Raw genomic sequence first — 72089 nt, 5'->3', positions numbered from 1 at the left:
GATGGGTGGCAAACTGATTAATAGATTCCCTCTCAGCTTCAGCCATCTGGGAGAACTGGTGCCGGAAGACCCTGGCCAGCTTGGTCGGCTTAAAATGAGCTGGGAGCTTTGAAGTTAGGGGTGCCCAGGACATGGAGTTTGTGGGTTCTGGGTCAGTGAGGGTCTGAGCCAGATCATAGATATGAGAGGCTGGGCGATTTAATGCCCAGCTGACAGTTGCCGATGGTGGGAACCAACTCGGTACCGCCTATCAGCTGGGGGCGTTCCCCCACGGTAGTGTGGGAATGCCCCTGATGACCCAGTGGCCGTTCGGGCATTCTGGGAGGCCAGGGGCGGGAAATGCACCCTTTATCAGGGCTGGCTCTCACCCCCCCCCGGCTTCCCTTGCCCCCCGAGCTTGCCACAGAGCGGACAGAGAGGACCTAGCAGACTCCGGTTGAAAGATGGCGATCCTGGGAGCTTTCAGGGCCTGGGGGTAGCTGGTTTGCGTGCAAGGTTTTTCCAGTGGGCAGCCGCCGTTTCAGAGCCCCTGGGATCAACAACGATCGCCAGGGGTAGCTCAGGTTTGCAGTAGGGTGATGGGGGGAGCATCGGCAATGGCACCCAGCGCCCGGGAACATAATGTGTACCGGGTGCTCACATCAAATCAGATCATAGATTTGAGAGCCACAATAATTCAGAAAGATAGCTCTCTTCCTTCCGCTATCAGCGTCTTTCATACCAGCAGCTTCCAAAAACACATCAAATTTGCTCATGTAAGACGGCCAGGTGTTTTTTTTCAGGATCAAAAAAATCAGGAGGTCTGGCTACTGACGAGGCATCCATGGCTGTAAGCCGGTATAGGTTCGACCTCCTTGTCGCCAGTGAAATGAATGCACCGGAGGCGATCTGTAGAACAAGCAGTTTATTCTGTTCAATATCGACAAGACTATTCAGGAGTATTGTAAGTAAACAGGTGCGAAAGGTCTGAGGAGAAAGTACAGGCTTCCTTGACTATTTATACTATTTTCCCCAGCAACAGCCACGGTTGACAGTTGTTACTTTTTCCCGCTTCAAATTAAATAGCCAATCAATGTTTAGCATGCAAATGTGAACTCTTGGTAACCTTTGCACATTTAAATATTTACATATTCAACAGAATCTTTTCACGGAACAATCAAACTGAAGATACAAGCAACTTCTTGGTAGCAATAAAATAAACAAATACTTCCTATGGCTACTGAGCTGTTGGCAAACAAATGTTATGCATGTAGGTCTTATTACTTATTGCTGAGCACCAACCAAGAATCTTTCCCAGGTGCGGGGAAGTTGAAAGGATTGACACCCATCTGGGTCAATAGAAAAACAGGTGATTTGCCAGCCCACCGCCAGTCCTATGCATAATCCATTGAATCTCTTCTGGGTCACAGCTAGATAACTATGTTTCCAGTATCTGCGCCATGTGGAAAAACATCTACCAATCTCTGAAGTAAAAATGGATGAGATCTGGTTGCAGGCATCTATCCATTTTCTCTAGGCATTTTCCCGAGCCTCTCACACATGTTATTTCAGCCTTTCGTGATATTTCACTCTCATACATTCTCATGGTGGTACCATTGTTTTGTATCGTTTGCTTTGCCATGTATCTAAAGTGTGCAATAGGGTTGATATTCCTGGAGGGGTCTGTAATATGGTAAATGATTTAGCTTTACTAGATAAATGGTCAAAGCAATGGAAACTGCAGTTTAATGTTTCCAAATGTAAAATAATGCACTTGGGGAAAAGGAATCCTCAATCTGAGTATTGCATTGGCAGTTCTGTGTTAGCAAAAACTTCAGAAGAGAAGGATTTAGGGGTAGTGATTTCTGACAGTCTCAAAATGGGTGAGCAGTGTGGTTGGCCAGTAGGAAAAGCAAGTAGGATGCTTGGCTGCATAGCTAGAGGTATAACAAGCAGGAAGAGGGAGATTGTGATCCCCTTATATAGAGCGCTGGTGAGACCACATTTGGAATACTGTGTTCAGTTCTGGAGACCTCACCTACAAAAAGATATTGACAAAATTGAACGGGTTCAAAGACGGGCTACAAGAATGGTGGAAGGTCTTAAGCATAAAACGTATCAGGAAAGACTTAATGAACTCAATCTGTATAGTCTGGAGGACAGAAGGAAAAGGGGGGACATGATCGAAACATTTAAATATGTTAAAGGGTTAAATAAGGTCCAGGAGGGAAGTGTTTTTAATAGGAAAGTGAACACAAAAACAAGGGGACACAATCTGAAGTTAGTTGGGGGAAAGATCAAAAGCAACGTGAGAAAATATTATTTCACTGAAAGAGTAGTAGATCCTTGGAACAAACTTCCAGCAGACGTGGTTGGCAAATCCACAGTAACTGAATTTAAACATGCCTGGGATAAACATATATCCATCGTAAGATAAAATACAGGAAATAGTATAAGGGCAGACTAGATGGACCATGAGGTCTTTTTCTGCAGTCAGTCTTCTATGTTTCAATGTATCGGGTTACAAGATTTTTATGACCCTGCAGTTGTGGCTAAGTCCAAGTGATGTACATATAGTATCTTCATCAGTAGAATTAAAACAATTTTTTGCCAAGATCAATAAGTATAGCCACCAACCATGCCATGCCAAGATATAATAATAAATGCCAAGATATAATATAATAGATATAGCACCACTGCAAGAAGGAACAACATCTGAACCTGACCATCAACAAGGTCTGTTGCAACAGCCAGGTTTTAACCACCACAAGAACCAGTGCCTTACAAATCTTGTGGTAAGTGCTGATCTGAGCAGGGTGACTCTGTATTTCATATTTATTTATTTATTTATTAGATTTGTATGCCGCCCCTCTCCATAGACCCAGACCCAGGGCGGCTAACAACAATAGTAAACAGCATATAACAAATCTAATGTTTAAAATAATTAAAAACTCTTATTTAAAACCAAACATACACACAAACATACCATGCATAAATTGTATAGGCTTAGGGGAAAAGGGTAGTTCAGTTCCCCCAAGCCTGACGACAGAGGTGGGTTTTAAGGAGCTTACAAAAGGCAAGGAAGGTGGGGGCAATTCTGATCTCCGGGGGGAGCTGGTTCCAGAGGGTCGGGGCCGTCACAGAGAAGGCTCTTCCCCTGGGTCCCGCCAGATGACATTGTTTAGTTGACGGGACCCAGAGAAGACTGACTCTGTGGGATCTAACCGATCTCTGGGATTAGTGTGGCAGAAGGCGGACCCGGAGAAAAGTAAGGTTTTACACTTAGGCAGGAAAAAAAATCATATGTATAGGTCAAGGGTGAGTTCTAACTTACCATGTTGCTGGTTTGCTTCCTTCTGCGCCACACAGCTGCTTTGGGCATGTGTCCATTCGCAGTGCCAAAAATTCCCCCCCCCCTAAAAGCGAAAAACAAGATTGGGATGCACACACGGTGCCAGAAACCTGGCCTCTGCACATGTGCAGAAGGGGGGGGGGGATTTTTTTTAAAAATCCCCTCCAAAAATCCAAAAAAAGAGATGAAGGCATCTGTGGACTGGCACCGACAGAACAGGTTCCATGTCATCATAATCAGAGGTGGATTCCTCTTATCTTTCCTACCAGTGCACATCGTGACATTTTATCTTAGTTTAATAGCAACTTTTCTCCCCGTGATGTATCAATCTCAGTCATCTTTGCATCTTATCTTGCCATCCTCTTGCAAGTTTTGAGGACGAAGTCTGTAGAAAGAAGCCACAAAGCCTTGGGCACCTGCTTGTCCAACTTGTGGTAGGGTTCTTCTATGGAGCAGCTATTTTGACCTACATGACACCCGTATCCTCCTATTCAGCAGAAAAAGCTTTTATTAACTCAGTGTTTACAACTATTTTCCCTCCCATGATTAACCCTTTCATATACAGCCTGGGGAACCAGGATGTCTTAGCTGCAATCAGAAAAGGTCATTGCAAAATGAATCCTGTGTAAACCATGCTTTATTTATCCATTGGCGTTATATCCCACTGTGATCTTGTATTCTTATGCGTATAAGATGCGAGAGGAAAAACCAAATATCCACTTTATGATTAAATCATTAACAAGATTAAGAAAAAATGAATATGATCGTTGTGGTGTCTGTGGTTATTAATTTATTTTTAACAATATTACCATATTTTATTTATTTTATTTATTTTATTTATTTTATTTATTTTATTTATTTTATTTATTTTATTTATTTTATTTATTTTATTTATTTATTTATTTATTTATTTATATTTATTTATTCATTTGTCCAATACACAAATACATAGGAAGAAAAATAGACATGTAGTAATATATATAAGGGTAAAGTGAACTTAGAGGAGAGGATATATGAAAGAAAGAAAATATATATGATAAGTAAGAGAAAGGAAAGACAATTGGACAGGGGACGGAAGGCACACCAGTGCACTTATGTACGCCCCTTACTGGCCTCTTAGGAACCTGGAGAGGTCAATCGTGGAGAGTCTAAGGGAGAAATGTTGGGGGTTAGGGATTGACACAATTGAGTCCGGCAATGAGTTCCACGCTCCGATAATTCGATTGTTGAAATCATATTTTTTACAGTCAAGTTTGGAGTGGTTCGTATTAAGTTTGAATCTGTTGCGTGCTCTTGTGTTGTTGCGGTTGAAGCTGAAGTAGTCATTGACCGGTAGGACCTTGCAGCATATGATCTTGTGGGCAATACTCAAATCTATACCACCCAACTCCCTAAGGACTTTGTGCAGGTAAAACCGTAATGTTTTACATGCAAGTTGCTTATGGAAAATAGAACAACTGTCGTAATTCCTGCATAGCTACTTCCTTAATAATGCTGACTAATCAATATCTTGATAAATGATTCTTGCAATTAACTGTTCCATTCTAGGTACTTGCCTAAGAAGCTTAATATGACTCTACTTCAATGTCTGCAGTATCAAAGGCCCAATGTTTAATTGTTTAGGAATGGAAAAATCTTGTCTTATCTGATGACGTCCTTGGGTAAAGAATTTTTTAAACTTTTATTATGTATGTGCATTTACGCATAGCAGAACTCTAAACTGAATTCCAGTGACTCATTTTTTTCAGTTGTAATTGTCCACCCCCTACTCCCAAAATATATGCAAGGAGGTAGATTGTACTAAGAGATAATGAGTCAAATTGACATTTAAAAAAAAATGTGAATTACAAAGATAATGCTTAAGCATTTGGCTTATTTATCCAACTGCATGCACAGTGTGGGTACAAAATTTGAAAGTCCAAATGATTAATAACTTCTCCATCCAGAGTGATCTTGTAGCAGATGTGTATGGCATAAAATTATAATAAATAAAAATAAATAACTGATTTTTCCCCCAGAATTACCTTTGTACCATTGCATATTTAACGAAGAGTAGCTCATAATTCCTTCATCTTACACCACTAGAAGAAAATTTATTTATTTATTATTATTTATTAGTTGGACTTGTATGCCGCCCCTCTCCGAAGACTTGTTTGAGGAAACAAAAAGTTCAACATATATTTTTCAGAGATAAGATTAATAAGATTCAATTTTGTCACAGTACTAAGATTTACAGAACATTTCCATTACATTCTACGGAAGCTCTTAGACACAATCCAGTCAAATAAAGAATGGGTGAGCAGAGATTGTTTTTTGACTTTTTGCATCAAAAACTGGTCACTGCTTTTTATTAGTGTGATTATCTTCATGTTTTCATCACTCTGTTTGGAAACAGCCTTTTCTTCTTTTTCCATCAAAATAATTCTTTGCATGTTAAATGTACTTTTTTTCTTCCATCAATTGTACATCATGGACTTCAGTCAGAACCTTGAAATTGTTCCTAAGATTTTTTTTTCCATGTGTTTGTGAGGATTAGGTCTGTAGGCTTTTTGGTAAGATGAGACTAACACCAGACAACAAGAGATCATCACAACATGTGACGGCTGTAGAGAATACGAGTCTTTTTCAGTCTTTGTGAGTCCGAAGCCAGATTTGCTTGGATATTTTTGGCTTGCCACATTATGCTATATTCTTTTATTTATTTATCTATCTGTCTGTCTGTCTGTCTGTCTGTCTGTCTGTCTACTTACTTACTTACTTACTTACTTACTTACTTACTTACTTACTTACTTACTTACTTACTTACTTACTTATTTATTTGATTTGTATGCCGCCCCTCTCCGTAGACTCGGGGTGGCTCACAACACAATAAAACAGTTCATAACAAATCTAATAATTTACAATTTAAAATATTTTAAAAAACCCATTATTAAGCAGACATACATACAAACATACCATAAATAAATTGTATAGGCCCGGGGGAGATATCTCAATTCCCCCATGCCTGATGACAAAGGTGGGTTTTGAGGAGTTTACGAAAGGCAAGGAGGGTAGGGGCAGTTCTAATCTCTGGGGGGAGCTGGTTCCAGAGAGTCGGGGCCACCACAGAGAAGGCTCTTCTCCTGGGGCCCGCCAACCGACATTGTTTAGTTGACGGGACCTGGAGAAGGCCCACTCTGTGGGACCTAATCGGTCGCTGGGATGTGCCCAGCTCTTCCTCTAGCAACCCACAAGAATTTCTTCCCCCTAGTGCTTTGCTCGAGAGCTGGAGGCAGGGGAGGGTCAGTGGGCATAACACCAGGAACATGATGGAGCTACAGGTCTGATGTAGGATGCGTGGGCTGGCGGTCTGCCCTGCCCAAACTACCACCCCCAAATTGCTCCTCACCATGAGACCCATGTCCTACCTGACACCTGTTCTGGTACCTCCATCATACTGGTACCTGTCCAGGGCAGCCTTTTCTAAAAGAAAACGTCTCATGAGTTCCAGAAGTTTGTTTTTATTATTATTATTTTATTTTAATGAGAAAACGTTTTATTGAATATATCTATACATTAAAGAAAGACATCTTTAACTTCTATTTCATACTTATTTTCATTAATCTTAAATTGCTAATTTCACATTCCTCAGTAAAATAAAGGTATACACATGCACGATGCTCCAGGCTTTGCTCACTCAGCTGCATCTCCGCCCAAAGATTTTAGAAGAATAATAGCAGGTTGCCACCGTGGCATTTCTGGAACCTCAAATCTTGGACTGCCACCATTGCAAACGTTGCAACACCACACCCTGCTACCCAGAAATCCTCCTTTATATACTGTCAACTGTTCTTAGTCTAGACTTTCTTTCATAGACTTACTTTCTCAACTTTTTCCCATAAAGATATTGCTGTCTGCTTCATGACCTCATGACCTTCTGACCCTAGCATCTAATAGGGGTTCCTCTCCCATGTCTCCCTCCTCCTCTGACTCCGACTTTACCATCATTGGGGTTTCTACAGTCTCTGGAGGTTCTTCAGGTTTCTCAGGTTCCAACTCTCCCTTTCAATATCTCACTCAGTTATTATTATTATTATTATTATTATTATTATTATTATTATTATTATTAATTAGATTTGTATGCCGCCCTTCTCTGAAGACTCAGGGCAGCTAACAACAATATAAAACAAATCTAATATTAAAAACAATCTAAAAACCCCCAATTTAAAGAACCACTCATACATACAAACATACCATGCATAAATTCTATAAGCCTAGGGGGAAGGGAAATTTCAATTCCCCCATGCCTGATGACAGAGGTGGGTTTTAAGGAGCTAGCGAAAGGCAAGGAGGGTGGGGGCAACTCTGATATCTGGGGGGAGCTGGTTCCAGAGGGTCGGGGCCGCCACAGAGAAGGTTCATCCTCCTCAGAATCTGTGACTAACTGACCTGGTCGTGGACCACTACCCAGCTGGTCATTAGGACTGAGAATTGGTTGTTATTTGAATTATACCACTGGCTGGATTCCCCCATTTGAAGTAACACTCCTTTTTTTTTCTTACTGCTTCCCAGAAAGCTTTCTTTGCTAAGTTTGGCAGAATCTACCCAGCCCCTCCCTTCCCTGTGAAACTTGGCAGAGAAAGCTCTCCTGGAAAGCAGGAAAAAAAAGAGAGCATTTATTCAGATAGTGGAGAGAATCCACCCAGTTCTTCCCTTCCTTGTGAAACTTAGCAGTTAAACCTTTCCTGGGAAACAGAAGGAAAATAAAGAGCATTTCTCCAAATTGGGAGCAAGAGGAATCTACTCTTTGCCTTTCAAATTTAGCCTGCTTACCTGCTTCCAGCATGTCTCCAGGTGATTTTTGTTTTGGCAAAGCCCTTCATGGCATTGGACCAGAATATCTCCGAGACCGCCTCCTGCCGCACGAATCCCAGCGACCGATTAGGTCCCACAGAGTGGGCCTTCTCCGGGTCCCGTCAACTAAACAATGTCGGTTGGCGGGCCCCAGGGGAAGAGCCTTCTCTGTGGCGGCACCGGCTCTCTGGAACCAACTCCCCCCGGAGATTAGAACTGCCCCTACTCTTCCTGCCTTCCGTAAACTCCTTAAAACCCACCTTTGCCGTCAGGCATGGGGGAACTGAAACATCTCCCCCTGGGCATGTTTAATTTATACATGGTATGCTTGTGTGTGTGTATGTTAGTACATGGGTTTTTTTAAAGCTTTAAATATTTTAACTGATTGGATTATTGTGATTTGTACTACTTGTTGTGAGCCGCCCTGAGTCTTCGGAGAGGGGCGGCATACAAATCCAAATAATAAAAATAAAATAAAAAATAAAGTGCTGAATTGGCTCCATGTCCAGTTGCCTGGGGTGACTTAATCTGCACCTATCCGGCCACACCCACCTGGTGCCCACCACCTGGCCAAACCCAAGTGGTTGCATCCACCTGTCTGTGCTCACCCAGCCACCCCACGTCATTTTCGCTGAGCCGGCTGCACTTAATCCTTCATGTTGGCCTGCCCATGCCCACCTGGTGACACTCAGATAGCCACGCCCATCGAGTCACACCTACCTGGCTGCAGAGAGTAACCCATTGCCTTCTGTTAGATGCTTCCTGAGTATAAATAGAAGCACCAGATTTGCATCCTTGCTCTGCTCATCGAACATGGCCAAGTCCTGTAAGTATTTCATTTTCTGCATTAGACATTATTTTAGAAGCGTTATGTGCTTTGGGGTGCAATGATGAGCCTTTTAACCTGCATAATAATTTTAGTCTTGCATATGATGAATTTCCTTTGGAATAAAAAGGAAGACGTTCCTTTGCAGTGCTTCTGTTAGCAGCAGTTACTTTCTGCAGTATTCATAAAACATAGAATAATAGGGCTGGAGGGGGTCTCGGAAGGCTTGTAGTTCAATTCTCAGTTTAAGTAGGAGACACCATACCATTCTGGACAAGTGGCTGTCCAGTCTCTTCTTGAAAACCTGGAGACTATCTTAATATTAAATACCTTAAATTGTTGGGGTTAAAGAATTGTTGACAGAGCTACGAGCATATGTTGACATGCTCTAAAGCAGTGTTTCCCAACCTGGGCAACTTGAAGATATTTGGACAGAATTCTGGGAGTTGAAGTCCAAATATCTTCAAGTTGCCCAGGTTGGGAAATACTGCTCTAAAACATCTCCTTTTTGGGAATCCAAAGTTAAAAGTTACCACAAATCACTCCTTTTTATTAATTTCCTAGCAAAAAAAAATAATTTGCCCAAAACATAGCTGAAAAATCTGTTAGGTTTGCGGTGATGGGGGTGATGGCTGTACTCAATGCCCATGAATAGATAAGCAGACTATTAACTGGGTTCTCCATAATTCATAAAAATCATTTCTTGACGACATTTTTTTTCCTCACAGACAGAATTGAGGATAGTGTGTTACTAAGTCCTTCACTTCTTTCCCCAACATCCCCCACCAAACACAATTTTATTTCTCTGGTTCAGCTACTTGCATGAGGGAAAAATTCACCCTGGATTAAATGAAGCTTTTAAAATCATTTGTTTAGTTTTAACTACTAGTCCACCTTTCCTCTAAAAGCTCAAATGGACTTCCATCAAAACCTCCCTTCATTATTCTGAGGTGGGTAAAATGAGGAATAATCACATCTCAATTTCCGCTACCAGAACGGCAATCCCAACCTTTCCAGTTGCAACCCATTGCTGCCTACAGCTAGAGCTCTTGTAATTTTGTGAGTCTAGGGGAGACTCTGGGTTGCCATAACCCCACCCACCCCACCCATCCCACTCATACCAATAATTCATCCCATACACATTATTACACCCACCCCAGTTATCCATTAGTTTAAAAGCCCCCCCCAATTAGTTAAAAATAGATTAAATTAGCAATAATTAAAACACTAATAAATATGTCACAAATATATAAAATATAAAAATATAAAATTCATAATAAGTTAATATTGATTAATATAAAATCAGATCTTGGTCACTATCAATCATCAGTCAATCAATCAATCAATCAATCAATCCAGGTATGATGTCCTCTATAGATCTTCCATAGGGTCTTAGAGTCTTAAAGTCTGCTGTCTTCTACAGTCTTCCCACTAGGGGTGCAGTTCTTCTATGATCTTGCAAATAAAGAGAGGGAAAGCAACAGTGATCCTGGATCGGGATTTAAGCATTCCCTTCCATATTTTCCAAACGCTTCCACAAACTTCCCTTCCATAGATTCCTTCTCCCATTCTTGCCGCCAGCTCCTGGATGGTGATGCTGATGGGTAAGGCACAGTCAACTTCAGAAGGTCCATCAATGCATCGAAATCCTTTATGAGATGAGTTATCAACAAGCCACACAGATATAGTAAAGTCTTCTGATAAATGATGGACATATTCGTGGGAGAACACAACAGAGTTTATGGCAAAACAATGGCTACTCTACTTTACTACTTTTCTCTGTCTATTAAGTGGTTTGGTTCTTTTGTTCCTTCAACAGCAGAATGAAGGCCAGCTGTTGTTGTATGTCCTTTTTCAGAAAAAAAACAGATGGAAAATAAGTGTTCAGAAGTTCAGCTTTCTCAGTATTGTTTTTGATCAATTCATCAATTCGTCCGCAAGGGGTACACCCAGATCAGCACACAAAGCTTTAAAAGCATCCATTAACCATTTACATTGGGTGCTCTCAGCCGGGCCGGCCATCATAAAGTCATCTAGGTAGTGGACGATGGAATCAGAGCCCATCCATTGCTTGTGCGCCCATTCAAGAAATAAACTAAAACACTCAAAGAGGGAACATGAGATTGAACAGCCCATGGGGAGGGCCCTATCGATATAGTATCCACCTTCGAAGCAAAAGCCCAGAAGATCAAAATCGTCGGGGTGGATGGATAACAGCCGAAAAGCGGATTTGATGTCACATTTGCCCATCAAAGCACCTATCCCACAACGACGAACCATTCTTATGGCTTCATCAAATGAGGTGTATTTTACCGAAGACATTGCTTCTAGAATGAAGTCATTTACTGACTCACCCAGGGGGGAATGACAGATGATGAATCAGTCTGAACTCGCCTTTGGCTTTCTTGAGCACTACCCCTAGTGGGGACACTCTGAGATTCTTCAATGGGGGAGATGGGAATGGGCCAATTACCGGACCCTCTTTTACTTCCTTGCGTATTTTATTGCGGACTACGTGTTGCAAACCCCTAACAGACCATAAATTATCCACCACAAAATCTTTCCTGGGGCCCTGCTATGGAATCCTGAACCTCTCTTTAAAACCCAAAATTAACTCGTTTGCATGATCCCTAAAACCGTACCCCTGTAGCCAGAGTGCAAGGCGTGAAAATTTAATTGAGCTGGGTCCCTTTTCCTTGATTTTGCGGGTTAGCTTTGGGTCCAACTAACCTGTCCTGATTAAGCTTCCCTGACTTACTTCTGGAACATGCATACGTTGCATGCCATTTCCTGCAGTTGGCGCACGCGTGGTGGTATTTGCACTGGTTCTGGTTGCAAACACCCTTGGCGCTGAATTTGTAGCAAAGCAGGGGTGTCCGAACCCCCTGCCCTGCCCAGTGGTGGGGTGTTGCCGATATGTTATTTTTTGGTCAGCATAAGACTCCCGCTCTCCGTGCACTCACCCTTTTGGGGGAGGTCATAAATGTGTTACATGGGTCCATAAATCATTGACCATCCCATCCCATGATAATCTTTTGTCCACTGCGGCACGCATGCGAAACATTTCGTCATATTGAAGCCAGGCCGGGCCATCATATTCATAATGGGTTTTCACAATCGTGTCCATGTATTTAAGCATGGCTTTGGCCTGGCTAGATTCCTTCTCCAATTTGACGTAAAAGTAGGTCATGAACCCATATAGCCAGGAGCTAATGCTTCTGTCTACCTTTGTCTTTTTCTGTTTTTCTTTTTTTTAAAAAATAGAATTTATTAAATTATATACATATATAAAAGACACACATAAACAGATCATTGTGCTCATAGTTTGTGAGTACAGTTATAACATCTCTGTTAAAGAACAATACAACATATAATTCCATCCCACCCCTACCCCTGCTGCCTCTTTTTTAAAAAAAGACTTTATTAAATATATACATTAAGACATATAACAAAAAATGACAAAATAACAATATGTACACTACATACACATAAAGAAAGAAGAAAAGAAAAAAGAAAAAGGAGATAAAGCATCTTGCTTTATACATAGAATGTTTGGTATCATTATTTAGAGTCTGCACCACCTAAAAGGTAGTGTAATTGGTTTGCAGCTATACATAGTACAAAAAGGAATATCTTCCTTTCAATAATTATTACATATTTATTACATATATACAACCTTTTAATTTTCTTGTTATTGTGTCAATTTTTTATCATTTTCTCAATGGTATAGTAATGCTTTGATTTGTTAATATTTTGATATCAATTTAATTTTTCTCTCTAAATTTGAGTTTAGGGTTCCCAATTTTCTTTCATTTTAATTTGTTTTTTGCAATCCAGATATACCATCTGTCCCAGCTTTTATGAAAGTCCTCCTTGTCCTTGTCCTGTAGTTCATATGTTAATTTAGTCATTTCTACTACCTCATAAATTTTGGTTATCACATTATACATCGTTGGGGTGGATTCCTGCTTCCAGGCTTGTGCATATGTAATTCTTGCCGCTGTTGTATGCAATATTACATGTCTATCATTCTTGGAAACATTTTGTCTAAATATTCCAAGAAGAAATAGTTCTGGTTTCATAGATATTTCCCCTCCTATAATTCCTTCTATCATATTCCTAATTTTTCCCCAAATTTTTTTAGCTAATGGACATGTCCACCACATGTGGTAGTAAGTGCCCAGTTTTTTCCGGCATTTCCAACAGATGGGAGAAAGTTTGGGATACATTTTTGATAATCGCGCTGGGGGAAGGTGCCACCTATAAAACATAGATGTTTTCTCTGTATGAGAGCATTGTTTTATAATTGGATGTCCATAGTTTTTCCCATTCCGGTAGGTTTATTGTGTACCCGAAATTTTAGCCCCATGCTATCATATTTCCTTTTACTTCTTCCTCCGCTAATTCTTGATATAGCAAGTATTTGTATATTTTTGAAATTTGCTTTTCGTCTGGACCTAGTAAAATTTTATCGAATGTACCTATTTTTTGAAATCCCTGTCTTTTTTTGTCCTCTTTATATCTTGATCTGATTTGATAATACTGGATCCAGTCAATCTCAATCCCTTTTTGCTGCAAATCCTGTTTGGAAATTAATGTATTGTTTTCATCTAAAATTTGATCATATATTATTTTATTTTTTAGATTCATTATTTTAGGATATATTATAGCCTCATTTGGCGAAATCCATCTTGGTATCTGCAGATATTGGGATTTTTGCACTATTGACCATGATTCTATTAAACTTTTCCTTATAAGGTGTTGTTTAAAGTGTGTATATGATTTGTTCTTTTTTCAAAATAGATAGGAGTGCCACCCAAATTCGAGATTAAAGCCTTCTAGTGCTAGTATTCTTTTCCCCCTAAGGGTAATCCAATCTTTTATCCAGCTCATTGAGGCGGCTATATAATATAATTTCCAATCCGGGACTCCTATCCCTCCTCTATTCTTATGGTCTTGTAAATTTTTATATTTTAGTCTAGCTTTTTTCTTACTCCAAATGAATTGATGTGTCAATTTTTTAAGTATATCAAAAAATTTCTTGGGTAGTTTTATGGGAATTGTTTGAAAGAAAAAAAGGGGGGAAAAGGATCCTAGGTAATACATTCATCTTTATCACCGCAATTTTACCTAAAAATGAAAGTTGGAGTTTGGACCATTTATCTAAATTTATTTTTGTTGTCTGTAAAAGTTTTTCATAGTTATCTTTAAATATGGTACTGCATTTGGCCGAGAGCGTTATCCCTAAGTATTTTACCTTTTTAACTATATTAAATTCTAATTTATTTTCTAATTCTAATTTTTGTTTTAAAGTCATATTCTTAGATATTATTTTAGTCTTATTTTTATTTATTTTTAATCCTGCAATGGCTCCAAAATCTTCTATTTCTTTTAGCAAATATTTGCCTGATATTAGTGGATCTTCCAAAATGAATACCATATCGTCAGCGTAGGCTTGAAGTTTAAATTCTTCATTTTTAGCTTTTAGTCCTGTTATATTTGGATTATTTCTTATTTTAATTAAGAAGGTTTCTAAAGCCGTTATGGAAATTAATGGTGCTAGTGGGCATCCTTGCCTTACGCCTTTTTAAATTTCTATCTCCTCTGTCATTTCTTTATTAATTATCATTTTTACTTTTTGTTGGGTATATATTGCATTGATTAAGCCTATTAACTTGTCACCAAAGTTCATTTTTTGAAACTGCAGGATAAAGTATCTCCAAATCACTTTATCAAAAGCTTTTTCTGCATCTACAAATATTAGAGCTGCTTGTTTTCCAACCTGTGTGTCATAATATTCAATTGTGTTTAATATTGTTCTGGTATTGTTTTTGATCTGTCTATGCGGTAAGAATCCACTTTGATCTGTGTGAATGATTTGATTTAGTATTAATTTTAATCTTTCTGCAATAATTGCCGCTAATATTTTATAATCTGTGTTCAAAAGAGTAATTGGTCTATAATTTTGAATTGAATGTTTTTCTGATTCATTTTTAGGAATTAAGCTTATATATGCATGTTTCCAAGATTCTGGTAATTTCCCTCCCGTCATAATATCATTGAATAAGTCTAGCATATGTACTTCTTCTTTTTTTCAATATTTTTTTTTATTAATTTTCTTTAAAATAACATACAGACTTACAAAACATTTAACATACAGTGTAGGGATGTATCATCCCTGCTTTTCTCAAAAGTATAAATGCAGATACAGAAAAAGGAATACATGATTGAATACATAATTCAATGCTACTAATACAAAAAATATCTAATAGAAAGAAATTGATATCATAAGAAAATTCTAACTAGTTTCAAGTCAAACAGTCTTAAAAAATTCTATTCTATATATATAAACTAAATCCAATATAAATCTCAATGAAAAAAAAAGAGTAATTTAAACCAATATATCTATACTTATTATTAATCTTCTATCTTTATTTTTTTTTCTTATCTATCCATTCATATACATTGTTCCATGTTTCATAAAATTTGGTTTCTTCTTGATCATTCAAGCGTCTTGTCATCATGTCCATTTCCGCGCAGTCTAATATTTTTGCAATAACTCCCTCTTCTTTGGGGATATCTTCCCCTTTCCAATTTTGCGCGTAGGTAATCCTTGCCGCTGTAAAAATATGTATAATCAAATACAAAATTTCTTTTTTGTAATTTTGGTTAGTAATTCCTAACAAACAAAACTCCGGGGTAAAATCTATTTTCTGCTTTGTAATCTCTTTTATCATTTTCTCTATCATTTTCCAGTACATTTTAGCTTTATTACATGTCCACCATTGGTGGTAGTAGGATCCTATTTCTTTCTTACATTTCCAACATAGAGGTGATGACTTTGGGAACATTTTTGCTAATCTACTTGGTGGGAGATGCCATCTATAAAACATTTTAATTTGGTTCTCTTTCAAAGAAACTGATTTTGTCATTCTCCAGTTACACATCCAAACTTTCTCCCATGTATCTAAATCTATTTCTTTGCCTATATTTCTACACCAGTGTATCATACTATCTTTTAATGTTAACTCGATATTCTTGTGGGTAATCAAATATTTGGATATTTTTCCAATTACCCTATTTTGATTTTTAGTAATTAAGTCGCTTAACAAATTTTTACTTTTATTAAATATGTAAAGTGTACTATCTTTCTGATATCTAGATCTAATCTGTGCATAGTGCCACCAATCAATTTGTATCCCTTCATCTTGTAATTTCATTCTAGTTTTTAATTTCATTTGATTGTCTAACAAGTCTTTATATCTTATTTTTCTTGTGTCCTTAATAGAATTTGGGTGTATTATTGCATCCAAAGGGGTAACCCAATCCGGGATTGTTAAAAAGTGGTTTTTCTTTATATCTTTCCATACGTCGAATAAGTATTTTCTCAACGTATGTCTTTTAAAATAAGAATGGTTTTTATCTTTATCATACCAAACAAATGCATGCCAGCCAAGCATAAGATCATGTCCTTCTAATTTTAATGTTCTCATGTCCTCTAAAGTTATCCAATTTTTAATCCATGTTAAGGCGGCTGCCTGGTAATATAATTTCCGGTTTGGGAGGGCAAAACCCCCCCTCTCTTTTATATCTTCTAACATATTTATCTTAATTCTTGCCTTTTTTCCTTGCCATAAAAAAATTTTCACCACATTTGTTAGGTTTTTAAAAAAGTTTGCCCCTGGATTAATTGGGATCACTTGAAATAAAAATAATACCTTAGGTAAGATATTCATCTTAATCGTGGCAATTCTTCCCAGAAAGGATATTTTTAAATTATTCCATATTTCTAAATCCTTTTTAATTTCATTAATTAATTTTATGTAATTATCATTTTTTAATGTTATTGTTTTGGCTGTTAGCCATATTCCCAAATACTTTACTTTTTTAACTATTTGTATTCCAGTAATACATTCTAAATTACTTTCTTGTATTTTGTTCATGTTTTTGGTTATAAATTTTGTTTTATTTTTATTTATTTTCAGACCTGCTACCTTACCATATTGTTCTATTGTTTGGATTAATCTTGGTGCTGTAACTGACGGGTCTTCCATTATGAAGGTCAGATCATCTGCAAAAGCCTGAACTTTATATGTCTCTTTTCCAACTGTTAAGCCCTTTATCTTTGAATCTGCTCTTATTTTTATTAATAGTGTTTCTAAAGTCATAATGAAGAGAAGAGGTGAAATAGGGCATCCTTGCCGAACTCCTTTATTTATTTTAAACACTTCTAATTGCTCATTATTTAATATGATTTTTGTTGTTTGTTCTGAATAGATAGCATCTATTAAATTAACAAATTTGGGGCCAAATCTCATTCTATTTAATTGCATCTTTATAAATGTCCAATTCACGTTGTCAAAAACTTTTTGGGCATCTAGGAACATTAAAGATAATGTTTTATCTGAGTATTGCTCATAGTACTCTAATACATTGATAATTGTTCTAAGATTATTTTTGATTTGTCTACCTGGGAGAAAACCATTTTGGTCTGAGTGAATTTTACTATTTATTACGGTTTTCAACCTATCTGCATATATTGCTATAAATATTTTATAATCTACATTCAATAAGGATATTGGTCTATAGTTTTTAATTTTTTCTTTTGCTGTATCTGGTTTATGAATTAAAGTTATCAAAGATTCCGACCATGATTTAGGAATTTTACCATCTACTCTACATTCATTAAAAATTTGCAGCATATTATTTCTTAATGTTTCATTTTCTATTTTATACCACTCTGCTGGAATAGCATCTGGCCCCGTGGCTTTATTGTTTTTCTGCTTCTTAATAATTGTAAGGAGTTCTTCCATTGTTATTGGGCTCTCCATCTTCTCTTGTTGCTCTTCTGTTATTTGTGGTAACTCTGAACTCTCTAAGTATTTAAATACTACTTCTTCCTCAATGTTATCATCTTTATACAATTCTTTAAAAAAAATTTGAACTATGTTTGCTTTTCCCTCTGAGTCATGTTTTATTGTTCCATCTTTGTCTTCTAAATGTCTAATTAATTTAGATTGTCTCTGTTTTCTCAATTTATATGCTAACCATCTACCTGGTTTATTAGCATGCTCAAAATATTGTTGCTTAGCTCTTTTTATTTTTTCCAATATCTGGTTTTGTTCTTGCAGTCTAATTTTATGTTTAATTACATTTATTTTCCCCCCCAAATCTTTATTTTTCATATTTTGTTGTGATAAAGATTCTAATTGTTTTAATTCGTTTATTAATTGTTCATATTTTCTTTTCTTTTCTTTATTATATTTTGCTGTATAGGATATTGTTAATCCTCTTATGTATGCTTTAGTCGCATCCCATAAGTTTTGTGGAGTGGTATCTGTGTTTTTATTAATTTCAAAAAATATTTTTAATTCCTTTTCGATCCATTCTTTATAGTCTTTCTCTTTCAAAATGTTTCTATTCATTTGCCAATTGTAGTGTTTTTTAATATTTCTCATATAAACTATAACTGGGTTGTGATCCGCCCAGGTATTAACGTCTATTTCTACCTCTTGTATATACTCTGCTGTTATTTTGGGAGCCCACACCATATCTATTCTAGTCCAGATTTTGTGGGGGTTTGAGTAGAAAGTATATTGCCTTCTATGAGGATGTCTTTCCCTCCAGATATCATTCAATAACAATTCTGCTTTCATTTTTTGAAAAGTGGAGGGTAATAAGTTTTTTTTTTCTTTTTGCAACTTTTCTTCTCCCCCGAATGATCTGATTGTCTATTTGTTATAGCATTAAAATCTCCAATAATTAACATATTTTCCAAGTTTAACTCTATAATTTTTTGATGTAACTTTTCATAAAATGCAGTTTGATCATCATTTGGGGCATATATAGAAACAATAACAAGAGGTTTGGGTTCAATATCAACCTGGACAATCAAAATTCTACCTTCATTATCACTAAATAATTGTTTGGAATTTATAGACCTGTCAACATACATTGCCACTCCTCTTTTCCTTTGATCTGCTAATGCAGCATACATATTTCCAATTTTGTTATTTAACAGTAAATTCCGATTATTTTTTTTATATGTACTTCTTGAAGAATCACAATTTGAGCCTTTTGGTTCTTGATTTTGGAAAACATTTGTTTTCTTTTCTTTGGTTCATTAAGTCCATTAACATTTACTGAAAAGATTTTTAAATCTCTCGATGTAGTTATTTATTGTATTTCTTGGTTTCGCGCTGAGGTTGCTTTCTTCTGGCCCCTTGGTCCTGCTCCTCCGCTTGGGTGAATGCCTCCATGGCTTCCGCCTGCATTGCTTCCAATTCTTTTGTTAACTGTTCCATTTCGCTTATTCCACTATTTTCAAAAAAATCTCTTGCTTGATCCAAATTCTCCAACTTGTATCTTGTTGATTTCCATGTCAATGATAGTCCTTGTGGAATAAGCCAGCGAAACATTATATTTTCTTTAATCAGAAGTTTGGTCAAGAAATGATAGTCCCTTCTGGTCTCTCGAACACGTCTTGGAATTTGTTTTAATATTTTTATATCTTTGCCTTTGTGTTGTAATTGACCAGCTCTTGACCAATGCAATATGTCATCTCTCAAGCTTTTTCTTACAAATTTGATGTGAATCTCTCGTGGAAGATTAAAACGGCGTATGTAGCTGTTTGAAATTCTAAAGACTTCGTTGATTTCTTTTTTTATTTCAAGTGGGTCCATCTGGAGGATTTTCCCAATAATGTCAGCCATGATGGCCTTTAAATCTTCATCTTTTTCTTCTATTATATTTTGAAATCGTAGTCCATATGACGCACGTTGCATTTCCAGATGTGTGATTGATTCATCATATCCTTTGTAGCGTGAAGCAGCTCTGTCCTCTAGGTGGTCAATTCTTTTCTCCATCTTTTCCGCCTTTTCCTCAGCTGCTTTCATTCGTTCTTCATTGTCTTGCAAGGCTTGCTTAATCTCCTTCATCTGGTCTTTCATCTCGCCTGTATCTACTTTCATTTCAGCCATCTCCGCTTTTATTTCATCTCTCTGGTGAGTTGCATCTCGTTGAGATTGGAGCATAAAGTCATTTAATGCAGTTAGTGTCTCTTGGATTGAGGCCAGGGAAGGTTGTTGTGATTTCTCTCTGTCCTTTTCCTTGGTAAACATAGTTGCTGATAAGACCGGCTGTGCGGGGGATGGATGAGGTGAACTTTGAGGGGAGGATACAACAGATGTCTGCTTCTTGATTGTTTTGGTGTGGGTGGAAGTACTTGACATTTTAAAATTTAGAATTAATGTTATTTTATGTTGGCAGTATGTAGACAATTACTATAAATTCCAAACCTACACAATTAATTGTACTAAATTAATAACAATAAGGATTCAAATTCAAATAGAAACTAAATTTCTATTAAAATATAATTCAAATACGATTAAAATTCAAAATGCAGAGTATAACTTATTAATTCTTATTGCTCTAAAACCAAAATTTGTATCAAGAAGAGAGAGGGGGAAAAAAAGGTTAATTTGGCACAGCAGGAAAAAGAGAAGAAGAGAGAGAAATAAAACCAGCGAAAAGAGAAGGAGAAAGGGGGTGAGAGGGAAGAAAAAAAAGGAAAGAAGAGGATGTGAAGGAAGGGGCAATCTAAAAAAAAAAGATTATTATTCAATTAAGGAGGAGCAGGAGACCAAGGATTTAGCAATGCATAGACAAAACCAAGATTAATTATAATATAATATAAATTTAAAATTCAAAGGTTGAAGTTATAAGAAGGAAAATGCAGAAAAACAATTATTAATATTCCAGTTATAATAGGATGATTTGTTGATTGAAGATCTGGTTTGTTTTCAGAAACATTTTAATAAGTGCTACAAGGATGTTCCGTTGATTAAAAAAGAGTAAGAATAATAGAGTATAGTCTTTTAAAAATTTATAGAGTTTGTAAAAGCTTAGTTTTCCAAACAAGTGCAGTTTAATTTCACAAAATTAAGATGAAGTCGATCCGTCTCTCGCAGCTTAAGAAAAATGTCAAGCCTCTCCGCTGCAAATCCGACAAAACCGCTGTTAATCCAAAACCGCTGTTAATCCAAACGAAATGATCCAATGAAGTAATCCAAATAGAGTCAATCAAATAATCCAAATATTGAAAATCCCGAGTAGAGGAAAAGAATTTTTTCTTTATATATATTTATTCAAATTTTGTAAATAGATAGTGAGCAGTCTTGGTCCTTCCGCTAGAAAAATCCCAGCCCGGACTTCATTTTCTGATGTTTCGTAACCAGTTACTTCAAAAGGGGAAAAAAAAATTTCAACCAGATAATATCATTTTGTATATGATAAATCTTTTAGTGTCTCATTTTTTAAAATCCTCTAAATTCCCCTTGTTTGCAAAAATTTGACAATTCCGATCGGAGTTCAAAATACTGAGTGAAAGTAGTGAAAGTAAGTTCCGGCTGTTAATTTGCGCCTGGATACAATGTTTTTTTAACAACTTTCTCTTTCGCCTTCGTTTAAACTTTCAATTCTCCACTTTCTTATACTTCAATCTTCTTACTCAACATGGAACATAAAAACTTTTTACCTTGATTGTAGCTTCTTTGGGATATTCCTTTTTCGATTAGAGTTGCTTGATTCTCTGCTTTTTACTTTCTGCTGTTTCTTGCTTCCCGCTGGTTTGGTGGGATCGCAATGGCCGTGTCCTCTTGAAGGAGGACCGGTGCTCCCTGCTCCAGAGCTGCAGGACAGACCCCCTGTCCCCGGAGCCTCGGCAATGGCTCCCCGGACAGAGGGGAATCCCCTGTTCTAGGATCGAGCCATCCGGACTCGATCCGATCGCGTTGGAGCGACCTCTGGGAGGGTAGAAGGGGTCTCAAGGCAGAGCCCTGCCAAGAGACTCCGCTGCGGTCCGGAAGTCTAGCATATGTACTTCTAATGTATCTTGTAGCGCCTTATATAATTCAGATGGAATTCCATCTGGTCCCGGAGATTTATTGTTTTTCTGCCTGCCCAAAATTAGTCTTAGTTCAGTTATTGTAATATTTGCGTTTAATTTTTTTTTCTTCCTCCGTAATTTTTGGTAAATCTATTTGTTCTAAATAATCAATAATTTTGCTATCCTCCACCTCTTCCTGATCATATAAACTAGAATAAAATTGTTCTGCTATTACTTTTTTTTGTTTTTCACCTGTTTGCCTTTCTCCTGATGCATCAATTTGCTGCCTCTTTGCAGCAAATCTTATTGTAGTTTTACGGCTATTCATATCAGCGAAATAATATACATAAATATTTATAAATTGTACAAATATACACATCTATTCTTATATCGAAATAACAATAATATTTCCATTGAAAGGAATTGTCAACAAATAAATAAAGTGATGTTTGTCTATGTTTGGATTGTTATTGTGTTTTCATTCCGTACCTCTATTATGGGTTCCCCCCCCGATCATTGACCCAATTATAAAAGTTTTTCCATGTGTCTCAATCTTGTGATTTTTTATCGTTTATCGTTTTATCGTTTTTCAATTTCTGTGTTAATGTATCATATTCAGCACAGTCAAGCATTTTTTTGATCAAATCTCTCTCTGTTGGTGGATCTTCTTTCTTCCAATTTTGTGCTATAGTGATTCTGCTTGCCGTAATTATGTGTTGTATTAGATGGTATTCTTCTTTCTTAACTTTTAAATCTATTATACCTAGTAAAAAATCTCTGGTTTAAATTGTAGTTTAATTTTAGTAATTTCATATAACCAATTTCTAATTTTAATCCATATTGTTCTAATTTTTGGACAAGTCCACCACATGTGTAAGAATGTTCCATTTGTGTTTGTACATCTCCAACAGTTTGGTTTTAATTTGGGATAAATTTGGGCTAGTCTTGATGGTGATATATGCCACCTATAAAACATTTTTATAATATTTTCTTTGTATGCTGCTGATTTGGTTATTTTATAATTCTTTTTCCATATTGCCTCCCATTGGTCAATGTAGATGTTATATCCAATATTTCTTGCCCAGCTAGTCATAGATCCTTTCACTAATTCTGTTTCCATTTCATAGTGTATTAAATAGTTGTATGTTTTTGTTATGAAGTTTTCCCCCCCTCCTAATATCAATTTGTCAAAATCTGTATCTTTTTCCCGTATCCCTTCTTTTTTTAAGTCAGTTTGCCATTTTGAATATATTAACGTGTAGGGCCACCAATCCATTTTGATATTTGTTTTGCTAAAGCTTCTCTTGATTTGATATTACCTTCTGAGTTTAATATTTGGTTATAAGTTACCATTTTTTTTTAGTTCTGTTGTATTCAGATGTGTCAAGGCTTCCATGCTGGAATACCATCTGGGAATTCTTGTGTAATGTTCCTTTTTTATTTTTAGCCAAGTTGCTATTAGGGCATCTCTAATCATATGATTTTTAAAATATGTTGGGATTTTTTGGTTTTGATTCCGCAAGATATTATGCCAACCGGTTAGCATATCATGGCCTTCTAATGCTAATAGTCTTTGATGTTTAATTTCTATCCAGTCTTTAATCCAAAGAAGGGTGGCTGCATGATAATAGATTTTAAAAATCTGGTAAGCCCAGTCCTCCTTGTCTAGTTTTGTCCTGTAGCCATTTCAATCTTATTCTAGGCTTGTTCCATATAAATTTGGAGATATTTTTGTTTAATTTGGTGAAAAAATGATTATCTAGTTTTATCGATATCATTTGGAAGAGGTAAAGGAATTTTGGTAGAATAGTCTTTTTTAGCATCTTCCTAATAGAGAAATTTGGAGTTTATTCCAATCGATTAATTGCTTCTCTGTTGTTTTCAACAGTGCCTCATAATTGTTTTCTTTGATTGTACTACATTTTTTTGTCAATATAATACCTGGGTATTTAACCTTTTTCTGCTTTTCTGTGCCCCTTCCTCCTCCTTTTCTTTTTTGGGGACCTCCCTGTTCAGTAGTGAAAACACATCCACGTACTCTCCCTTCCAAATTCTCTCTTTAACCGTGGGGTGAAGATGAAACCCAAGCATCATGGGAGAGTAATTCCAAGACAAGGGTGATGTTCCTGCCTCCCCCCATGACTGGGTGTTTCTTTGTGCCCCGCTCTGGGCTGCCATGACCGGGGTTGGGGCCGGTGTACTGATGCCCTGGGTGCCCCCCAAGCTTACTTCCCCAGTAGGAATGCCCACAGGCTGTAACCCTGTGCCCTGGTTACTAGACCAAACCCTATTGCAAAGAGAGTCAGTGTTTGTGTTTGGTGTGGTACTGTTGTACTCCCCCATGGATTGTGCAGCTCTGCTTTGTTCCTCCTGCTGGTTCCCTGGGCGCCTGCCTGATGCCCTAGCAGGCTCAGAGGTCCTGCTGGCGCCCGCTGATGTCCCGGCTAAATTCTGGGATGCTGGCCCAGCACCTCCTCCCGATGTTTGGTTGCCCCCGGCTCTCATCCAATTTTCCATCACCTCCATGCGGTCTAGTAACTTGGAAAGTAAATTATTAGTGAGACCGTCTCCCCTATTCCTCCCAATATTATTACCCGGAGCCTTTCTGGCTTCATTGGCTTCCTTAGCTTTTTGCGTTGGTATTGCTCTATGTTTGGGGCAGGATATGGCCTATGGCTCCACATTCTTTCTCTTATCCTTTGGTGGGGCCATAATTGCCAATGTTACCACATGCTCACTTAAATTGAAAATATATCTTATATAATTCAGTATAACCATGACTGTAAAACCAAAGGCTCTCAATAGATAAACAATCAAGTTAGCTTAAGTAACAATGCCTCAATACTAAAATGAAGAGAACCCTTGGCAAATAACTTCTTTTTTTTGGTATAATATAACCAGCAGGAAATTGCCCATTACACACACAAAACGATAAAGTCTAAGATAAGTGAAAAATTAAGACACGCAACACTAAAATGTAAGCAACAAACTGTTGATTTACTGGAAAATAACAAGGCCGGAAATAAAACCTAGTAATGTACCTTAAACTTGGTTAAAATTAACCCCACTGAGGTGACTATTGCCTTTAATCACGCAGGCAAAGTAATATTTGTTTTCATAGATTTGGGTTTCTTCCCGTGTAGGATTTGGAAATTTCTGGTGACGTTTCGATGAGGTCCCACTTGTCATCTTCAGGCTGGTGTTTCTGTCCTTGTCTAGGGCAAACACAGCGAGACCTGAGCTGCCTTCCTTCTATAAATACTGGTGGCTGGGTGTGGTTTGATGGCTCAGCAATTGTCTGCTGTGTAGAAACTTCCTGGTGAGTCAGTGGGGTAACACCTGGGGTCGTTGATGTAGCTGAGGTATGCTGATTAGTTAATGGTTGTGGATTAGGCGTGATATCCTGAGTAGTTGGAGCTTGCAGGCTACTTGATTGTTTTGCAATGTGTGTTCTGAGTCTGGTTTCAGTTTCTGTGGCTGGGATACGTTTGAGGGCTGGTTTCCAGATGTCTGGTTGGCGGGAGGTATCATCCTGCTTGTTCATATTTCGGGGATGTTTTTCTATCTCGATGGCTTCCATGATTATTCTTTTAGTACTGTCAAAATCAATTTCATGTCCTGTAGTTTTGAAGTGTTGGAAAAGGGAGGAGGTTTTTTCTTTTTTCCTTAATGCATTCTTATGTTCTGCAACACGTGCATTTACTCTCCTCTTAGTTTGTCCAATATATGTGGCTGGGCAGATTTTACACAGTATTTGATAAACTCCCTGGTTTTCTAGCTGGATATTGTCTTTCGGGTTTCTTAGGATGTTGGCTATTTTTTTATCTGTACCAAAGGCTGTCTTGATGTCGTGTTTGCGGAGAATTTTGCTGATTTTATCTGTGGTGCCTTTGATGTAAGGGAGGAGGGTGATGCCATTGTCCTGTTCCGTGTCTTGGTTCTTGGGGAGTGTCTCTTTTTGGATTAAGTTGTTGATTGCCTCTCTTTGGAATCCATTGGAAATTAATACATTTGTGAGACTGTGTAATTCAGGTTCCATATATATATATATATAAATTTTATTATTTTATATTCTATAAGACTAAGTAAACTCCACAGGCAACTTCAACTTGGCTTCTACAAACTCTTCCAGAAACTCAACCCAGTTAACTCTAAGCAGGCTAATCCTGTCAGTAATTAGACTTGCTGGGTCACAACCCAGGCACAGTAAAGATAAATTCCCCCCCACTGGCTCGCAAATTTCCCCCACAAAAAAACACTAGGCTATTCCAAATTAATTCACTGCAGCAACTCAGCGTGGGGCCAGAAGGCTCCACCAATAACCTCTAAGTTATATAGAAAATAACCAAGGGCCCAGCTACTTGCGACCACGTGCGATGAGGCTTCCACCGATGATCCGGTAATGGCTCTCCGGGCAATCCAGGCAATCCAGTGAACATTCGGGGAGGCGAGCAGGAAGCGAAGGGGTGAGGGTGAGGGGTGCAGGCCCTGAAATAGGCCTGCAAACTCCTCCCCTCGCTCCCGGCGGCCCTTGCGAGCTCGAGGGGAGCTCCCGTGCCTGGTGCCTTGCCAATCAGCTGGGAGGGAGCTGGGACATCGGGCCGGTGGCATTTTTCCCCCTGGCCTGACAAGAACAATTCACTGCAAAGCAGCGTGTGGGCGTGCCTGTGTCCTGCACAGGCATGCCCAGCTGGGAGGCGGTATTCTCGCCCCTCCCCGCCATCGCAACTATCAGCCCGGCGAAAATCGCCCGGCCTCTTAATTTTGTGAGAGTCTAGGGGAGTCTCTGGGTTGTAATTAGGGTTTAGTCTCCAATTCTGATCTTAACTTTCTCCCCATTACCAGTTCGGCAGGGGCGTCTATTGGTGGCAGCGCATAGTGTTATATGTTGGGCCAGGAGGAATGGATCAATCCATTCTTGCTAGTCTCCTGTCCCATTCATGTTAAAGTTTACTTTTTCAGTCTTATCATGTGTTCTGCTTAATCATGATTTTTCAGAGATCACTGCAAGTGGTTCCGCTATTACTTCTGCTAGTTCTTTCAGTATCCTGGGATGTAGTTCATCTGGGCCTGGAGATTTGAATTCATTTAAATTAGCTAAGAGTTCCCTCACCTTTTCTCTGTCTATTAAGTGGTTTGGTTCTTTTATTCCTTCTGTGCACTGAAATTTTATGAAAAAGTTCACACGAGATGTTTGGACAAAAAGAACAGAAATGTTAATTCTCTCTGGGTATACCAAAAACGGTTTGCAAAGCGGGTACTCTTCATAAGGGAAGAGACACTTGTACAGAAGCTAAAGAGCAGGTTATATAGGTTTTACAAATCACAAAGGTACATAGAATTCCTCAACTTATCATAGGGGTACACAGAATTCCTTGCCCAAATATGGTCCACATCCTGCCTCCCTCTCCCGGAGATGAATAGCACCTTATATGGTTTATTGGGTAAACAGCAAACATTTATCTTGTTAAACAGCAAACATTTATCTTGTTAATCAGCAAACATTTATCTTGTTAAAAACAGATCCCAAAATGACAGTCACAAGATAAGGAAAAACAGGAAATCCTAATCTTGTTAAAGACAGAAACTACAGACAGCAAATACTGATATTCTTAAAATAAAACTTAAATTATTTTATACACAATGGATTTTTCCTTCACTTCAATAGCAGAATGAAGGCCAGCTGTTGTTGTATGTCCTTTTTCAGAAAAAAAACAGATGCAAAATAAGTGTTCAGAAGTTCAGCTTTCTCAGTATTGTTTTTGATCAATTTATCATTTTCCCTCTGTAGAACTCCGATGGCATCTTTAGCTTGTCTTTTTGTTTTGATGAACCCCCAAACCTTTTATTATTGCTTTTTGCATTCCTCGCGAGACTCAGTTCATATTTACATTTAGCTTTTCTGACACTTGCCCCACAGTTGCTGCAGACTGACTTATATTCTTCCTTAGAAATGTCCCCCTTCTTCCATTTCATAGTGTGTTTTTTTTCCTTTTTGGAAAGTTATTAAGATTTGGATTCAACCACACTGGCCTCCTTAGATGCTTCCCATGTTTTCTTCTTTTGGGAATTGTTGAAGATTGTGCTTCTAGAATCTCATTTCACAAGATTTCCCAACCTTCTTGGACATTTCTGTCCTTTAAGACTTCCAACCATTGGATTCCTCCCACCCTCCTTCTGAGTCCATCAAAATCTGCTCTTCTGAAATCCAGTCTTGAGGTCTGAGTCCTCTCACGTCTTCCTCCCTTCTTTTTGGGCCTCTGCATCCCTTATGAGTTTCAGAGTGAACACTCTCTCCTTGAGACTTTGCCCATTTAATTCCAACAGTGACACAAATCTTGTATTTGTGGCAGGTGAAATTTTTCTTCTCTTCTGGCAGTACTGTAAACATATTACATTCACTGCAGAAGACCATGGAGTCGCTCTTCTCTTCCATAATGCTCTTGTCTTCCATGTTTGTCACTTTCTTTTTTTTAATAGTAAATTTTATTGATTTTTCTTAAAATAGACATACACACAGGCACACATTTAACATATAGTTGGGGTTGCAAATACCCCTCTTATCCTAGAAGTCAAATTTCCATACAGAAAAAAAGAATACACTATTAGTACCTTAAATCAACATGTTAATTTAAATGAAAAGAAGAAATTTTATTTAACTTTATATTAAAAAACCTTCATGTATAAACAAGAAAAAAACTCAAAATTTAAAACATAACAATACTTTTATAATTCTCACCTAATATTAACTTTTACTTCTTCTTCTTATCTATCCATATATACACTTTATTCCAAATTACATAGAATTCTGATTCTTCTTGGTTATTTAAATGTCATCCTATCCATTTCAGCGCAAACCCAATCTGGAATGGTTAAGAAATGATTTTTCTTGACATCTTCCAAACTTCCAATAAATACTTTCTTATTGTATGTCTTTTAAAGTATGTATGTATTTTATCTTTGTCGTACCATATAAAGGCATGCCAACCAAGCATTAAGTCATAACCTTCCAAAGTTAATGTTCTTTTATCATCTAACACTATCCAATCTTTAATCCATGTTAGAGCCGATGCCTGATAATATAACTTCCAATTTGGTAAAGCAAATCCTCCTCTCTCCTTGATATCCTCTAGGATATTTATTTTTATTCTTGCTTTTTTCCCTTGCCATAAAAACTTTCTAACTATTGTTGTTACATTTTTTTAAATCCCCCCCCTGGATTTATTGGTATAACCTGAAACAGAAATAATATCTTAGGTAAAATATTCATTTTAATTGTGGCAATTCTCCCCATAAAAGATATTTTTAAGTTGTTCCATATTTCTAAGTCTCTTTTAATTTCTTCAATTAATTTCATATAGTTATCATTTTTTAAAGATATAGTTTTGGATGTTATCCATATCCCCAGATACTTTACTTTCTTAACAATTTTCATACCTGTTATTTTTGCAAGTTTTCTTTCTTGAAATTCCATCATATTTTTAACTATAAATTGTGTTTTACTCTTATTTATTTTTAACCCTGCAACTTTGCCGTACTTTTCAATCGTCTGTATCAACATTGGAACTGCTGTGATGGGATCTTCCATAATGAAGGTTAAATCATCTGCACATGCTTGAACTTTATATATTTCTTTCCCAATGGTCAGACCCTTTATTTTTTGGTCAGCTCTTATTTTTATCAATAAAGCTTCCAATGATAAAATAAACAATAAGGGTGAAATCGGGCAACCTTGTCGTACTACTTTAAATATTTCAAATTTTTCTAATTGCTCATTATTTAATATAATTTTTGTTGTTTGTTTTGCATATATTGCATCAATCAAATTTACAAATTTTGTGCCAAATCTCATTTTACTTAATTGCATTTTTATCAAAGTCCAATTCACATTATCAAAGAAACATTAATGATACTGGCTTTCCAATATGTTGTTCATAATATTCTAATGTATTGATAATCGTTCTAAGATTATTTTTAATTTTCCTGGTAAAAACCCATTTTGGTCTTGATGTATTTTCCCATTTAAAATCTTTTTAAGTCTAGCTGCGTAAATAGAAGTAAATTTTTTATAATCTACATTTAATAATGATATGGTCTTATAATTTTTTATCTCTTCTTTATCGGTTCCTGTTTTATGAATTAGAGTTATTAAAGATTCTAACCAAAACTTAGGAATTTTGCCATTCATTCTACTTTCATTAAAAACTTCCAACATATTATTTGTTATTACATCACTATCCATTTTATACCATTCAGCCAGTATGGCGTCAGGCCCAGTTGCTTTGTTATTTTTTTGCTTTTTAATAGTTAGTTGTAATTCTTCAATTGTTATTGGACTATCCAGCCTTTCCTGCTGTTCTTCGGTTAATTGTGGTAATTTTAAGGAGTCTAAATAATTAAAAATCTCTTCTTCATTAGTATCCTCCTTTTTATATAATTCTTTATAAAAATCTTGTACTATTTTTGCTTTCTCATCTATATTATATTTTACTATTCCATTTTCATCTACTAGCTCTTTAATTATTTTTGATTGTCTATGTTTTCTTAATTCATATGTGAGCCATCTTCCTGGTTTATAGTAGTGTTGTTTAGCTCTTTTAATCTTTTCTGCTATTTGTCTTTGTTCTATAAGTTTAATTTTGTGCCTAACCAATTCTATCTTTCCCTTGATCTCCTTGTTTTTAACATTTTGTTGCGATGACACCTCTAGTTGTTTTAATTCTGTTGTTAATTGTTCATATTGTATCTTTTTTTCTTTGTTTACCTTCGCTGTAGAGGAAATAGTTAATCCTCTAATATACGCCTTTGCTGTGTCCCATAAATTTTGAGGAGAGGTTTCTGAATTATTATTTATTTCAAAAAAAATATTTAATTCTTTTTCTATCCATTCCTTATATTGTGAGGCTCTTATAATATTTCTATTCATCTGCCAATTTGGGTGTTTCTTATTACTTTTCAGATATATGGATTGTGGTCAGCCCATATATTTATGTCTATCTCAATCTCTTTTATTTGTTCTGAAGTTATTTTTGAGGCCCAAACCATATCTATTCTTGTCCATACTTTATGGGGGTTTGAATAAAATGTATATTGCCTAGTTTGTGGGTGTCTTTCCCTCCAAATATAATTTAACAATAGCTCAGATTTCATTTTTCGATGAAAAATGTTTTTCTTTTTCTTGTTTCTTTCCCCCCTGAATGATCTAATGATCTATTCGAAATTGCGTTAAAATCGCCTCTACCTGCACCCCATGCCCGTTACATGGGCCCATTCCAGAAACGAGCAAAACTTCTCAAACAATGAGCACGACACCGAACAACCCATCGGTAGGGCCCTGTCTATGAAAAAACCACCCTCGAACTGGAAACCAAAGAGGTCAAAATCATCTGGGCAAACTGGCAGGAGGCAGAACGCTGACTTGATATTGCACTTTCCCATCAGCGCCCCTACTCCACAGTCCCGAACCATTGCTACCGCAGCATCAAAAGACGTGTATCACACTGAGCACAATTCCTACGGGATGTGGTCATTGACTGAATCCCCCGAGGGGAAGGACAGATGATGTATGAGCCTAAACTCCACGGCTGTTCTCTTGGGCACCACCCCCAAGGGGGACACCTGCAAGAAGGCCAGCAGGGGCTCAGGAAAGGGGCCCACCACCTGGCCTTCCCGCACTTCCTTCATAATTTTCTCATGTACCACAGGCCGCCCCATGCCTGACACTGACTTCAAATTGTCCGCCAAGCTGGCTCTCCTAGGCCCCACATATGGAATCCTAAAGCCCTCAAAGAAACCTTTAAACAAAAACTCTGCGCCTTTCCTGGGTCGATAACCGGTAAGTCTATCCCGTAGTCTGTCCAGCCTAACGGGCGTTGGGCCCCTTACCCCGAGCTCCGTCCTGCTGGGGCTTGGGGAGGCTGCTATCATCCTTGGGGGCACCGCCCCCCCTGGCCCTGTAACAAGACATGGTGGGGTGCTTTCCACTGCACAATGCACAGGTGTGATGAAATCTACACAGTGCCCGTGTGCAGGCCCCCCTTGCCCCATACTTGTAACAGTACGCTGGGTTCCGAAATGCCAGACCCACCCCGCTGCGCTGGCCCTGACCCTGGGTCCCTGAACCCACAACTGGGTGAGGGAGGGTAGCCTCCTTTGCCTGAGTAAGCAGTAGGTGTCCGGTGGGTGTCCGCCCGCCTGCCAGGGTCGCCGCTTGCTGTGTGGCCTGAAGCCATATGTCGGTGTGTTTCATATCCCAAGGCCATGCTCTGTTATGTGCCATGAATCTACGGAATGTCTCATCATACAGCTTCCATGCTTCTCCCCCAAACTCATGATATGCCCGCAGAATCATGTTCATGTAAAGGATGAGCTCATGTACATCGTTCTCCACCACTACCGAATGATATGCTAAAAAAGCATATGCCCATGCCAATATACCCTTGTCCATCTTGGTGTCCTTTGAGTCCCCAGACCCCTTTTGTCATCCTTCTCCTTCTCCTTTTTGGACTTCTCTGGTAACAATATATTGAAAATGTCCACATGTGCCCCCTGCCAAATCTTCCTCTTGAGAGCCAGCGACATGTGCATACTCAAAGGAGTGTTCGGGAGACCAGGCGGTAAGGGATTATCACTATCACCCTCGTACGGGTCAGAGGACTCTGTCACAGATGCCTCATAGCTGTCCCAAGACATGTCCCTTCTTCTGCTGCCCCGCTTTGCTAGCACCCGGCTGCGCCCTCTCCGCCACACCTGTGATGCTGTGCGTGTGCGAATGGCCCTGTGAACCCTGCGTGTTCTAATTTTACTGGCCCGTTACCTGCTGCGAGGTCCCCTTGGATGGGACCAACGGTGTCTAGGCACCAGGCACTCACCCCAATGAGATGAGTCATTGTCCGCATTCTCCGAGCACGAGACTGGCTGGCTCTCGCGCTGTCTCTTGCGCCTCCGCTTAGCCCGTCGCTCCAGGCGCTCCCTCTGCAACCAGTCCACCGATCCCGATGAACTCCTCACATCTTCTCCACTCCTGGTGCTCGTGGCTCCATCAGATGGGGCCCCACTCCTTTTCCCATGCCTCTTATCTAGGTTCTCCAAGAGAGCAGACAACAATCAGTTAGATTTATGGTTGAGCTCCATGTTCTGTTTACCAGATAAGTAGCTGTATTAACAGCCTCTGCCCAATAATAAAAGGGTAACTCTGTATCTGTTAACAATACATCTCTTATAGTTTTTAAAATTCCAATTTTTTCTTTCTGCCACCCCATTCTCCGAAAGTGACTAGGGTTAGTCATTCTGTGCCCAATTCCTTTGCACTTAAGCCAATGTTTAAAAGTATAATTATTAAATTATCCACCCTGTCAGTTTGTATTTGTCCAACTCTGCATGCAAACTGCAGCCAATTTGGACCTTGTAGGGTAGTTGGCTACAGAGAAGTTCCTCCCCCATGGGCCCACCAGCTGACACTGCTGAGTCGACGAGACCCGTTATTATCAATTATGAGTGTAAAAAGTATTTTGATGTTCTTCCTTAGACATTTTGTTAACTGGTTCTTTAAGCTACTTGAAAGAGATTGTTCATGCTGTATGTCCACTCAATTGACCAGCTGTCCCAACTGTTGAGCTAACACCATATGGTTACTTACCTGAATGAAAATTTCTCCAGAAAAAAATCCATGGGTTCAAAATTAAATGCCTGACTCATGAAAGCTGGCCAAACATATTTTCATTTGCTGTCTCCCATCCTTCATCCTTTAATCAAACTTGGCTTTTTTTTCCTAGCAATTTTGTCACTCATACCACTTCTCACGGCCACCTGGGTCTCCAAAAACCATGCCAATGAACAGGAAGATTGGAGGAAATGTTTTGAGGACCCTAACTATGAGGAGTTATTAAATATTGCCAGGAATGGGTTAGAAAAGACTTCCAAGCCAAAAACAATTGTGATTGTTGGGGCAGGAATAAGTGGACTCACTGCTGCCAAATTAATGAAAGACGCTGGACATCAGGTAATGGTGTTGATGGGAAAAGACCAGTCTTCAATCTCAACCCTCAACAATATGGAGAGGTACCTGTGGTGACTGGTGGGAGAGATATTTAAAAATGTTGTGTTCCAGTGTAATATCTCAACATGACCTCCAAGAGTAGAAGATAGGTCGTATAATTCAAACTTTACACCAGTGGTTTTTAAGCTGTTTGGCCCAATTATCCCTTTCCCCAACCTCCACTAAAACCATTATCCCCACAAAAATAAAACAGAACAACAAAACTAAACAAAACCAGACTGTGTTATTTTATAACAAGTAGTTTGCAATGGTGGTCCCAAATTGGATTTTCAACTCACAAGGAAGGAATCACAAACGCCTCCATTACCCTCCTGGGTGTTGTGGGGAGTGTTAGTTTTGAATGACTTTAGGAGGCAGTGCTCGCCTCTATTTCTTAAACCAAAGAGCCACTGCTGTTCGGTGGTGGCTGCAGGAGATGCCCGGATGTCATCACAAATGATCTGCGCATGTGCAGAAGGTCCTGTGCATGTACAGAAGTGCTGCGCGAGGGCATTCACAGTAGTGAAGGTGATTGAAACTCACTACTGATGATATCACACCACAGCAGAGAGCATATGTCGAAATACACTGTTACAATACACTGTTATTTTCCCACATGCACATTTTTTATTTATTTATTTTATTTTATTTTATTTTTTTATTTTTTTATGATTTTTTAATGATTTTTTAATGATTTTTTGATGTTTTGATGTTTTGATGTTTTGATGATTTGATTTGTTTTGATTTGTTTTGTTTTGATTTGATTTGATTTGATTTGATTTGATTTGATTTGATAGCTGTCCAACTCCTTCCGGACTCTGCATAAGGTACCTATGTGATACCTATCCATCTACTTGCTTTTACATGCTTTCAAACTGCTAAGTTGGCAGGAGCTGATGCAAGTGATAGGAGCTAGCTTTGCTTCGCTTGAGCTTGAACTGCTAAGCTATAGACCTTTAATGGTATGAAACTTAGCATGTTATTTATTTATTTATTTATTTATTTATTTATTTATTACTTAGATTTGTATGCCGCCCCTCTCCGAAGACTCGGGGCGGCTCACAACACGTGGAAACAAATCATAAATAATTTGACAAATTTAAAATATTTAAAGATTTAAAACAGACCCCATATACTAACAGACATACACACAAGCATACCATATATAAATTAAACATGCCCAGGGGGAGATGTTTCAGTTCCCCCATGCCTGATGGCAAAGGTGGGTTTTAAGGAGTTTACGGAAGGCAGGAAGAGTAGGGGCAGCTCTAATCTCCGGGGGGAGTTGGTTCCAGAGGGCCGGTGCCGCCACAGAGAAGGCTCTTCCCCTGGGGCCCGCCAACCGACATTGTTTAGTTGACGGGACCCGGAGAAGGCCCACTCTGTGGGACCTAATCGGTCGCTGGGATTCGTGCGGCAGGAGGCAGTCTCGGAGATATTCTGGTCCAGTGCCATGAAGGGCTTTAAAGGTCATAACCAACACTTTGAATTGTGACCGGAAACTGATCGGCAGCCAATGCAGACTGCGGAGTGATGGTGAAACATGGGCATACCTAGGTAAGCCCATGACTGCTCTCGCAGCTGCATTCTGCACGATCTGAAGTTTCCGAACACTTTTCAAAGGTAGCCCCATGTAGAGAGCATTACAGTAGTCGAACCTCGAGGTGATGAGGGCATAAGTGACTGTGAGCAATGAGTCCCGGTCCAGATAGGGCCGCAACTGGTGCACCAGGCGAACCTGGGCAAACGCCCCCCTCGCCACAGCTGAGAGATGTTTTTCTAATGTCAGCTGTGGATCGAGGAGGATGCCCAAGTTGCGGACCCTCTCTGAGGGAGTCAATAATTCCCCCCCCAGGGTAATGGACTGACAGATGGGATTGTTCTTGGGAGGCAAAACCCACAGCCACTCCGTCTTATCCGGGTTGAGCTTGAGTCTGTTGACACCCATCCAGGCCCCAACAGCCTCCAGGCACCGGCACATCACTTCCACCGCTTCGTTGACTGGGCATGGGGTGGAGATGTAAAGCTGGGTATCATCTGCATATTGATGATACCTCACCCCATGTCCTTGGATGATCTCGCCCAGTGGTTTCATCTAGATGTTGAATAGCAGGGGGGAGAGGACCGACCCCTGAGGCACCCCACAAGGGAGAAACCTAGGAGTCGACCTCTGACCCCCCACTAACACCGACTGCGACCGGCCAGAGAGGTAGGAGGAGAACCACTGAAGAACAGTGCCTCCCACCCCCAACCCCTCCAGCCGGTGCAAAAGGATACCATGGTCGATGGTATCAAAAGCCGCTGAGAGGTCAAGGAGCACCAGGAAAGAGGATAAACCCCTGTCCCGGGCCCGCCAGAGATCATCCATCAACGTGACCAAAGCGGTTTCCGTGCTGTAACCGGGCCTGAAACCCGACTGCTGGGGACCTAGATAATCGGCTTCTTCCAAGGACCGCTGGAGCTGGAGTGCCACCACCTTCTCGACAACCTTCCCCAAAAAGGGAAGGTTGGAGACTGGACGATAGTTGTTAAGGACAGCTGGGTCCAGGGAGGGCTTCTTGAGGAGGGGGCGCACGAGCGCTTCTTTATAGAGTGATGGAAAAACTCCCCTCCCCAAGGAAGCGTTGGTAATCTCCTGGGTCCAGCTCCGTGTCACCTCCCTGCTGGCCGAAACCAACCAGGAGGGACACGGATCCAGTAGACAGGTGGCGGAACTCACAGCTCCAATGGCCTTGTCCACTTCATCAGGTGTCACCAGATCAAACTCTTCCCAGACAGGTGGACAAGTACGTGCCCCAGTCACCTCGACTGACTCATTGTCAGTCGAATCTGTTTTACAATTGGAGTCGAGGTCGGCCCGGATCTGAGTGACTTTATCAGCGAAAAACATGTTAAACTCCTCAGCACTACTCTGCAAGGGCTCCTCAACTCCCCCCTGGTTAAGAAGGGAGCGGGTCACCCTAAACAGAGCGGACGGGCGGGATTCCACTGATGCAATCAAGGCGGCATGGTACGCGCATCTTGCCGCCTTGAGCGCCACTTTGTAAGTCTTAATAAAAGCTCTTACGAGTGTTCGATCAGATTCAGACCTACTCTTCCTCCATCGCTTCTCTAGACGTCTCTTTTGGTGTTTCAACTCCCGGAGCTCCTCGTTGAACCATGGGGCTCTACGGGGTCTAGTGCCACGGAGAGGTCGCAAAGGCGCAATCCGGTCGAGAGCCTCCGCAGCAGCCGTATTCCAGGCCTCCGCCGAACTGTGGATGAGTGCCTCTGGAATAACCCCAAGCGCTGTCTGAAAGCCCTCTGGGTCCATCAGGCGTCTGGGGCGGAACATCTTCATTGGTTCCGCCTCCCTGCGGGGAAGGATTGGAGCCAGGAAGTCAAGCCGTAGTAGAAAATGGTCTGACCATGACAAAGGCAATGCTTCTAAGCCCCTTAGTCTCAGACCATTTCTCAATTGCTCAGAAAGGAATACCATATCAGGTGCGTGCCCTCCCTCGTGAGTCGGACCCTGTACTACTTGAGTCAGGTCCATGGCTGTCATGGTGGCCATGAACTCCTGTGCCAACCCAGAGGTTTCACCGAGCGATGGCAGATTGAAGTCCCCCAGGACAATGAGTCCGGGGAACTCCACCGCCAACCCGGCTACCTCCTCGAGTAGCACAGGCAGGGCTTTTGACAGGTAGCTGGGAGGCAGGTACGTGAGAAATAAGCCCACCTGGACCCCTAAGTCCAACTTCAACAAGAGAGACTCGCAACCCGCAATTTCTGGAGCAATGAGTCTACGCAGGCAAAGGCTCTCCCTGGTTATAATAGCCACTCCTCCCCCCCTTCCCTGGGGTCGAGGTTGATGCCATATCTGAAACCCGGCTGGGCAAATTTCAGAGAGAGGAACACCTCCCTCCGGGCCCAGCCAGGTTTCAGTAATACACGCCAAGTCAGCCTCCTCATCCAGGATCAGATCCCGGATGAGGAGAGCTTTATTTACCACCGACCTGACGTTAAGCAGCAGCAACCTGAGCCCAGGGCCAGAGTTACACTCATCACAAGTACCCAAGATTGGGCTCACGGAGCCAGAACAAGGGACCGTTATTAAGCAACGGTCCCTCGTTCCCCTGGAATGGCTAGCTCTGTGGCCCCCGCCATATCTGCCTCTTCCCAGCAACACAGGAATATTCCGACCCTCTGCCACCCCAGAGATCGGTGCCCCTCCCTCTCCTGTCTCCCGAGCATCAGGTGGGCCAAATCTATCATTCACACTACTATCAATCAACTCATCCATACCATAACCCCACCCACCCCCACCACCCCAATCATACCAATCATTCCATTCATACCCACACGTATATGTACCCCAGTCACTCATTATAAAGAACCCCAATTATGTTAAAAAGTAATTAAATTAGTAGAGTATAAAAAATAGCAATTAATAACAATATTAATATTAAAAACACTATTAAAACTGAATAAAAATAACAATAAAATACAGAAAATACAAACATAGGCAATAATGAATAATTCAATTCATTTAGGAAATCCGGTCAGCAGCAATTAACAAAAGTGCTAAAGTTCTCAAAGTGCCAAGTTTCCCAAAGTGCCAAGTTTTTCAAAGTGCCAGGTTTTTCAAAGTGCCAAGTTTCTCAAAAGTGCCAATTTTCTCAAAGTGCCAAGTTCTCAGGGGCAGAGGTTATTCAAAAGTCAAGGATCATTCAGCACCTCTCTCTCTCCCCCCCCCAGACTAGGGAGGGGGGCGTCCATGTCTGTAAAAACTCTCCCACCACCAGACCTTGATCTACCAGTCCTCCTCCTTTGGTCTCCTTTCAGTCTCTTCTCTCCTATCGCAATGGTCGGTCCTCCGAGCGCACCCAGCGCACAGCTGCTCGGCATCTCGGTCTGCCTGGCTGTCAAGTTCGCTCGCTCCACAGCGGCCGCCATCTTCCGAGCCCCAGCTGATCGGGGCTCCCAGCTCTCAACTCTCCCATGTCAAAACCAAGGAGAGGACGCTAAACAGGAACCGGACACCGAGACAAGGAACTTTCGGCTCACTGAACATGCACACTGGCGTTCAAACTAATTCAAAATTACCTATATTGTTGTTGTTATCACCGTAGTCCAGCGGAGCAGCGGCATCCCTCCTTCTTTCCCGCTGCTCCGCCGGAACCGGAAAAAACCATTGAGCTACCATGTTGTTTATTATCTTCCAGGTTATGTGTTAATTACATCCAGTTTAGAAACCACTGCTTTATATAGAAGGAGATGGCTAAGCAATGAACTAAATCCACACTGCCAATGTCTCACACACTTTGACAAATACATGGCTTGAGTATATGATACTGACCCTTCCTAATGCATGCTTCTTATTAAAAAAAAACAAATTTTTTTATAACTAGTATCAAATTTTGCATTCGCGGTATTTGAAAACTTATAGATAACAGTGTTCTGTGTCTCAATAAATATTTAATAAACTACATTCAATGTTATTTGGTATTTGATAAGATTCAAAATCTCGACAAATTAAGAGATTTACTTGTGGATGGCATGTCTCCATATTTCTTAGTCAATTGGAAATACAGTAATCCCTCATTTTTCGCGGGGGATGCGTTCCAAGACCACCTGTGAAAAACGAATTTCCGTGAAGTAGAGGAAATATATTTTTTAATGTATTTAACGAGTGTTTGGACTTTTAAAACCCACCCTTTGCATTAAACAGTCATTCTATAATGTTTCTCAGCTGGAACTACATGTGATATCCTACCAGTTTCTTGTACAGTAGTACTATAGAAACATTTTATGAATTTTTAATGGATTTAAAATTTCCAATGGATTTAATGGATTTAAGTCCCCTTTGAAAACCCGTGAAGTAGCGAATCCGCAAAAGATGAACCGTGAAGTAGCGAGGGATTACTGTATTCTAATAGATTAAACTAACTGTTAAAAGTGCTGCTTGTATGCTTCCCACATACATTTGAATATGAATTCTTTTATCAATTAAAACATTGCTTGTCCAGAAAAATCTGGAGTTTGTTACTTTTGGGGAATAGCAATTGGTCAAAGAGGAAGAGGCAGGTGGAGGCAAGAAAAGCTGTTGTAATATATTTGTTCCTAGGTTCATGTCTTAGAAGCTAGTGACCGTGTTGGTGGGAGGATAAAGACTCATCGCGAAAAAGATTGGTATGTGGAATTGGGAGCGATGCGCATACCTAAGGCCCACAGGTAATAAAGAGGCTATAAAACCAATAACACACACACACACACACACACACACACACACACACACACCCTTCTAGTATTCTGGCTTCAGTAATGGCTTTCAGGGTTTCTCTCATCACTTGTTCCTCTCTTCCTAAAACTCTCTTCCATTTTTCCCTGTCTTTTTGGATCTTTTCAACAATTTTATCCAGATCCTCTTCTCATGCTTGTTGATATTCAATTGCCCAACTTGCCCAATTAGCTTTCTGGCTCTTCCTGGCCCAGCTCTTAGGGCTTTTAAACTCCCCAAAACAGTGACGGCAAACATTTTTTCTCTTGGGTGGCAGAAGAGCATTCTCCTTGGAGGGAGGAGTCGACAGTCAGGATGGGTTGTACTCACTCGTCAGAGGCGTGTCCAAGTCAGAGAAGTATAAAATTGCTGGAACCACCCACAGGCCCAGTTTTTTCTGACTCGCCTCTAACAGAGACACCTCGTGGCAGCACAATCTTTCCTTATTGCACATGTGTGAGTGCCCACACCCATAATTCAATGCCTGGGGAGGGTGAAAACAGCTTCCCCCACTCCCCGGAGACTCTATGGAGGATAGGAGTGGCCTGTTTCCCAACTGATGGGCCCAGTGGGTTCATGTTTTGCCCTCCCCAGCCTCCAAAGGCTTCCCTGGAGCCATGGGAGGGTAAAAATGCCCTCCCACTTCTCCCCCGGAGGCTCTCTGGAAGCCAAAAACTCCCTCCCAGAGCCTTTATGTGAGCCCAAAATCAGCTGGCTGGCACACACTTGCACGTTGGAGCTGAACTAGGGCAATGGCTCGTGTGCCAGCAGATATAGCTGCACATGCCACCTGTGGCACCCATGCCAAAGGTTCTCCATCACTGCCCTAAGATGTGCTCTCAGTTTTAGATTTTTTCCAATCTTCGCATTGTAGGGGCATCCACAAAAACATGGCATGTGACTACGTAATGGAAAGTCCATCTCTTTTAAAGTGCAGCATATGTGGGATGCAAGTAAAAAGGATGTTGGGCTTCGATCACAGGTATTTTTTCCACATTGTTGTAAACTAGCCAAAACTGTTAAGTTTTCAATCCCTGCACTCTGTACACAAGAATGAGGACAAAGCCTGACTCCTAGTGTTCTGTCCTCGTCACCATTCTTCTGTTTAGAAGTACTGTTAAGATTTCAGCTAAACATTGAATTGTGATCTCTAGTTAATTAACCTGAAGTGACTCTTTTTTTTTTTGCATTTTTTTTCCAACCAGAATTTGTCATGAATATATTAAGAAGTTCAGTCTGCCATTAAACCCCTTTGTTGTGTCGAATAAAAATGCCTGGTATTTGTTCAGAAATAGAAGAGAAAGTGTGGCAGCTGTGGATGAAAATCCAAATGTGTTTGGATATCCGATGCATCCCAGTGAGTTGGGAAAATCTGCTGAAGAGCTCTACAAGAGTGTATTGGATAGGGTAGGTATGACTTTATAGCAGGGATGGCAAACTCAAGGCCCTGCTTGCGAGGTGCTTAAATCTGGAAATCAGCCTGGAAATTTCATTCATTCATTCATTCATTCATTCATTCATTCATTCATTCATTCATTCATTCATTCATTGGATTTGTATGCCACCCCTCTCCGAGGACTCAGGGCGGCTCACAACATATCAAAACAATATACAATATATCAGGAAAGACCTAATGAACTCACCCTGTATAGTCTGGAGGGCAGAAGGGAAAAGGGGGACATGATCAAAACATTTAAATGTGTTAAAGGGTTAAATAAGGTTCAGGAGGGAAGTGTTTTTAACACTTAGGAAAGTGAACACAAGAACAAGGGGGCAGAATCTGAGGTTAGTTGGGGGAAAGATCAGAAGCAAAGTGAGAAAATATTATTTGATGCTTGGAACAAACTTCCAGTAGATGTGGTTGGTAAATCCTCAGACACTGAATTTAAACATGACTGGGATAAGCATATATCCACCCTAAGATAAAATACAGGAATTAAGGGCAGGCTAGATGGACCATGAGGTCTTTTTCTGCCGCCAATCTATGTTTCTATGTTTCTATATCTAAAAAATCCAATTAATGTAGCTAAAAATTTTAAAAAACTCTAATAACATTTAAAATCATTCCTATTCACACAGCAAGACATACTACACTTGTCGGCTAGGGGGTTAGGGACTAATAGCCCCAAGCCTGGCAGCAGAGATAGGTCTTTAAACTTCTATGGAAGGCAAGGAGGGTGGGGGCAGTACAAATCTCTGGGGGTAGCTGATTCCAGAGGGCTGGGCCCCCCACAGAAAAGGCTCTTCTCCTAGGTCCCGCCAAATTACATTGATGGGACCTGGAGAAGCCCGACTCTGTGGGACCTAACCGGTCACTGGGACTCATGCGGCAGAAGGTGGTCCCGGAGATAATCTGGTCCAGTGTCATGTAGCAGAAATAGCAAAGGGCCAGCCTGTGTTACCTCTGCTAGCAAAGAACATGGCCAATAAAGTGCTGTGGGAAATGTTCATCGCATCTCCCCTCCCTAGGCTGACCCATGGAGGAGATCTAGGAGTGGGCTGCTGGGGTTTGCAGGGGTTCAGGAGAACTTCTAGCTAAGATTCTGTGCAATTTGAAGAACCTCCAAATCCCACATGGCTCATTTAAGTGCAGGTAAGTGTAAGGCTCAGAGGCTCAGTGGAGGCAAGAAACTGGGCTATTGGAAGTTCAGGAAGGACACAAATGGGGCCGTTTCCAGCTTCCAGAGGGCCTCTGTTGCCTGGGGAGGTAGTTTTTGCCCTCCCGGAAGCTTGACAAAAGCATCTGGAGCCCAGGGAGGCCAAAAACATCCTCCCGTGCCATGGTGTAGGAGGCTGACTAGGCCACGCCCACCATGGCCATGCTCACTCAGCATGTGCAGAAGCCAAAAACCACTGAATATCGGTGAAATCTCACATGCGCCTGGGTCCTCGCACGAGATTTTGCTTCCTGTGCATGCGCAGAAGCCAAATTTCATGCAGGTGTGCACGTACATGCGTTAGGGATGCAGAGATGCATATGTATCTCCATTTTCCCTGCTGGGATGGCATATCAGACCGTCCATGCTGCAGCCCAGTACTGCCACTACTGTTGAGAACCATCTGTATTGTATGCCTGGAAACCATCTAGAATACAGCAGTACCTCTAGATACGAGTCTAATTCATTCCAGAACCGAGCTCGTATGTCGATCAACTCGGATCTCGAACGAATGCCTTTAGACTTTGTTTTTCCCCCGCCGAGATAACCAGAAGCAAGGATTCTTGCGCCACCTAGTGGAAGCTCGGCTCCTATCCCGAATTTGAGCTCGGGCGTCGAACAGAAATTTCACTCCTGTCGTGGCTCGTAACTTGGAATACCCACATGTGGAGCAGCTCGTATCTAGAGGTACTACTGTACTGAGAGTAGAGACCATATAAAGCCCAGCTTGGAGAATTTTACAGATTTCTTTGTTCTTCTCTACGTCCTTTGCCAGACAACAAAAAACTGCACGAGGCTGAAAATGAAATATGACTCGTATTCCACCAAGGTAAGAGAATTGCATTGCTAAGAGTGAATTTAAGAGCAACCTGGTTAAGAGTGCATGGCGGTAATCCAAATGAAGGAGGACTAAGGAACTACAAAAATATTAGGGTAGTGGGTTTATTGGGATAGGCTACATTAAGCAAATCTTCCAAGCTTTTCCTTCTTTTTTTTAAATAATATTTTTATTGGTTTTGCACATTTGTATATAACATAAAACAAACATAAAACAGTGCACAGTGCATGTGCCCATCACCTGACTGACAATACCCACCACCACCAATTAGGGGGTTTCAAATATTTTCTAGTTTATGTTCTTTTATTTCCTTAGCTCTAGTTTGCATTTGTTTACTATTCAAAGAGTGATTGGAGTTTATTTTTCGCATTTTCGTCACCAATCCTACTCAACATATAATCTTCCACCTTATTCCATCGTACCATCAGCTTCTCCAATTTGTTTTCATCAAAATTGTTTAATCTTATTCCCATGATTTCAAAATGAATGTGATCCACCATGTACCAGTACCAATTCTGTAATGTCCATTTTTTAGACTCTTTCCTTGGAACAAACTTCCAACAGACGTGGTTGGTAAATCCACAGTAACTGAATTTAAACATGCCTGGGATAAACATAGATCCATTGTAAGATAAAATACAGGAAATAGTATAAGGGCAGACTAGATGGACCATGAGGTCTTTTTCTGCCGTCAGTCTTATATGTTTCTATGTTTCCAACCCAGTACCACTACCGCTTGAGCGCTTTCCAGTGCTGCAGTTTTTATTTCGTTGAAGTCTCTTAATTCTCTTTGTTTAACTAATATCGCCATTTCTTTTGTAATTATCCACTTAATATTAAATAATAAATAATAATACCAAGCTTTTCCTTCCCATCCTCATTTCCCCCAGGGAGTCAGAGAATAGCCAGCCCAAGCCTCTTCCTAATATTTTATCCTTTCCCAGGGGTGAAAGTATGCTTCTGTACTGTTTGCTTTCGTAATGGCTTCTTAATGTTTTCATAGGCCCCTACATATATATATTCCCAGGGGTGGGCTGCTGCCCGGATGGGGGGATGCAATGGGGTAGCAAAAATGGAACCCCCAACCCAAAGCACCCAATTTTCAGTGACAGATATTGAAAGAAAATGCAGGGTATCCTGGATAAGCCATGCCCACGATGTGGTAGTAAAAAGTTTGGTAGCCCTTCACTGTGTATTCCCACAAAAAGGAAGTTTATTAATTTATTTATTTATTAGTTGGACTTATATGCCGCCCCTCTCCATGGACTCGGGGCGGCTCACAACATCTCAATAACAAAAATACAATATGTAAGCATTTCTAGGTCCAAGTAATAGAGATAAAATTATTGTTAAAAATTAAACTTTTAAAAATCAAGCATTAACGTACATACTACCACACCCAGCACATTCACTGGGCAAAGGTTGGGGTCTACTGACCCCAAGCCTGACGGCAAAGTGCATTTTCAGATGCAAGGGGGGGTGGGGGCAGTGCAAATCTCTGGGGGGACTTGATTCTAGAGGGCCCTCCACAGAGAAGGCTCTTTCCCTAGGAACCACCAAACAACATTGTCTAGTTGATGGGACCTAGAGAAGGCCAACTCTGTGGGACCTAACCGGATGCTGCGATTCGTGCGGCAGAAAGCAGTCCTGTAGATAATCTGGCCTGATGCCATGTAGGGCTTTATAGGTCATAACCAACACTTTGAATTGTGTCTGGAAACTAATCAGCAGCCAATGCAGTCTGCGGAGTGATGGTGAAATATGGGTATGCCTTGGGAGGCCCATAACCGGTCGCGTGACTGCATTTTGGATGATTTGAAGTTTCCGAACACTCTTCAAAGGTAGCCCCATGTAGAGAGTATTGCAGTAGTCAAACCTCGAGGTGATAAGGGCATGAGTGACCGTGAACAAAGACTCCCTGTCCAAATAAGGTCAAAACTGGTGCACCAGGCGAACTTGGGCAAACGGCCCCTTCATCACAGCTGAAAGATGGTGTTCTAAAGTCAGCTATGGATCGATGAGGACACCCAAGTTGCGGACATTATCTGAGGGAGTCAGTAATTCGCCCCCCCCCCCCCCCCAGGGTAATGGACGGACAGATGGACATGTGCTTGGGAGGCAGTACCCACAGCCACTCCGTCTTATCTGAATTGAGCTTGAGCCTGTTGGCACCCATCCAGAACCTGACAGCCTCCAGACACCGGCACATCGCTTCCACTGCTTCACTGAGTGGACACGGGGTGGAAATGTACAGCTGAGTATCAGCAGCGTACTGACGGTAACTCACCCCGTGCCCTTGGATGATCTCACCCAGCAGTTTCATGTAGATATTAAGCAGCAGGGGGAAGTGGACCAACCCTGAGAAACCACACAAAGTCAGGTGCTTCCATAAAGGGAAGGTTGGAGACTGGGCAGTAGTTATTAAGTACGGCTCGGTCCAGGAAAGGCTTCTTGAGGAGGGGGCGCACAAGTGACTCCTTGTAGGGAGCAGGAGGGGGCGCACAAGTGACTCCTTGTAGGGAGCAGAGAAACATTGACAATCTCCTGGGCTCAGCTCCGTGTTTAACCAAGGTTAAAATGCCAAGGCCATAAATAAGAACTCACCCCTCCCCTCCACCAGGGAGTATCCTCTCTCCCCTAAAAGGGGGGGGGATAATGTTCCTAGAAATATTACAGGCAGTCCTATTCAGAAAAAGAAAGTTCACTCTTGCATTGATATTAAAAGTTGTCTGTCTGTCTGGTGTAGTCAATATATTTTCTGTTGGTATTTCCCGGGGCAAATGTCAATTTAGCTGAAGCAGCAAAAGTCTAGAATCCAAAAAGTCTCAAAAGAAAGGGTCATGTGCGCGCATGTCGGGGATGTGCAGCTGCAAGTGCATCCTGAAAATCCTTAGCAGAGCGGAGCACCTGACTGTTCCGGTGGCAGCCCATCACTGCTCACGTTCCTGCCCCTATTGCTCCCGGGTTAAACTCATCTGTGCATGTGTAGTAGGTTATTTTATATATATTTGGCTCCGGTGGACAGCTTTCAAGATGGAGGACCCGTTCAGGAGCATGTCCAGCTGGCCATCGCTGTTGGTTGGTGAATGGCAGGTGAGGGGTGGGGAATTCTCACTATCGGTTCTAGAGAACCAGTTCAAACCGGCAAGAACCCACCTCTGGATGACATCCTTAACTCCACTATCACCCCACAGCTCTGCCTGCTCTTCTACAAAATTAGATGTAGTTTAAAAAGGAGGTACAGTGGTACCTCTACCTAAGAACGCCTCTACTTAAGAACTTTTCTAGATAAGAACCGGGTGTTCAAGATTTTTTTGCCTCTTCTCAAGAACCATTTTCTACTTAAGAACCAGAACCCTGAAAAATTTTCCAGGAAATTTGAGAGCGGCACAAAGGCCCGGCCAGTTTCCTGCCATTCCTCCTGGATTACTCTCTTTGGTGCAGTGTATGGGAGGCAGCCTCACACTAGATGTATGTGAGGCTCATGCTCCTCCTCACCACCTCAGAGTCCCTCTTTTTTTTTTAAGCTTTAAAGTTTTGGATTTTTTGATTCACCTCACCTCATCTTCTTCAACTGGCCTCCTGCTCTTCTTCCTCCTCCTCCCACCCAAATTCCAAGCTTTTATTTCTATCCTAATGGGTTTGCACATGTAATTTGCTTTTACATTGATTCCTATGGGAAAAAATTTATTTATTTATTTATTTGCTGCCCCTCTCCGTAGACTCGGGTCGGCTCACAGCAATAATAAACAATATATAACAAATCTAATAATTTAAAAGAAACACTAAAAGCCCCATTATTAAAAGCAAACATACACACAAGCATACCATACATAAACTGTATAGGCTCGGGGGAGATGTTTTAATTCCCCCATGCCTGACGGCAAAGGTGGGTTTTAAGGAGTTTACGAATGGCGAGGAGGGTGGGGGCAGTTCTAATCTCTGGGGGGAGCTGGTTCCAGAGGGTCGGGGCCGCCACAGAGAAGGCTCTTTCCCTGGGTCCCGCCAAATGGCATTGTTTAGTTGACGGGACCTGGAGAAGGCCAACTCTTGGGACCTAACCGGTCGCTGGGATTCATGCGGCAGAAGGCGGTCCCGAAGATATTCTCGCCCGATGCCATGAAGGGCTTTATAGGTCATAACCAACACTTTGAAATGTGACTGGAAACTGATCGGCAACCAATGCAGACTGCGGAGTGTTGGTGTAACATGGGCATACCTAGGGAAGCCCATGATTGCTCTCGCAGCTGCATTCTGCACGATCTTAAGTTTCCAAACACTTTTCAAAGGTAGCCCCATGTAGAGAGCTTGCTTCTAAATTGCTTCTACTTACAAACTTTTCTACTTAAGAACCTGGTCACAAAAGGAATTAAGTTCTTAAGTAGAGGTACCACTGTATTCGTATCCTCCCCCCCCACACACTAATTCCAATTTTTCTTTAACAGGAATATTTAATTAAGGAAGGAAATCTGAGCAGTGGAGCAGTAGAGATGATTGGAGATTTTTTGAATGAAGACGCCGGATACTATCTATCATTCTTTTCTTCTGTCCTGGGTTACATAGCCTTTTCAGATGAGGATGGGTAGGAGGATTTTTGTGTTATCTTCGTTTGCTATGAAACAGTGTTCGCACACAGATAACTTATTGATCAGGTTACAAGCAAGACATTGCAATTTTGAAAGTACCGTATTTTAAGGAGTATAAGACACACTTTTTTCCTCCTTAAAAGAGGCTGAAAATTCATGTGTGTATTATACTCTGAATGCAGCTTTTTTTAAAAGCTTCCCCCCCCCCAGCCTTAGCTAAGTGCCAATAATATTCCCAGCTCTTATCTTGCAGGTTCTTTCATTGTTACTGTCTGCAAAGAATGTTTTCCAAGCCCAAAGTCTTTGCAGTTTTTTTCATTGCTTTAACTTGTTCCAAATAAGTTTCTTTCCAGCCCTAACAATGGTGCTAATGATGTTCCCAGCTTTTACTGGCTCGCAAGCTCTTTGATTGTTACTCTCTCCAAATAAGGTTTTTTTAAAGCCCTAACCAGGGGATAGAATAATATGCTGAAACTGACCATACTAAGGACCATAGTTCCCTCTAAGCTGAGCAGTGAGCAATCGCTCACTTAAAAATCATCATCAACTCAGAGTTTTCCAAACCTGCCCAGAAGCTGAGAGGGAAAGAGTGAGAGGGAAGGAGAGAGAAAGGAAGAGAGGAAGAGAGAGAAACAGATAGAAAAAAGAGAGGAAGGAAAAGAGAAAGAAAAAGAATGGGAGTAAGGAAGAAAGAAAGAAAATCAAAATCTAGTTTGAAACTAGCTCAACTATTTAAGTGGCATTTTGATATTGATAGAGTTGCCCTATTATGAGCTCACTGTTATAGACACACAGTACAGTATTTTATTTTGAAATCCTCTTAAGGCAAAACAGGGTGGGTTTTTTATTTGTTTGTTTGTTTGTTTGTTTGTTTGTTTATTTATTTATTATTTCTGTGCCGCCCAGTCCCGAAGGGACTGCCGCTCAGACACTATACTTTTCCGCCCACCCCCCAAAAAAATTAGAGGGAACACTGCTAAGGACGCTAGCCAGATGAATACCTGGTAAGCAGGTTCTTTTCTCAATTTTCCTACCCAAAAACTAAGGTGCATCTTATACTCTGAAAAATACGGTACATTGACAAACTTCAGAATGTCCAGAGCAGAGGAAGGCTCCTAGCAGTTTGGACCGCTTCTATAGAACCATTAGTAACTTGGTGGCCTGAGTGGCTGGAACTGGCAGCTATCCAGGCCTGCCATGTGCCCAGAGGGGCCGCCATCTTGGTTTTTGCTTCTGCACAACCAGCAGTAGCAGAATCCAGAATCCACCCCCGGTGTGGAGGAACAATTTTAATGATAAGTGGCTTGAAAGGAACCTTATGAGGAATGGCTGGGAGGTGTTTCACATGTTTGGCCTTGAGAAGAGAGATATGATGGTTTTCTTCAAATAGACTTACAATCCTGGGCCTTGAAAGGTTAGAACTACGGCGCCTTAAACATGATCTAAGTATTGCCCACAAGATCATATGTTGCAATGTCCTGCCTGTCAAAGACTACTTCAGCTTCAACCACAACAATACAAGAGCACACAACAGATTCAAGCTTAACATTAACCGCTCCAAACCTGACTGTAAAAAATATGACTTTAGTAATTGGGTTGTTGAAGCGTGGAACTCATTACTGGACCCTGTAGTATCATCCCCTAACCCCCAACATTTTACCCTTAGACTATCCACGATTGACCTCTCCAGATTCCTAAGAGGTCAGTAAGGGGCGTGCATAAGCGCACTAGAGTGTCTTCCATCCCTTGTCCTACAGTCTCTTCTATATCTCGTATTTCTTCTCTACTAAATCCTCTATAACCTTCATTGTGTATTATTGTGTATTGGACAAAATAAAGTAAAATAAATAAATAAATAAATAAAATATCTCAGCAGCTGTTAGGTAGACGATGGAACAGAATTGTTGAGAATTCCTTCAAGAATTAATGGCTTTCAGACAGCTTCCTAAATATAGGTAGTCCTCAAATTAGGAGCACAACTGAACCCAAAATTTCAATTGCTGAGCAAGGCAGTTGTTAAGTGAATTTGGCCCCATTTACTCCAGCTGAAGTTACGTTTGTAACGTAGTGTTTAAGTGAACCTGTCTTTCTCATTGACTTTGCTTGATTATTCTGATTATGCTTTCATTTCTTTCTTTCTTCCTATTCCTTCTACCTCAACTGCTTCAGTTTTGAGGAAATCACAGGTGGGTTTGACCAGCTGCCTAACCGCTTCTATCAGGAAATGTCCAAGATAATCCATTTAAACAGCAGAGTGGAGAAGATCGTTCGCTCCAGCAAGAAAGTGAAGGTGTTTTTCCATAAGGACGAGGTTGAAGATGACTCATCATTTCTCATTGCTGACTATGTCCTTGTCACAGCGACGGCAAAAACCACACGGCTCATCCAATTCCAGCCCCCTCTTTCCCATTTAAAGGCTCATGCTCTGCGCTCATTGCATTATACAAGTGCTACTAAAATTGCCTTAGCTTGCACAGACAAATTTTGGGAGAGGGAAGGAATCCGAGGTGGCAAATCCATCACTGATCTCCCAACACGGTTAGTCTACTATCCCAGTCATGACTTCCCTGGTGGACTTGGGGTGCTCCTGGTCTCTTACACCCTGCACGACGACGCTGATTTCTTTGCTCCTCTTAGTGACGAGGAATGTCTTGATGTAGTTATGGGTGATATTTCAAAAATCCACAACATCTCCAAGAATTATCTTGAAAGTGTGTGCAGCAGGCACGTGATTCACAAATGGGCCCTGGACAAGTTCTTCATGGGGGCCTTTGCTTTTCCTACCCCATACCAGTATAGCTTTTTTCTCAAGGCTCTGTTTCAGAATGAAGGTAGGGTGTACTTTGCAGGAGAACATACAACTTACCCTTTTGGTTGGATTGAGAGCGCAATGAAATCAGCTATAAGAGCAGCAAGTAGCATCCACCTCAGTGCTCGTAAATTTATATCCCAGGAGCTGAAGGGATCAGCCTGGTGATTCAGCTCCTCTTTCAGACAAAAGAGGGAAAAGTCCTACAAAGAGGGAGTGGGTCTTACAGGATTGGGTGGCATATAAGTTAAATAAATAAATTGCACTACTATTACTACTAGTTTTTTCTCATCATGCCTATCACCCATTTCCTCCCACTTATAGAAACATAGAAGACTGACGGCAGAAAAAGACCTCATGGTCCATCTAGTCTGCCCTTATACTATTTCCTGTATTTTATCTTACAATGGATATATGTTTATCCCAGGCATGTTTAACTTCAGTTACTGTGGATTTACCAACCACGTCTGCTGGAAGTTTGTTCCAAGGATCTACTACTCTTTCAGTGAAATAATATTTTCTCACGTTGCTTTTGATCTTTCCCCCAACTAACTTCAGGTTGTGTCCCCTTGTTCTTGTGTTCACTTTCCTATTAAAAACACTTCTCTCCTGAACCTTATTAACATATTTAAATGTTTCGATCATGTCCCCCCTTTTCCTTCTGTCCTCTAGACTATACAGATTGAGTTCATGAAGTCTTTCCTGATACGTTTTATGCTTAAGACCTTCCACCATTCTTGTAGCCCGTCTTTGGACCCGTTCAATTTTGTCAATATCTTTTTGTAGGTGAGGTCTCCAGAACTGAACCCAGTATTCCAAATGGGGTCTCACCAGCGCTCTATATAAGAAGATCACAATCTCCCTCTTCCTGCTTGTTGTACCTCTAGCTATGCAGCCAAGCATCCTACTTGCTTTTCCTACTGCCCGACTACACTGCTCACCCATTATGACTGTATGACTGTAACTTGTTGCTTGTATCCTTAAGATTTTTATTAATATTGATGGTTTCCTCCTTGCTTATTTGGCCCCTTTGACAATAATTAAGTCTTGTACTTCATGATTCTTGACAAATGTATATTTTGTTTTATGCACACTGAGAGCATATGCACCAAAGACAAATTCCTGGTGTGTCCAATCACTTGGCCAATAAAGAATTTTATTGCATTTTTTCTTTCCCCCTATAAATAAATAAATAACATTTACTTCATGCTTCTCGCTGTTGGGTAGTGATCTGTTTGTGATAATAGCTGATTCTTAAGAGATACAACAATAGATTTTTAAAGAGGAAAGAGAAGATTATTTCATGATCCTGATTGCTGGAATAATAATGCCGATAATTTATAGTATTACCAAACATGAATAAAAATAAACACTTACTTTAAAAACTTGTCATGTTTGCTTAATGCAGAATGAAGAATAGACTGTTGCAATAAAAAGTGCTAGATCTGTGATAAACTATACCATGGGATGAGCATCTGAACAACATGTGGCAATTTCCTTAGTGCCTTATTCCCAACCTATTTTAAGATATATGGATTTATATCTTAACTCCTATTTCAGGCTGCGGTATTCTGGGAATTGAAATCCACACATTTTAAAATGACTAAGATTGAAAAACTCTGCCCTATTCTAAGCTTGGATTAAATTTGCAACCTTATGGGCATGGATTATATCAAAGCCTTCGTTTATCTACTGAAATCATAGGTATATGGAGTCTTCCACTATGGCAGATTGTACTGGATATTCCATTCATTTTCGGAATATTTTGTAGAAAAACTACATTTTAGTAGTACATGCAATGGCCTCCTCCTGATTATTATTATTTGTTTGTTTGTTTGTTTATTTGTTTGTTTATTTGTTTACTTGTTTACTTGTTTACTTGTTTATTTGTTTATTTGTTTATTTGTTTATTTGTTTATTTGTTTATTTGTTTATTTGTTTATTTGTTTGTCATACAAATATAGTATTGTATTGCAGTATGTTTAACATAAGTATAAAGTAGAGATAGAAAAGATAATTATCACCAGAAACAAAGTAAAATTGGTGAAGACTAGTCAAAATATGGTACTTAAAAATGGACAACTTTGCACATATTCACCACCAATTTGGGAAAGATCAAAACCATGTACCCTGGGTCAGGGCTGCTCCCTGTTCAGTTCAGCTCTAAGAACCGTTAGCACAGCCAGTGGGAGGTTCCACCCACCCACTCGGGATGCTTCTGCACATGCCAAGAAGCATCACGTGCGCATGAACCGGTAATAAAGGGTTTTAGGTCCCACTAGTGCCATGGGGGTATTTTGATTTACTTATTTCTGTATATTTTTTTCCTTTGGCTCACATGATTTTTTAAACTTCAAAAATGCACCTTATTAGCCGCAGTTGTAAAATTAGAAGAGTGAATTCACCATGAGAATGCAAGTACATAACAGCAAACAAGTCTTTGGAGAGAAAGTTATGATTCTTCACTTACACATTCACATAATGCAAAAGCTGGAAGGGATCTTGGAGATCATGGAGTTTCTTGTTATGACCCCTGCCAGAACGCTGAACAATTCTGCCTTATCGTCCTAATTACATTATCTGAACACAGCTATCATATCTGCCCAGTCCCCTCTCTTCCAAGCTAAATATATCCATTGCTTATAATAGTTGCTTATAGATTTCTTCTGCTGAACATCTTTTATTTTATTTATTTGTTTTGTCAAGTTTGTTTGTTTATTTACTTACTTACTATTTGTTTGTTTGTTTGATTTGATTTGTATGCCGCCCCTCTCCGCAAACTCAGGGCGGCTCACAACAATAATAGATTAGAGTAGATTAGATTAGATTTATTGGATTTATATGTCGCCCCTCTCTGCAGACTTGAGGCAGCTCACAACAAATAACAATATACAATGTAACAAATCTAATATTAAAAGAAAGTATCTAAAAACCCACCATTTAAAAAAGCATACAACATAAGCATATCATACATAAACTCTGTAAGCCTGGGGGAGATATTGGTGGTATACAAAGATATAACAATGTTTATATACATGATACTAGTAAGAGAGAAACATTAGGACAGGGGACGGAAGGTACTATGGTGCACTAATGCACGACCCTTACTGACCTCTTAGGAATGGGGAGAGGAATCTTGGAGATCTTATGGGCATGCTCCATTTTATTGATATCCTTCCAAAAGTTCAGTGCTCAGAACAGGATGCAATAATCAACCGAAATAGACTAGAGAGTTCCACCCTATTGTATAGAGAGTATATAATGAAGTACCTGTTCTGACCCACTGAACCTGACATACAGTACGTAAGTAAAAAAAATAAATTGTTCCTGGCTGGAAGCAGACAATAAAGCACATTCAGTCCAAGCCTATGCGCTAAAGGTTCTTACTAATGACAAATGCAGACAAAGACAAGGCGCATGTCATCAAAGCCAATTACACTCATACATTCCAGCAAAAGGCTTGGCTTGGTTTGGTTCAGCAGAGAATATCAAAGTTATAGACGATCACAGAAGATTTGCTCTAGTTTCCCTGTGCGAATGTGAGAACTTAAATCTCATGCATGTCTTCAGCATGCCTCCAAGAAGAGACGAGATGCTCAAGGGTAGAATACTTACATCTTTGTTTAGTTGTGCAGAGTATGAAGTAAAGAGATTGATAAGACACTCCAAGTAGTACTTGGCTTATAAGGGCAATAGGTATCAGAATTGAAAGGGCAGGCGAAATTCTCACCAGGCCGACACAGATCATATTGCCCACAAGATCATATGCTGCAACGTCCTGTCTGTCGGCGACTACTTCAGCTTCAACCACAACAACACAAAAGCACACAACAGATTTAAACTTAATATTAACCGCTCCAAACTTGACTGTAAAAAATATGAATTCAATAACCGAGTTGTCGAAGCGTAGAACTCATTACAGGACTCCATAGTGTCATCCCCAAACCCCCAACACTTTACCCTTAGATTATCCACGGTTGACCTATCCAGATTCCTAAGAGGCCAGTAAGGGGCGAGTACAAGTACACTAGAGTGCCTTCCGTCCCCTGTCCTATTGCTCTCCTATATCTCCTATACCTTTCTTCTATTCCTATATCTCTTCTTCTATTCTTTCATTGATATTTTCTATTACTATATCTTCTTTTCTATTATTTCTTAGATATATTTTACTATGAGTATCTCCTCTATGACCTATGACCTCTATGATCATGTATTTTACTATGTGTGCATATACTGTATATATATATATATACACCCACTAAAACCCTCATTGTGTATTGGACAAAATAAATAAATTAATAAAATAAATAAACAGTGGCGGGGATGGGCAAAAACACCGCCTACCAGGTGGTCGCTCTCACACATCAGCACGAGAGCACCCATGAGCAGGGATTGGGCCGCAGGGGCTGCTGGGGGGAGCGGCTGTGGTTTGCAGGCCTATTTCAGGGCCTGCTCGTCACGTCTGCTCGCCTTCTCTGTTCGCCTCTTGATCGGACCTCCTCTTCTTTTGCCTGTGTCGCTGCTCGGGATCGCCTCGGAAGGAAACCAGGAAATCAAAGAACAATGTGGGACTCCTCGTCGTGGGATTTGCCGCCATGACCGCAAGTAGCAGGAGGGAGTTGGGGGCTTTTTAGCTGGATTGGGCCTTGGTGTAGCTATTGTGCCCTGTTGAAATTTATTGATCTGTCTGTCTGTCTGTCTGTCTGTCTGTCTGTCTGTCTGTCTGTCTGTCTGTCTGTCTATCTATCTATCTATCTATCTATCTATCTATCTATCTATCTATCTATCTATCTATTCCAATACACAATAAGGGTTTTAGTGGGTATATATCTATATACACATAGTAAAATACATGATGAAGGTTATAGAGGAGATACTCATAGTAAAATATATCTAAGAAATAATAGAAAAGAAGATATAGTAATAGAAAATATCAATGAAAGAATAGAAGAAGAGATATAGGAATAGAAGAAAGCTATAGGAGATACAGCAGAGCAATAGGACAGGGGACGGAAGGCACTCTAGTGCACTTGTACTCAGCCCTTACTGACCTCTTAGGAATCTGGATAGGTCAACCGTAGATAATCTAAGGGTAAAGTGTTGGGGGTTTGGGGATGACACTATGGAGTCCGGTAATGAGTTTCACACTTCGACAACTCGGTTACTGAAGTCATATTTTTTACAGTTAAGTTGGAGCAGTTAATATTTAGTTTAAATCTGTTGTGTGCTCTTGTGTTGTTGTGGTTGAAGCTGAAGTCGTTGCCGACAGGCAGGACGTTGCAGCATATGATCTTGTGGGCAATACTTACATCTTGTTTAAGGCGTCTTTGTTCTAAACTTTCTAGGCCCAGGATTGAAAGTCTAGTCTCATAGGGTATTCTATTTCGAGTGGAGGAGTGAAGGGCTCTTCTGGTGAAGTATCTTTGGACATTTTCAAGGGTGTTAATGTCTGAGATGCGATATGGGTTCCATATTTAGTTGGACTAACTGCTGATTCCTAGGATAATACATCTTCGGAGTCTTCGGAGAGGGGCGGCATACAAATCCAAATAATAAATAAATAAATAAATAAATAATTATACTTGGTTGATTTTGTTTAGAGCTGTGTCTACTCTTTAGTGTTTGATTTGTTGTGAGGTAATTTTTACTGTAATTTTGTGCCTGGCAGCAATCTAGCTCCAAGGGGAGCTAGATTGCTGCCACAATATTTAGCTGGAACAGCCTGCCTTTAGCATTAATTACAAGTGGTTATTTTGGAAGAGCTGAGTGTAAGACAAGCAGAGGCTGTCTTCTTTTAAATTATTGTTAAAGGGGAATTTTGTGTAGTCTTGGATTATTATTATTATTGTAATACCTGAATATTTTAAATTACCAGTCACCTTAATTTGTTGCTATTTCCATTTAAACACTTCGCACTTGTAAGCCAGTGACCCTAGGGCCAAGCCTTCCTGCCACGTTGCTAGCCTTAGTCACTTTTTATTATTTACTGGGTTTTTCTTCTTTCTTTTTTCTTTTTGCCTTTTTGTTTTGTTTTGTTTTTGCAGTTATATTGCAGAAAAAACAATTGCTGCCAACCTGCCTTCTATTGAGGACCTGTAGAGGGCAGTGAAAATATTTAAGGACCCCTTGCATCCTGGACATAAATTGTTTCAACTCCTACCCTTAAGATGTCCCTATAGAGCACTGAACATCAAGACAACTAGACACAAGAACAGTTTTTTCCCGAACGCCATCACTCGGCTAAACAAATAATTCCCTCAACACTGTCAAACTATTCACTAAGGCTGCATTACTATTACTACTAGTTTTTTCTCATCATTCCTTTTTTTTTTTGAAAATAATTTTTATTTACATATATATAACAAGACAGTAATGACAAACAGTACATTTACATAAAAAACAGGAAACAGAAAAAAACAAGCAAGAGGTATATTTTTTTCTCTTCTCCTATAGTAGAGACTGTTGACAGCATCCTCTCTTTTTTAAAAAAAAATTCTTGGTGATGTTAAGACGTTAAGACCAGCGATTTGAGTTGTATGTTGTTGTAGTTGGGTTTTTATGTTGTGAATTCTTATCAACTAAGGAAAACAATAACTATATTGACTTTTTTTAAAATAAGATTGTTGTTTAAATTGCTTCCTTATCACACAGCACTATAGAGGTGAGTTCTTTTATTTAACCAAATATAAAATTCTTCCCAAATTTGGTAGTATTTCGTTTTTTCTTTTCCTTTTAGCTCCATTGTTAATTTGTCTGCTTCAGCACAATCTAACATTTTTTTAATTAAATTCCGTTCATTTGGCATGTTTTCATTCTTCCAAAATTGTGCGATAGCTATTCTTGTTGAGGTTATTAAATGTTGTATTAGATAATAATATTTCTTGTTCGTCTGCTTTTCAATAATGCCAAACAAAAATATTTCAGGTTTCATTTCTAGTTCAATCTTGGTTATTTTTCTCATCATTCCTATCACCCATCTCCTTCCACTTATGACTGTATGACTGTAACGTGTTGCTTGTATCCTTAAGATTTATATTAATATTGATTGTTTCCTCATTGCTTATTTGTACCCTATGATAATCATTAAATGTTATACGTCATGATTCTTGACAAATGTATATATATATTTTATGTACACTGAGAGCAGATGCACCAAAGACAAATTCCTTGTGTGTCCAATCACACTTGGCCAATAAAGAATTCTATTCTAGTGGGGAAAATAGGGGTAAGCTTTTATTAGGTATGTTCACCACTTTAATTCCACATGTAAGATGGGATAAAATAATAACAGCAAGTACACCTTTACTTCTATTGGAGCCAATGCCTGGATTTCAAAAAGAAATTATGCTGTACCACTAATGTTCCACTATTATGTTGTACCTATCACCTCACTAATGCAAGTTGAATTTTCCAAAGGTTTTCTTCAAAGCTTCCAAGACATCTCGATTCCTCAGGCTGTATATGAAGGGGTTTGTCATGGCAGGCACAACAGTGAAGAACAGTGTACTAATCATGGCTTCCTGTGGTGAATAAGTGGATGCAGGTTTCATGTATGTTGCAAGAGACGTTATATAGAAGATCCCAACTACACACAAGTGGGACATGCAAGTTCCTAAGGCTTTGTGGCTCCTTTGAGAAGATTGCACCCTCACAACTTGGACGAGGATGGCAATGTAGGAAGCAAGGATAACTGAGATGGGGATAAGAAGTACCAGAAAATTTCCAGCATAAACTGTTCTTTCAAAATCAGAATTATCTGAGCAAGACAGCTGGATGAGAGCTGGATAATCACATGCATAATGGATAATCACATTGGACTTGCAGTAGGGAAGGGGCAGGACATAAAGAGAGCAAGTGAGAGCCTGGACAGTGGACCAAAACCAGGTAGCCACTGACATTATACAACAGACGCTTCTCCTCATGAGGATGGGATACCGCAAAGGTTTGCAGATGGCTGCAAACCTGTCATAAGACATGATTGCCAGGATGAGGCATTCTGCTCCTCCTAAAAGCAAAGTTATAGAAATCTGAACAATGCATCCATTGAGTGAAATGGTATAATTGTTGGTTATAAAACTGACCAATACTTGTGGAACGATGGAGAGAACTTGGCAGAGGTCCATGAAAGCCAATTGGCTAAGAAAGAAGTACATGGGAGTCTGCAGTCCAGAGTCTGTTTTAATCAGAAAAATAAGGAGGCTGTTTCCCATCAGAGCGATCAGAAACATGAAGAGAAGCCCCCAAAGGAACAGGGCGGGTGACCATTGATGCAGAAGACCAACCAGAAGAAATTCTCTCCATGAAGTTATGTTCTCCTCTCTCATTCCTCCTTCATTGCAAAACCTTTATCTAAAGAAACAAAAATAATTTGGGAGAACTCTGATTATTATTGATATTTCCCTCCCTCCCTCCGCAGTGGATAGACCATGGCTAAAATGATAATAATGGCATTGCAAAAGAATGTTTCCTTTGGACAATGTTTTGCTTTTCATCCAAGTTAGAACTGAAGAAGCTTCTTGGATGAGAAGTGTTTTTTTTTTCAAATAAAGAAAAGAAAGACCAGTTGTCTTTTGGAAAAAGCATCTTTAGAACAACCTGGGACAGATTTTCTGGATAGACATTTAAACTGAACAGTGGGGAAAGAGAATTAATTGATACAGAACATTTCTGTCCCCATCAATCTAAAATTAATAGGGTGATCAGTGCATGCAACATAAATGTGTATGCAACTAAGATTATCAACTCTGCTGTCAAGCAAAAACAAGCATTTTATATGAGTCCTATACCATGTGCACTAATTAAACAGGTGGCAAGAAAGGAGGGGCAGCCAGACACAACACTGGTTACGTAGACAGTGAACACAGGGTCAATCAAAATGGACTCAAATGTCTATACACGAATTGAGATGTGAGGAATAAACGGAGTGAATTAGAAATTCAAGTAAACGAGGGAAGATATAATATTGTTGCTATTACACAAATTTGGTGGGGTGAAACCGACAAATAGAATTTACAGCTAGAGGGATTTAAATTATTTAAGAGAAATAGACCAAATAAAACAGAAGGTGGAGTTGCACTATATATATAAGAAATAACTACATTTCTACAGAAATAGAGCACAACAATGATGAAAATTATCCTGAATGTATTTGGGTCAAGGTGTCCCTTGTTTAATATTCAAAGCAGGAGGCAGACTCTTTTCTTTATCCAATTTATGTTCAAAGAATTAAAACATTAATGACAAGCTTCAGTTTTGTGTCTCTGATAAATAGCAGCAAAGAAAGTTGAAAGTGTTGAGCATCTGGAAAATAAATATTTGTTTATCAAGATCAGGCAAACAGATGTGTTGATTCAAGTGAAGAGTTATCTGCATTGTCAGGGATACACTTAAAATGAAATTTGAGTTTAACTACACACAAAAGTGCACACACACACAAACACACTTAGAGGAGCACACTAGGAGTGTCATTTAGTGCCTCATGAATTCCTGGATATAGCAGGGATACAATTACTGCTATTATATTATTGCTGTAATACTTTTTGTATACATACACGCACTCAATATAAATCATAATTATCTCTTCAGAAATGAAGCTTTACATACTTGCAGATGTTGGCAACAGCAAATGAGAAAAACAGAGTTTTAAAATCAAAAAGCTCCATTTGAGGTTCTGAATCTTCAAGGTTTCTTTCATGGCTTCCTCAAGCCATGTAACGTGACTCTATTGAAATAACTTCTGTTTATTCTTACAGTGCAAGGTTCATTGTCCTACATCCTTCAGGAGACAAGCAATTTCCATTCTAAAAATTAGTGAGACAAACTGCAACTTTTACAAAGTCAAATCAGGGAGAAAAATGTATGTTAGTGATTTACAGATAGTAGCAAGCATTGACCTGATTTTGATACGATCAGATCATATAGATCAAATTTTTAAGCATATAGTAATTCTAGGATTACTTATACATAACAATGGAGAGAAAGTATGAGAGAAAATAAGAATTAGACCATTTTTTCCTGTCTTAATTATCTTAACCAGCAGAATTAAATGTTAATTTAGTAATAATTGAAGGAAGAAACAACAATCTGTTCTTTTTGAAAAGCTCAAGTTATTCATTTGCTCTTCTTGTCATTCTCCCTCCAACCAACTAAGTCTTTCCTATATCACAGGAGAGGTTCTGAGTGACTTCTTCTTCAGGGAATTTGGTTCTCTTTCCTCGGTTTTAATTAAGGTGCAGTTTCCAAAGGGAAAACTTCAGAGGATAAGATCATATTATTTATTTCTGCAGTGTCTTTTTAAAATCTGATTTTTAAAAAAAAGAAAACTTCTTAGGCATCTTCTTGAGTTCTAGTACTGAAGATTCAGGAGATGTACATAGTGACAACAGCTCCTTATTAAGAATAGTGACTCCCACCTGCTGGCTCCGGTTTAAATAAGGAGCTCAGGCTGGGAAGAACCAATCAGCGATTAAGGAATCTCCCGCTCAGTAGAGTGGACCTAATTGAAGACTTACTAGCCAACATGCACATCTCAGGGCACAACATCCTCCCCCCCCCCCTTGGTTCAGTCCAACACATTTGCATACAAACTCTTTTAAATATGCAGCATGTTGCATGGCTCCAGTTGACCTGCGCAGGGCCCTTCCCAATAGTCCAAATAATAAACCCGGTCTCCGTACAGCTTGATTGCCCAGAATATTGGGGAAAATCCACCCAGTGTTTCGCTGCAACTGGTGACAAGATCTGAATTAAGACCACAAACCCTGCCACCGCCTCCCTTGCTGGTGATAAAGGGGAAGACACATTCTGAAGTGAAGAAAATCTTAGACTCCCGAATATTTAAAGGCCAATTACAATACCTCATTCATTGGAAGGGGTACTCTCTGTCTGAATACACATGGGTAAAAAGTTGGAAAGTGAAAGTGGACAGATTAGTCCAACAATTCCATGACAAATATCCAGATAAGCAGATAAGGCCAAAGGTCCCCCTGGGGGAGGGAAGAGTGGTTAAACTGTTCTGCTGTGCTCTCTGGTAGAAGCCTCCCAAAAATGCAAGGGTACAAATTTCAGACACACACACATTTGAAAATTCAAAACAATGTTCTTTATCCCAAAATTCAAAATTAACTAAGCACTCTTTTTGTATTGCAAAGAGCACTTGTCCCAAAACAACCGGGTAGTCTGTACAATTTCCCTTAAGCAGTCATTAAGTACTTAGCTAGCAGCTGTGAAGAAACTTCACACCCCTTCTTCTTCCAAGGAAGTGAGACACACACACACACACACGTTGCTCAACAAAGTCCAGAAAACAGCAACACACGATTCCTGAAGAACTGCGATCAGATACTCTTCCACAACGGTCAAACCCACATGCTGCTATTTATAGCAGCAGCCCTAATTACTGGAGCCCCACCCAAATACAGGTGGCCTCTCTTATCTCCTGTAATATGTCTTTACCTGGTCTCTCCTACACATAATTCTGGGCTTGCATGGGTCCAAGACGTCTTCATCTGAATCAATGGAAGATAATGGAGATTGACTGCCTGGGCTGTGTGCCAACCCCCCCTCTTCCAAGTCACTCCCACCTTCTTCTTCATCCGAGGAAACTAAACTCTGAACTGACTCTGTCAGCAATAACACAGGCCTATGACATGTTGAAGTTTCCCCTGCATCCACCTCCACATTCCCTGGGGCAGGAGCTGGGCCAGAGCCAACCACAACAAACTGATTAACTCCTTGTAAACTCTCTCCACTGCAGGATACATCTTTTTTCTTGTTGGGAGGCTGTCAAGCTGCTGCAGAAGTTGGTGATAAATTAATAGCTATACAAGATATGATGTGGTGGTGGGAGGAATTACAGGAGGGTACAGATGCAATTATAAAGCATTCTTTGATCGCATTCCACTGGGGTGGAAGTGAAGAAAAGGCTGCCATGCTGACAGACTCTGTATGGACAACATGATCGGTTTGTGGGTGGGGGAATAGGGATGTGAATTTTCAATTGAGTGAGAAGCTCAGATGCCGGTTTCCCTGTGTGGTGCCAGAATGGCTCTGGAAATAAATTGGAGCTTTCAGAAATGCTTTGACTCAGAGTTCAACTTAGTTTAGATGTTATCTGGAATCTTGACAATAGCAAGCTTAGAAAATATTCTCAAAGCAACGGAGGAATAATGATGCATTCACCCCACAATAGACACTTCCCTTGCACCAATATCTCATGTTGTCTTTGAGTATATGATTTGAATTTGGGCTTAATTGGCCCTTGTGGCAACCCCCTCCATACCCAGTTCAAAATGGTGGAAAATGTAGAGTTTTTAGCTGATTGGGCAGCATTGTTGGCCAATGAAACTAGACCTGGCCCGGCATAGTCAATTAAAAGTACTGGGATGACCGGAGTGGATTGTCCACCAAGTCCAGCAGCAGGCACTGGCTCAGGGCATCAGCGTGCCCCATTGTCTTGCCCCAATGGTGGATCAGTCTGTACGAATATGCAGCAAGGAATATTGTCCATCTAGTCAGTCTTGGGGAGAGCAAGACCAGAGTGGGCCTGTCTCCAGCAATGAGCCCTAATAAGGGTTTATGGTCAGTGACCAGCTCAAAGTCTCAACCAAATAGGTATTCATGAAATCACTTGACTCTGGCTACAGCTGCAAGGGCTTCATGGTCTAGCCTTTCAAATAAATCTTGTTCTTGACAGTTATTAGTACATCGTCAAAGTATGGGACAACACCAGGTATTTTGCTTAGAACCCTTTCCATAATTCCCTGGAAAATGCCAGTGGCCATGATGACACTGAATTGGAGCCTATTGCACTTAAATGTCCCATGGTGCACTGCTATGGTTTGGGCCTTGGCAGTCTCACAATCGACAGGCAATTGCTAGTACATCTGTGTGAGATCCAGTTTTGTAAAAATGGCTCCTGGGCCAAGCGTGTGCAGAAGGTGCTGCGCCATGGGTACAGGATATGCACTCTGCTGAAGGGCCTTATTGAGTGTGCACTTATTGTCAGCACATATGCGAAAAACCCATCACTTTTTTTCTTTAAAATTTTTTTTTTTATTAATTTATATACATGAAAAACAATATAAAAGAAAAGACTACATACTGCATAAATAACATTATACATACAAAAAAGAACAAGAAACGTAAAACACATACAAAGCAAAAAGGGACAACATCCTAATACAGATTGCCGTATTTTTTGGAGTATAAGATTAACCTTTTTCCTCCCTAAAAGAGGCTGATAATTTGGGTGTGTCTTATATTCTGAATTTAGCCTTTTTTCCAGCCCTAACTAGCTGCTAATGATCTTCCCATCTTTTACCTTGCAGGCTCTTTCATTGTTTCTCTTTGTGAAGAATGTTTTCCAAGCACTAAGTCTTTGTAGGTTTTTTTTTCATTCTCTACTTGCTCTGAATGTTTCTTTCCAGGTGCTAATGATGTTCCCAGCTCATACTGGCTTGCAGGCTCTTTCATTGTTACTCTCTGTAAAGAATGTTTTCCAAGCTCTAAGTCTTTGCAGGGTTTTTTCCACTGCTCTACTTGCTCCGAATGTTTCTTTCCAGGTGCTAATGATGTTCCCAGCTCATACTGGCTTGCAGGCTCTTTCATTGTTACTCTCTCTGAATAAAGTTTTTTTAAAAGCCCTAACCAGGGGATAAAATAATGTGCTGAAGCTGACCAGACCAGGAACACTAACCAGATAAATGCCTGGTAAGCAAATTCTTTTCCCTATTTTCCTCCCTAAAAACTAAGATGCACCTTATGCTCTGAAAAATACAGTATTATATTTGCATTTATACACTATATTCCTTAGTGTTCTCTTACAGCTATTCATGTTGACTCATTAATTAATATGGTAATATAATTTATGTATTTTCCTGCTTTGCTTTTTTCTGCCTTGATATTATCATTCTTTAAATGTCAGTTGATACAAATAGTATCTCTGATTAAGTGCTTTAAAATATATATATTAATTGATTATGTTATTACTTCTATATTGATAATATAGAAGCAAGGGCATATTAATGTCCTTACTTTTATATTAATTTATTATTATCCTCTAATTTTGTTTTTTCCTTAGTTCGAACCATTCATAAAACACGTTCCAAATTTTATAGTACTGTATTCTGAGTCTTCTTTGTCCTTTAGTTTTATCATCATCATATCTGATTCTGCACACTCCATAATTTTCCTAATCAGTGTATACTCGTCTGGTATTTCTTTTCGTTTCCAGTTTTTGTGCAATGATAAGTTGCAGTTAAAATATGTAGTATTATGTAATAATATTTTTTCCCCATTTTCTGATCTATTATCTCTAGCAAAAAATGTTTCTGGCTTTTTATTTATTTCCAATATTGTGATTTTACTTAACTAATCTTGTATTTTATTCCATTTTATTCCATTGGGGACCCTATGATAATCATTAAGTGTTGTGCCTCATGGTTCTTGACAAATGTATATTTTCTTTTATGTACACTGAGAACATATGCACAAAAGACAAATTTCTTGTGTCCAATCACACTTGGCCAATAAATAATTCTATTCTAGTGGGGAAAATAGGGGGAAAGTTTATTAGGTATAGTATGTTCACCACTTTAATTCCACATGTAGAATGGGATAAAATAATAACAGCAAAAATACCTTTACTTCTATTGTAGCAAATGCCTAGATTTCAAAAAGAAATGATGTTGAACTACTAATGTTAAAATATTATATTGTACCTATCATACAGTGAAGGGCTACCAAAATTTTTACTACTACAATGTGGCATGGTTTATGCAAGACACCCCTGCATTTTCTCTCAACATTTTTCAGTGCAATTGGGTGCTCTGGGGTGGAGTTCCATTTTCACTACCCCACTGTGTTCCCCTCCATCCAGAGGGCCCACCCCTGCACCCCTGCAGCCCACCCCTGCTATCATATCACTAATGCAAGTTGAATTTTCCAAAGGTTTTCTTCAAAGCTTCCAAGACATCTCGATTCCTCAGGCTGTATATGAAGGGGTTTGTCATGGCAGGCACAACAGTGAAGAACAGTGTACTAATCATGGCTTCCTGTGGTGAATAAGTGGATGCAGGTTTCATGTATGTCGCAAGAGACGTTATATAGAAGATCCCAACTACACACAAGTGAGACATGCAAGTTCCTAAGGCTTTGTGGCTCCTTTGAGAAGATCGTGCCCTCACAACTTGGAGGAGGATGGCAACATAGGAAGAGAGGATAACTGAAATGGGGATAAGAAGTACCAGAAAATTTCCAGCATAAGTAGTTCTTTCAAAATGAGAATTATCTGAGCAAGACAGCTGGATGAGAGCTGGATAATCACACATGTAATGGTTAATCATATTGGACTTGCAGTAGGGAAGGGGCAGGACATAAAGAGAGCAAGTGAGAGCCTGGACAATGGACCAAAACCAAGCCGCCACTGACATCATATAACAGACATTTCTCCTCATGAGGTTGGGATATTGCAAAGGTTTGCAGATGGCTGCAAACCTGTCATAAGACATGATTGCCAGGATGAGGCATTCTGCTCCTCCTAAAAGCAAAGTTATAGAAATCTGAACAACACATCCATTGAGTGAAATGGTATAATTGTTGGTTATAAAACTGACCAAGACTTGTGGAACGATGGAGAGAACTTGGCAGAGGTCCATGAAAGCCAATTGGCTAAGAAAGAAGTACATGGGAGTCTGCAGTCCAGAGTCTGTTTTAATCAGAAAAATTAGGAGGCTATTTCCCATCAGAGCGATCAGAAACATGAAGAGAAGCCCCCAAAGGAACAGGGCGGGTGACCATTGATGCAGAAGACCAACCAGAAGAAATTCTCTCCATGAAGTTATGTTCTCTTCTCTCATCCCTCCTTCATTGCCAAGCTTTTATCTAAAGATACAAACATATTTTTATTTATTTTATTTATTCATTTGTCCAATACACAAATACATAGGAAGAAAAATAGACATGTAATAATATATATAAGGATAAAGTGAACTTAGAGGAGAGGATATATGAAAGAAAGAAAATATATATGATAAGTGAGAGAAAGGAAAGACAATTGGACAGGGGACGAAAGGCACACCAGTGTACGCCCCTTACTGGCCTCTTAGGAACCTGGAGAGGTCAATCGTGGAGAGTCTAATGGAGAAATGTTGGGGGTTAGGGGTTGACACAATTGAGTCCGGCAATGAGTTCCACGCTTCGATAACTTGATTGTTGAAATCATATTTTTTACAGTCAAGTTTGGAGCAGTTCGTATTAAGTTTGAATCTGTTGCGTGCTCTTGTGTTGTTGCGGTTGAAGCTGAAGTAGTCATTGACCGGTAGGACGTTGCAGCATATGATCTTGTGGGCAATACTCAAATATTTTGGGAGAACTCTTAACATGTCTGTTGAAATCCATAATTATTGATAGTTTCCACCCTCCCTCTGCAGAGGATAAGCCATGGCTAAAATGATAATAATGACATGGCAAAAGAATGTCTCCTTTGGAAAATGTTTGGCTTCTCATCCAGGTTAGAACTGAAGATGTTTCTTGGAGGAGAAGTGAAACCTTTTCAAAGAAAATCTAAAATTAATAGGGTTATCAGTGCATGCAACATAGATGTGTATACACTTAACAGTATTAACCCTGCTCTCAAGCAAAACCAAACATTTAATAGTGTGTGCTATGCCATGTGCACTAATCAAACAGGTGGCAGTCAGGCACAACACAGGTTATGTAGACCAGAAACACAGGGTCGATCCAAATGGATTCAAATGTCTACACATAGATTCACAGAGTGTGAGGAATAAACAGGGTGAATTAGAAATTCAAGTAAACAAGGGAAGGTATGATATTGTTGCCATTACAGAAATTTGGTGTGATGAAACCAAGAAATAGAATATACAGCTAGAGGGATTAAAATTGTTTAAAAGAAATAGACCAAACAAAAGAGGTGGAGTTGCACTATATATAAGAAACAACTACATCTCTACAGAAATAATCAGAACTGCAGAAAAAACAATTGCTGCCCACCTGCCTTCCATTGAGGACCTGTATACTGCACTAGTCAAAAAGAGGGCGGTGAAAATATTTACTGACCCCTCACATCCTGGACACAAATTGTTTCTACTCCTACACTCAAAACGTCACTACAGAGCACTGCACACCACAACAACTAGACGCAAGAACAGTTTTTTCCAGAACGCCATCACTCTGCTAAATAAATAATTCCCTCAACACTGTCAAACTATTTACTAAGTCTGCACTTCTATTTCTACTAGTTTTTTTCATTGTTCCTAACACCCATCTCCTCCCACTTAGGACTGTATGACTGTAACTTGTGGCTTGTATCCTAAGATTTTTATTAATATTGATTGTTTCTTCATTGCTTATTTGACCCCTATGACAATCATTGTGTTGTACCACATGATTCGAGACAAATCGATATTTTCTTCTATGTACACTGAGATCATATGCACCAAGACAAATTCCTTGTGTGTCCAATCACACTTGTCCAATAAAGAATTCTATTCTATTCTATTCTAAATAATAATAATAGAGCACAACATAATGATGAAAATTATCCTGAATGCATTTGCATAATATAATGCATAATATTCAAAGCAGGAGGCACACTGTTCTCCTTTATCCAATTTACGTTGAGACAATTAAAACATTAATGACAAGCTTCAGTTTTGCATCTGTGATAAAGAGTAGCAAACGAAGTTGAAAGTGTTGAGCACATGGAAAATAAATATTTGTTTATCAAGATCAGGTAAACATATATGTTTATTCAAGTAAAGACTTATCTGCATTGTCAGGGATACCCTTAAAATAAAATTTGGAGTTTAACTGCACACAATTGTGCACTCTCACACATACACACACACAAACAAACACATATATTCATGCCCTTAAAGGAGCACACTAGGAGTGTCATTTAGTGCCTCATGAATTCCTGGATATAGCAGGCATACAATTACTGCTATTATATTATTACTGTAATGGTGTTTGCATATGCATACACAAACACAAACTCTATATACTTCATAGAAACATAGAAGACTGATGGCAGAAAAAGACCTCATGGTCCATCTAGTCTGCCTTTATACTATTTCCTGTATTTTATCTTACAATGGATATATGTTTATCCCAGGCATGTTTAAATTCAGTTACTGTGGATTTACCAACCACGTCTGCTGGAAGTTTGTTCCAAGGATCTACTACTCTTTCAGTGAAATAATATTTTCTCACGTTGCTTTTGATAAAAATATTATTTCACAGAAAGAGTAGTAGATCCTTGGAACAAACTTCCAGCAGACGTGGTTGGTAAATCCACAGTAACTGAATTTAAACTTCATCATAATTATCTCTTCAGAAATGAAGTTTTACATACCTGCAGATGTTGGCAACAGCAAATAAGTAAAACAGTTTTAAAATCAAAAAGCTCCATTTGAGGCTCTGCATCTTTGCCCACCTGAATTATTTTTCATGGCTTCTTTCATGGCTTCCTCAAGCCATGCAACGTGGTTCTATTCAAATAACTTCTGTTTATTCTTTCAGTGCAAGATTCATTGTCCTACACCCTTCAGGAGACAAGCAATTTCCATTCTAAAAATTAGTGAGACAAACTGCAACTTTAACAAAGTCAAATCAGTGAGAAAAATATCTGCTAGAGATTTACAGATCAGTAGCAAGCATTGACCTGATTTTTATACGATCAGATAATATAGATCTAATTTTTAAACATATAGATTGTAATTCTAGGATTACTTATACATTGCAATGGAGAGAAAGTATGAGAGAAAATAAGAATTAGGCCATTTTTTCCTGTCTTAATTATCTTAACCAGTAGAATTAAACGTTAGTTTAATAATAATTGAAGAAAGAAAAAAGATCCCTTCTTTTTGTAGAGCTCAAGTTATTCATTTGCTCTTCTTGTCATTCTTCCTCCAACCAACTAAGTCTTTCTTATATCACAGGAGAGGTGCTGAGTAACTTCTTCTTTAGGGAATTTGGTGCAGTTTCCAAAGGGAAAACTTCAGAGCGTAAAATCATATCATTTATTTCTGCCGGGTGTCTTTTTAAAATCTGATTTTTTAAAAAGAGAACTTCTTAGACATCTTCTTGAGTTCTGGTACTGAAGATTCAGGAGACGTACATAGTGATAACAGCTCTTTATTAAGAATAGTGAGCACTCCAGCAAAATCCCACCCACTGGCTCCTGTTTAAATAGGGAGCTCCGACTGGAAAGAACCAAGCAATCTCCCACTTGATAGAGCACATCTGTTTGAAGGCTTGTTAGCTAACATGCAAATAGAAACATAGAAACATAGAAGACTGACGGCAGGAAAAGACCTCATGATCCATCTAGTCTGCCCTTATACTATTTCCTATATTCTATCTTAGGATGGATATATGTTTTTCCTAGGCATATTTAAATTCAGTTACTGTGGATTTACCAACCACGTCTGCTGGAAGTTTGTTCCAAGGATCTACTACTCTTTCAGTAAAATAATATTTTCTCACGTTGCTTCTGATCTTTCCCCCAACTAACTTCAGAATGTGTCCCCTTGTTCTTGTCTTCACTTTTCTATTAAAAACACTTCCCTCCTGAACCTTATTTAACCCTTTGACATATTTAATATCAAGGCACAACACATTTAGGGAATTACAAAGTGACATCATGAAAGTCATGCTAATTCCAAAGGCAAATCTTGTTGCAATAAGTGCGGAAGAAATTTGCATCCTAGAACAGCAGGATTCCCCAGTCTGACTGGGGAATTCTGGGAGTTGAACTCCACTTAAAGTTGCCAAGATGGGAGACCCCTGTCCTAGAGTACAGGCAAAGTCCCACTTAGTTCTGGTACTGTGCCTTCTTGTTTGAGCCTCAAAGAGCTCATTGAAGATATCAACCCAAGGTGCAGCAGCAGTAAAAAAAAAAAAAAGCAAATTCCATGCTTGGCATGATTAGGAAGGGAATCGAATATAGGTTTATTTATTTTATTTATTTATTTATTGATTGATTTTGTCCAATACACAAGGAGGGTTTTAGTGGGTATACACATGGTAAAATACATAATGAAGGTTGTAGAGGATATACTCATAGAAAAATATATCTAAGAAAGAAAAGAAGAGAAGATATAGGAATAAAACATATCAATGAAAGAATAGAAGATATAGGAATGGAAGAAAAGTATAGGAGATATAGGAGAGCAATAGGACAGGTTGAAGCTGAAGTAGTTGCCGACAGGCAGGACACTGCAGCATATGATCTTGTGGGCAATACTTAGATCATGTTTAAGACGTCTTAGTTCTAAGCTTTCTAGGCCAAAGTCTAGTCTCGTAGCAGGGTATTCTGTTTTGAGTGGAGGAGTGAAGGGCTCTTCTGGTGAAGTATCTTTGGACATTTTCAAGGGTGTTAATGTCTGAGATGCAATATGGGTTCCAAACAGATGAGCTGCATTTGAGGATGGGTCTGGCAAAAGTGTTGTAAGCTCTGGTAAGTATTGAGAGATTGCCACAGCAGAAGCTTCGTAGGATTAGGTTTACAACTCTTGAAGCCTTCTTGGCTATGTTGTTGCAGTGGGCTTTGGCACTTAAATCTTTTGTTATTACTATACCAAAGTCTTTAACCGAGTGGGAGTTATCTGTGATAATTTGATTATTCAGTTCGTATTTGGAGTTCAGATTCTTCTTCCCAATGTGTAGGACAGAGCATTTGCTAGTTGAAGTTTGGAGTTGCCATGTGTTAGACCACTCAGAAACAGAGTTCAGGTCTTTTTGGAGAGTATTTGTGTTATCGGTGGTGTTGAAGAGTTTTACATCATTGGCAAAGAGGACACAGTTGCATGTGATGTAATCGCAAAGGTCATTGATGTAGAGAATGAAGAGTGTTGGTCCCAGTACACTACCTTGGAGAACACCGCTTTTAACTGGGACGGGGGTGGATATGGTGCTTCCTATTTTGACCACTTGTTGTCTGTTTGACAGGAATGCTGTAATCCAGCTATGGAGGGATCCTGAGATGCCATAGGATTTGAGTGT

At 39.7% G+C, this 72089-nt stretch overlaps 3 protein-coding genes across 3 annotated transcripts; 1 reads left to right on the top strand and 2 right to left on the bottom strand.

The window, feature by feature from the left end:
* Positions 1-31866: 31866 nt before the first annotated feature.
* LOC139159387 (L-amino-acid oxidase-like) lies at positions 31867-51230 on the top strand. The gene is made up of 7 exons (XM_070736707.1): positions 31867-32008; positions 33651-33877; positions 40020-40126; positions 41378-41579; positions 43605-43658; positions 48113-48249; positions 50423-51230. The coding sequence occupies exons 1-7, from the start codon at positions 31867-31869 to the stop codon at positions 51228-51230; spliced, it is 1677 nt and encodes a 558-aa protein (XP_070592808.1).
* A 7223-nt stretch (positions 51231-58453) lies between these two features.
* Positions 58454-59038, bottom strand: LOC139160278 (olfactory receptor 2AK2-like). Its single transcript, XM_070737982.1, has one exon. The coding sequence runs from the start codon at positions 59036-59038 to the stop codon at positions 58454-58456; it is 585 nt and encodes a 194-aa protein (XP_070594083.1).
* Positions 59039-65986: 6948 nt separating this feature from the next.
* On the bottom strand, positions 65987-66571 carry LOC139160279 (olfactory receptor 2AK2-like). The gene has a single exon (XM_070737983.1). It carries the CDS (start codon positions 66569-66571, stop codon positions 65987-65989), a length of 585 nt encoding a protein of 194 aa, XP_070594084.1.
* Positions 66572-72089: the final 5518 nt, after the last annotated feature.

The sequence above is a fragment of the Erythrolamprus reginae genome, chromosome 2, assembly GCF_031021105.1.
Source record: "Erythrolamprus reginae isolate rEryReg1 chromosome 2, rEryReg1.hap1, whole genome shotgun sequence".
In the NCBI taxonomy this organism is placed as follows: Eukaryota; Metazoa; Chordata; class Lepidosauria; order Squamata; family Dipsadidae; genus Erythrolamprus; species Erythrolamprus reginae.
Note: the sequence above shows the minus strand (reverse complement) of the source record. Positions and strands in the feature narration are given on the sequence as shown.

Excerpts from the sequence above, each read along its gene's own strand:
- LOC139159387 (XM_070736707.1), top strand. The coding sequence starts at position 31,867 with ATGCACAGGTGTGATGAAATCTACACAGTGCCCGTGTGCAGGCCCCCC. Across the intron at positions 40,127-41,377 it reads CGCATACCTAAGGCCCACAG|AATTTGTCATGAATATATTA; the intron begins GTAATAAAGAGG and ends TTTTCCAACCAG. Across the intron at positions 48,250-50,422 it reads GCCTTTTCAGATGAGGATGG|TTTTGAGGAAATCACAGGTG; the intron begins GTAGGAGGATTT and ends CAACTGCTTCAG.
- LOC139160278 (XM_070737982.1), bottom strand. The coding sequence starts at position 59,038 with ATGTCTTATGACAGGTTTGCAGCCATCTGCAAACCTTTGCGGTATCCC.
- LOC139160279 (XM_070737983.1), bottom strand. The coding sequence starts at position 66,571 with ATGTCTTATGACAGGTTTGCAGCCATCTGCAAACCTTTGCAATATCCC.